Source organism: Pseudopodoces humilis, chromosome 9, assembly GCF_049639895.1.
Source record: "Pseudopodoces humilis isolate 2021_Gansu_Grassland_sample_001 chromosome 9, ASM4963989v1, whole genome shotgun sequence".
NCBI classification, from domain to species: Eukaryota; Metazoa; Chordata; class Aves; order Passeriformes; family Paridae; genus Pseudopodoces; species Pseudopodoces humilis.
Genome location: NC_142208.1, coordinates 9947835 through 10002185, shown reverse-complemented (window position 1 = coordinate 10002185; position 54351 = coordinate 9947835). Strand labels below are relative to the sequence as shown.

The window sequence follows — 54351 nt, the reverse complement described above, 5'->3', positions numbered from 1 at the left end:
GTAAGGGCCAGACCTCGCAGCTGTAATTTGCCATAGCGCCCCACTGCACAGTCCATCCTCTCCTAAATCCTGCCTGGCACCATTTTCCTCTGAAACAACTTCTCCTCCCCACAGTAGCTCCGTTCTTACATGTTGGTAGTGAAAATAGCAACATGGCTGTGGCCAGTCCGTGGGTTTCTCTGATAAGGGTATCTTGGAAGTCAATCTCTTTTGTATAAATACAAAAATCTCAGTGCTATTGTCTTTCAGTCATCTTGAAAAACTAAGCTATTCTGAGAAGGGATTTTGAGTAACCAAATTTATTGATCTCTTTTAATCCAAAATAGCAGGTTTCAGTTGTGCTTCCCAAGGAGTTCTGCGTTCTCCTGGGGCCATCTAGTGTGGATGGGTTTCACTACAGCCTGCACAGGAGCACGCCTGGGAAAAGGGCTGCACCTCACTGCCCGTGTGGGTGATGCTGGGTCACAAAGCAAGATTAGCCTGAACCTGCTTAACCTCTAACCTATGGGACCAGGATAGAAAAATATTTTAAGTGTGGCAGCTTAGAGCTATATGTGGCTCTCAGGGTTGTGCTGCTTTCAGCCTACGGAAGACACAGGCTTGATTCTGCAGTGTTTAAATCAACAGGAGCTTTTCTTTCATGGCAAATCAGCAAAATGGAATGGTGGGGAAACTTCTGGGGACTGGTAGAGTGCTCTATTTCCCCCATGTACAGGGAGCAGGCCACAAGGAGTGGGCCTCTGGGGATGCTGTTGCTGGCAGTGCCTCACATCTAGCCACAAGCACATGGGGTTTTTATGGATTGGGGTTTTTTTAGCTGAAATAGTCCTTGTTTGTCCATAGTGCAGTATTTGATTTTTCAACAACTGCCCTGTAGTCAAACACGTCAGTGAGCCGGGAGTGAAGGGGGAAGGCTGCTGGTCTGTAGTACAGCAGATACAGCAGCTGTAAATCCCCCACTGGGGGGTGGTGGTTGCTGAGGAGTTTCTTGGTGAAGCTGCTGCTGTTGCAGTGGGGGTGGCACCAGCGCAGCCCCTGTCACCTGAGACACACTCCTTGTGCCCCTTGCATGTAACCCAAGCAATAGAGGGAACACCCATCAGCAGGGCTGGCTGGCTAAACTGAGGGTGTTGTAGGAACAACAGTGGCAGCTGCCATCACAGGGTGTGTCCTTCCCCACCATCCATCAGCCACTGAAGCAGAGCGACTCGGGGACCTCCACTCCCACCCAGCAAATGCCACAGTCACCAGTGTCTTTGCTCTCTTTATGTAGTCTGCCATGAAAATATTCCCTAATAAAACAATTATATTCTTTCTTAATAATAGTAATTTTCTATTTTTTATGCTTTACAATAATTAAAATTATAATTTTGCAGTAATAAAATAATGGAAAATATTAAATAATATATAATAAATAATAAATGTAATATTTCCATAGAATAGTGTAATATATAATGATACCATAATAATGTAATTTTACTATAATAATATTATTTTACCCTTTACAACAGGCAATAACAGTAACAAACTATTTGTGGTGCAGTTAGTTAGAAAACCCCTGTGTGTCAGGGGCAGCTCCTGAAGTTTGCCCGTGTATGAACTGCAGGGCCTGGGACCAGAAGGCTTTTAGCAGAGGCAGAGGAAAATCAGTGCCTTGATGTGTTCAGCTCTAGAGAGGATGGGACACGTTCCTGTGATGGGATCAGTGGCCCCAGATCTCTGGCACGTTCAGTCATGCTGGACAGGTGGGAGCCACGAGGGATGGAGACACCCATCAGTGGCTGGGATTCAAGGCAGGTGGGATAGAAAAAAAAGCACAACATGGCACCAGGGAGGGTCTGGATTGGGATGCTTTGGCTGTGCCAGTGGTAGCAGGAGGGACAGCCAGAGGGATTCACCGCTTTTAAGGCTCAAAACCTCCTTTGCTTGAAAGGAAGGGCCCTTCTTTGCCGCCTTCCTTCCCCTCCAGCATGGCCCATGGGGAGGGTCTTGTCATGTGGCAGCTAAGTCACATCTTCAAAAAATCTTTCATGAAAAGTGAAGTGTTATTTATTTACAGATTTATAAACTACTGGAGTTTCCCACCATGTACATCTTCAGGCACAGAACAGGTGCGCAATGTCCTGGGATGAAGGAAGTAAAATTATATCCAGGGTTCTCTGTTAGAAATACCTTATTTAAAATAAATAATTTGCTTAGCAGAAAAAAGCAATAAAAAAAATAGCAGCTTTTTTCCCACATGAGAATTCCTGCTAGTCCCACCTATCTTCTACAGGGCTCACAAATGGCCTTTCAAAGAGTGGTGTTAGTCAGTGCCATGGGCAATGCTCTGGCTGTTTTCGGTCTGATATTTATTTGCTGCTTGAGAGGCTACTTATCTAAATATATCCAAACTCCAAGTGTACTCAGAAGGTTCAGTATTAACCTGAGAGTCCAGTGGTGAATCACTTACCCAAGTCGGATGAATTAGGGTAGAGAGAAGGGGGAGGAGAAAGAGGGGAGGGGGAGGTAAGGGAAATAAATCCCCCAGTGTTAGGCACAGTCATTATGCTTATGTTCCCTACTGGACTGGGATTTTGGTGCCTTTTTAGTTCAGCCCAGTTTATGCCTGCTTGTAAATTTAATGGTCACAATTGTGACAGCAGATGTCCACCCAGTTCAGCTGCTCTTTAACATCATGTGGCATCCTGGCTGAAGCCAAAAAGCAGAACAAGCTGTCTAAAACTCAAGCTGTCAAAATAAATCTCCACAGAGATGGTTTCTGCTAGTCTATGGGAAGTGGAGTTTAAGAGATTGCGCTGATTGCCAAAGCAAATGCCAAGAGATCACCCATTGTGTGCTGCCAGCTATGCCCAGGGAGTCAAACTCCATCTTGAAATGACATTTCTTCTTGTAAGAAAGCAAGTCTGGGCTGATGCTTTTCAATTAGTCCCTCTGCCTTGGCCTTCAGTGTTAGAAATCACTGCTGGGCAGGACATAAGCATTGAAGACTGCAGTTGGGCGTTTCAGACAGTGAAAGTGTTTAAAAAATGAGTTGACATAATGTGGTTTAGTGGGCATGATAATATCCAGTCCAAGCTTGTTAAAAGGGAGCGCAAGAGCAGATGTTTGCTTTGGTTCTTACAGCACATCTTGAGCACTGACTTTAATCAAGAAAGAAATGGTTTGCTCCTTAGCGTGCTGAAACTAGGTGCCTAACAACACTTCCATGACAACAAAACAGAAAATCCAGAGAGGTGTTTATCTTTCCATGTCTGATAACACTGAAAATCTGACCCAGAGTCTTGAAGTCACATCTGCTTCCTTAATGGTTCGAAATTTCACTCATCATTTGGCAGGTACAGGGTTTCTCCTCTGACCAATGCCAAACAAGACAGAGCTTGTGCAAGTTTGTACCTATTGCTTATTGTGTGTGAACCACCAGTGCATAGAGAAAGGCTTGTCTTGAACAGCAGCAGCTGAGATGATAAACTGCAGTGCCTCAGCTGTGAGACAGTGAGGGTGGGCACAGGAATGAGAAAAGTCATGTTTATTCTGTTTGGGATCACTATTTATTCAAAGTACAAAAAATATCCAATAGAGTCTGTAAAACTGAACACCTCCACAGTGAATGTCCCAGGATGATCCCTGGATGGAGCAGAAGCAGAGTGCCAGTGCTGGCCCAGCTGGTGCCTTCTCCTCAGCCAGTTCACAGGCTGAGGCTCACAGCAGGTGAGACTGCTCCTCACCGGGGCTGGGTGCAGCAAATGGCCCAGCTCACACCTCCGGTTAGCTGAGAAGTGAATACTTCTGCTTCCCAGTCAGCTCCTGCAGACCTGACTTACAGGGAAGTCCTTGGACAGTAGGTGCACTCCATTCAGCACAGGAAAACTCTGGGACAGCTTTGGTTCTTCAGGAGCTTACCCATCCAGGGCCATGGTAAGCTGAGTTCTGCACAGCCCAGTGCTCCTGCTGCATATGTGGGCAGGACCCAAGCTTATATACAGCAATCCTTGCAACTCAGCACAAAAACTGCTACTGGAAAGACAGTTTTTTCCTGACTCTTAATAATCAGGCTGGGACAAATGAACTTTAAGGATTAGATCTATTACATACCATGTTTTATCAGTTAATTTGTTGCATTGAAATATGTAATTTTACAAAACTTTACTTGTAAACCTAAAAATCTACACAGTCCAGTGATAAAAGTAGCATGAATTATTTTATACAGGGATTGACGAATTCTCCCAATACAAGAGAAGTTCCTTATCATTAATGCAAGGAATACAGGGAGTCCCATCAGAAACTCTTGTGATGTACCCTGTTGCTGGTATTTATGTTGAGATCAAATGACTTGCTTTTTCCATCAGGCCAAGTAATCTGACATAAGTGAAACCCTTCTGTACAAGGGGGACTTGAAAAATCCATACAGTGCTCCATTCCAACCAGTGAATTTTGTTAAACCACACTGTACATACATATCCAGAATGTGACTGGAAGTCCTTCCAATAAATTTACAAACACATTTCAGAACATTTCAGCAGGCTTTATCCATTAGCATTTCAACTTGGCTGGATCTTTCCCATTCAACATTTGGCAGAACATATATCATTTTCTTCATGAATAATACTTATTACAAAGAGAAAAATGTTACATACAGTGTTACTACCTGAGGGACTTGAGTGGAAAATAACACATCTGGGAATTACTTTGTGATCAGCACTCGGATTCAAATTCCAGTGAAGCTGCAGAACTTAAATGACTGATCAGTTCACCCGGACTATGAAAGTACATTTGGATTAATATTAAACAGGTATTTTTCAGGGTCCTTGAATCTGTAAAATGTTTGAAACCCAAAAGACTGCACTGAGCCTCTGCCACCACTGAGACCATAGTCGGGAATGGCTGATGTGTGCGTTGCCAGTGGTCTGACACCACATCACTTTCTCCTGCTCTGCACAGAGCAACCATGACCAAGTCACAAGTGCCTGGCTGATCATGTGGGCCTTCACCATCAGTTTTTCCAGGAGCACAGGCAGCAGTGACAGTGCTGGTTTGAGAGATTTTTGCAAAACTGTCTAATATAAGTTTTCCAGTATGATTACAAAGCATTACCCCGCCACACACAATGTGCAAAGTAGCCTATTGTATGATTTTTATCTAGCACAGCTGGTATAAAACATACTCTACTAATTACAATTCAGATGCAAAATGCCAGCTAGGACTGATACTGAAAGACCTTTGCTGTTGTTCCATATCTTTAGAACAGAGTTTAGGGCCGAAATGCAATCAGCAAATGCTCTCTGTTACGCATTCTTAGGAATGGGTTTTGTCTCTTAATTTCTATCTCCTTTGCACATTTCTCTGAATTCAGAGCATAGAGTTGTGATTATGTTGAACATATTAGAAAGGATTGCTGTACATCTGTATTGAGTGATCTATTAAGCATCAAGCTGCATGTTTCATGCAAACATGGGGGATGTCAAAGGTGAGACTCTAAATCTTCACCTTCATAAGTATTTTTATTAAAATTACTAAACACTCCTCTGGCTTATCAACCAAAAGAACGTTAAAAGAGCTGAGAACAAAATACATAGCATATTGCAGAGCAGGTCCTAAACAACACCAAGCAGAACACACTCAGAAATGTTGCTTAATGTCTTCACACTTAGTGTGCACACTTCATTTGACAGGAGAAAAAAAAAGTGGTCCAGGAGAACGAGGCCATTATCACAGAAGCTTTTGACTGGGTATAAAGCAGCCAACCCCAAGTGGTGTGAGCAACATGTCCTGTAAAGCTTGGGCACAGTCTACCCTCTTGCATGCTCTTCCAGAGCATGTGAGAGACAGAAGCGTGGCCAGGCTGGCCTGCAGTGCTGGAGCAGAGTCACAGATAAAGCCACACGCTTCCCACTGTGCGAGCTGACAGCCAGCCCAGGTGCTGTCAGCAGAAGTACTCGTTAGGCTGTCCCTCTATCTTTGGTATGGCTTCCGAGTCCACGCTGGAGCGGGCAGACAGCAGCCTGTTGGACTCGTCAGGGGTGTGCCTAGTCAGGTATTCTCCTTCCACGCCTTTGGCCTTGGCCCCGGGAGACAGGCTTTCGAAGGTGACATAGGATTCCTGAACGTCCTTGGGTTTTCGCACAAAGCATTTTTTGCAGCGCCGTTTCAGTGCTCCGCAGCAGACCACCAGCGTCAGAGGAACAGCAATGACACAGGCCACGCTGATGACAACCACATTGATGAGCTTCTGCGTCCCTCCTGCGCTGACAACTTCATCTGTGGAAAATATGATGCACTGCTCCTTCCTGGGGATCAGCCCTTTCACACAGACACACACGATGTACTTGGTCTTTGGCAGCAGCCCATAGAGGGTGACCTTGGTCTTCCCTGGCTCCACATTGATCCGCCGCATGTCCCTCTCCCCAAAGACAGCATAAAGGACACTGAACACTGTGGTGTTCTTTGCCATGGGCGCCTTCCAGGCCAGGGTGATGCTCTGGTCCGTGTCCCCTATGACCCTGACAGACCTCACCATCCTCTCTGGCTCCTGCTGGCCCGTGGTGGGGCTCACCAGCAGGTTCTGGGGGTTGCCGTCTTGTGCCGCATCCGGGAGGAGGAGGCTGTCTCCGGTGCCCGCCCCAGCCCCCAGGGTGGGCACAGTGGAGGTGGTGATAACGTACCTTGCCACCAGTTTGTCATTGTAGGCAGCTGCCTCCATCCCACTCGCCTTCCCATTCCATGTGCCTTTGGCACTAGAGTTTGGGTCGTCCGTGCTTTCTGAGTCCGTGATGATGAGCGAGATGAACGCCTCTGTTGCCCCCAGGAAATTCTTTGCTTTACAGATGTACTCCCCAGAGTCAAGGTAAGAGACTACTGGCAGGCCCAGGATAGACCAGCTCATCCCATCACTGGAAATCTCTTGGTGAACTGCAGGGGAGGAAAAATGTTAAATAAACAGGCAGTAATAAATGGAATTCATTCCATGTTTGTAAAATATTAACTCTGTCATCAAATACCTGCTCAGTAAAGTATATGATAAGGAATCATCATTTCTGCTTGCTACCAAGAATATTACAAAATCTCAGTAAATCTAAGAAAAGGACTATAATTAGATTATGTCAGGATTTAAACTACTTCAAAATGAATATACATGGAAATTTTGATGCTATTTCCTCCAAACTGATGATGTAACAGGAAAGGTTCTTCCATTAAAGATAAAAGCTTGAAAATTCTTATGTAGGTGCAATACTTAAAAGAGTGGAAGGAGCAGACAGCAACTGATCTATTTGGCCATTAGATGCAGACCATGGAGGCAAAGAAAATACAAAGAAAATACAAACAGTGGAGAATTTATTGTAATAAACTCACACTGACTAGCCTAGAGTGTGTGAAAAATAGTTGAAAGATAATATCCCTTCTAGTGCTTAATTATTGCAGGTGTTTATCCTTACACAGGTGTAATCACCACCAAATTATATGTACATAGATGAGTGTTGATTTGCTCAGATGATTTATTTTCAGGCTAAAACTAGATTTTTTTGCCTTTTTCTATCAGTGCAGAAAAAAAAAATAGTTGGGATCTTGTGGAAGGGTAAAGCACCCTCTTGATTATTTAACCAGCCTACTTAGGATGGGCATGTGCTGTCTCAGCCCTTTCCTGCTGAAAGGTAAACCAGGGAAGTGTCTGAAAGGCAAAGGTAAGAGGATGCAAACTTCTCCCAAGCCCTCTTGGGGTCAGAATCCAGCCTTGGCAACCGGGGCCCCTTGCAATGGTAGCAAAATACAAGGTAACAGAAGTTACTTTTTCAGTTTAACTATTTGCTGAATGAGTATATTAAAATACATAAATCTATGGATCTACCTATGGCAATTTCAATACAGACTGCAGACTCTTTCTTACTCCTTTCTGCTCAGAACACCAGCATTTCAAATAGCCACATTATAGCATTGGCACAGAAGCTGCCATTGCTGAGAAATAACCTATGTTTCCAGCCACCTTTTTGTTGAAAGGTGCTAGCATCTGATTTAATGGGGCACAAAATACATCATTCTCAGTTGTAGCTCAAAGTAAACTCAACATAGGCTTTCAGGAAATCATCCTGTTTTATTTTTTTGTGGTGGCTCTTTTTCAAGTGTAGGAGGGATGATTGCAGTGTGATGGGTACACATTATCATTATGAGGAGCAGCTCTGCTACATTCTGCACATCCTGCACAACAGAGCAATGACTTGTGCACATCCCAGAAAATGATACTTGCTACAAATGGTTCTACTGCTGTGAAGGAAAATTGCACTCTTCCCTGTTCTATGCACCAAGGAGCCCTATAACCCTTTGAGGATCAGGCCCAACACTTAGCAATTTATCTGCTGAGTTTAGATCCTCTTTGAAAATCAGGGCAGGACTATACAGGAGTATTCAGGGAAAATTTGAAACAAGAAGGTTCAGGTTCTGACTGAAAACTTATAGGACAAAAAGCTAAAGACAACTGTCTTCAGCAGAGCAAAGGTTTCTTCCCTAAATTCCCCACAAATTAAAGGACCAGTGTTGCAATTACAGCTCCAGACTTTCTTACGAATGGAAATTAAATCATGATCAGTCACAGAACCAGTGTCTGTCTGAAGGCTTCCCCCGGGAGAGGGGTGAGCACAGAAGAGATGCTCAGACCAGGTTTCTTCCAGAGGCCTTTTTCTCCAGGAGAGCTTGTCAATCTGTCAGAGGAAATGATTCCTTGGAGACATTCCCACTGAAGTGTTGTATCCTTCAGAGTTTAGTGGCTTTTTTGTCTTTTAATATATCAGTAATGCTATATGTTTGCAACCTTTTCTTTCTTCTACAACTGATCTAAATCCCAGTTGAATTCACATCAGACATCTCTCTGCCAGAGAGGTTTGCTAATGGATTAGCAATAGAATATGTGAATAGAATAATAGAATAATTCAGGGGGAAGCCTTTTCAGTGACTAACTGAAAACAGCTTATTGCTAGTTTCATTTCATTAGCTCTAACAGATTTGCATAAAATCCCTCGACTTGTCTCACCACCACAATTGCTATGAAACAAAGCAAAACCAGCTTCCTACACATAATAATACACATTTATCTGATAATATTTAGATCAAGATGTAAGTAATTTTATAGTCTATAGAAAATCACAATGCAAGAATGAATAGCACCTAGTACAGGTCTGCCTCACTTATTTCACGTGTGCAGAGAAGTTTAAACCAAACCCACCTGTGCCATTCAGCTGAGCCCCATCAGCTCTCCTCCAGCTGAGCTCGGGGATGGGCACGCCCGTGGTGCCACAGCGCAGCAGCACCGTGCTGCCCAGGATAGTCTTCACCTTGGCTACAGATGTGTGCACCACGGGGCTCTGACACTTCCTCAGCTCCACCTGGCTGAAGAAGACTCCTGCAAGGCTCCGAGGGGTGAAGCATTTCAGCCTGGGCTCAATGAAGGCTATGTTAGGAGACTGGAAATTTAGGAAATGGACCATTTCATACAGACTGCAGTCACACACCCAAGGATTGTCTTGCAAGCCTGTCAAAAAGAAATCGGGGCACTAAGTCACTCCAACAGCGCCTTTTGTTTCTATTTTTCAGCAGGAGAAAATGTGATAGGCTCCCAGTCTGCTCTACAAGAACTGCCTGTGCAGGAGTATGTGGGGTGGGGGATGTGTCCCCCCTCAGCTGTTGGCTGAGCCTGATGGATCCCACAGTTGCCAGAATGGAATAAATACGTCTTGCTAAAGTATCTCCAGATCTGGATCTGAAATCATATTCTTTAAATTCAAAGCAGGATTATTCATATCATGGAAATATTGTGATTCATGCATATAAAGAAGCAAAACAAGAATTTATTATAACCACATTTCATTCCAGGATGAAAAAAAAACTACTCATGGGAGGAGGACTGCAGATTCTTTTGGCATGAGGAGACTGAGGTCTCAGACAGGCCAGAAAATTCTTCTCACTGGACATTCTTAAAATATTAGCCAGATTGTCATGCCACTTTTCACACCTGCAATAGCTGTAGCTGATCCTACTTGCCTGTCATAGTTCTCTTCCAGCCCTCTTATTCTAAGTTATTTTCATTATTTTGGTAATCGGTTGCTTTTCCTGAAATGCTAATTTATACTGAATGAGATGAAAGAACTGTTTTAAGGATTAAATTGAAGGGTGTGCCTGTTATGGTATATAAAAAACATAGATAGACCATAACTGTATAAAGGCTAAATACACAGAAGGAGATACGTTGAAAAACACACTCTTGTTTCAGACTCTTGGAATGTTTCTCTTCTTCTTTATTCTGCTCTCCCAGTTTGCACCTGTTGAATTCCAATGCTGAAAAAATGATACATTATTAAAAATAGACCTGTGAAGATAGTTCTGAAAAAGCAAATTTGGAACTAGAGCAATGCATATCCATGAACAGAAGTTGCTGTATTCTGATTAAATCTGTGCCATCCTACTTACAAATGTTCACATCCAGCTGTTCTGTGGACAGGTTGTGCTCTCTAATGATTTTAGCTAACAGAATTGGCACTTGGGATATTAATGCCATCTAACCCCAGGCATGCATTTGAAGCCTAAGCCAGGATCATGGCTCCTAGGCCTCCTGCCCGCCACAGGAGTGAGCTCTGCTCCCTCCAAGGGGGCTGTGCCTCCTCTTTTCCATGCCCAGCCCAAGGATATGCCTGGGGGCTGGCACCTGCCTGAAAGGGAAGAGTACTAATATTCTCTCAAACTGTTTTAAAGATGCTGCTGAAAAAATTCTTCTGAGTGCATTCCATATTTTCTTCCCTGGGCTTAGAAGAGGATCTGGAAGTGATGGGTTTTGGTAGGAAGTCAGTTCTTGTAAATGAATATGTTAAAGTAAAGGAGACTAAGTAAATAATGAACACTCAGCTTGGCTTTGTTGTTCTATGGCACTTTTACTAGCAGTTTCTAGTTCATGCACTAGATAACAATTGATCCCAGATTCCCTGGCAGGTGCCCCAGCTCCAGCTGAAGCAGCAGCAATCATGAATCTCAGTGAGGCCTTTGCTGCCCTGCACATCACAGTTCCATGGGCTCACATGGGCTGTCCTCACGTGGGAAAGCTTGCACCCTTGGCACAGACTATTAGCCAGCAACTTAGCAGAGGAGTTACTTCTTCTTGAAGGAGTCTGCAAGCAGTGGCTCTGGAGTCACAGTGATGCACTGCAGGCAAAGACCGGATTGGGCTGACTCTTTTTATTATTCATGATTTTTTTATGCCTCCATGAGAAACAGAAACATGCAGCTGTGTTTTCCCAGCCTGCTCCGGTGAGAGACATGACTTTTATCTACCTGGTTCCCATGGGTGTCCACAGGATAGGACCTAGAAGCTGGAGTGTCTGCCCATTACTGCATTAGTTTTAGCATTATACTCATATGGTTACATGAATTTTTTAGGATCCTGGCACAAGCAACCTGTGCACAGCTGGATACTACTCAATTTGGCCACATGTATCAAGGCATGGTCTGTTCTTGATAAAACACTCTCCTAATCTATATTGAATGGAATAACATTTTTACATGTAAATTGACTCTAAAAATAAAAAGGGAGAACTACGATCTAGGGAGTCTTGCTAAGAATGAAATGGGCAACCCCAAACTTCAAGTTTTAGCTTAAAGATCTTGTTACTGCATCTGGCAAAACAGGATAATGGAACACCTGCTCCTCTCCTGATGCTAGTGAAACCTTCAGCAACATCTGCTAAGGACACTAAAAGCTTTGTAGGTGTAGGTTGTACTTTTTAAAGTCCTGTATCTCTTTGCACTCCAATCCAGTTTTAAAAACCTCACCTTCCTAAGTTTATCAAGGGAACAAAGAGAAGCAGGTACTTGCCAGAGTGAGAGGAAAGTGGCAGTGCCTCTGCTGAGATTATCAGCAAGTGCCTGAACTCACACCCCTGCCTGCAGAGCCCATACATGCAGATGCCCACAGTTTGGTGACCAAACACAGTCCGTGGGGCTTGGTGTGCATACAGCAAGTGAAGACAGCAGATGGCAACAGCTCTGAGCCATCATCAGCCTGCTGTGGATTTGAACAGTGAACAGCGGCTAAAAGATCATGTATTAATCCCATGAGCTAGGAAATGTGTTCAAAACCTCACCTGGGCACCCTGCAACTGAGAGTCAGCTGTGAGATACCCTGACACAAAAATGGACAATTGCCTTAAAGCCATACTGTGAGGAGCCTAGAGCTGGCACCAAAGAGGGTATTCTTGGAGCTTCATAGCTGCCCTTCAGGGCAGCACTGTCTTGGTGTGTTTGGGTTTAATTCTGTGTGAACAGATAAACAAGGTTCTGGGAAGAGACAAATTGGAAGCTCTGACCCAGATTTTATGCTTGGTCATGGCGTTATTCCTCTTTAATTTAGGCATAATAAGTTACCCATCCTTTTATTTAGTTCTGCTTAAATGGGTCAATTCCAAACACAGTGCTATTAGAAAAGAGCACACAAATGACAAAGAGCTGTGAACATATTTGTATTTCTATCCATGGCAGTGGCAATAACTAAAAAATCCTTGAGCAAGAGTCACCAATTTTGTGCTACAAAGATCCAAGCAAGTAATCAAATTTATTTTTTGATCTAATCAAAGTAATCATAGTTGGGTGTGATGAGCCTGAGGTGAGTTGGTTAATATGCAGATGAGTTTACACACATTATTTGGGGTATTAAATTGTATACATATAGTAGCAGTGTACTTGCTACTATAGTAACCACAGTGGGTGAAAGTGGTGCAAGATGAGAAACTCTTGACATTTTTGCCCCCTGCAAAATGGCAAGCACTTCTCTTACCTAGGATGATCTTGGAGTTATCATTGGGGAAGTAGGGAACAGCCTGGAGGTTGGCCCAGGTGGCAATGAGAGCCTGAGGAAGAGTCATCAGCTTATTGCTAGACAGATCCAGGTATGTGATGTTCTTGACATAACGAGCAGCATCTGGAGGGATTGAAGTGAGTTCGTTGTTGTGTAAATCCAGAAGCCTCAGCTGTGGCATGCCAGCCAGGCTTTCCCAGGGGAATGATATTAAGTTGTTCCCATCCAGCCTCAGCTCTTGCAGACGACGAAGACCCTTGAAGGTGATCCCACTGAGGCTGGCCAGGGAGTTGTAGGGCATCCAGAGGTACTCCAGGTTGTGGAGCAGGTGGAAAGCTTCTCCCGGCACCCTGCGGATGGCTGTCTTTTCTATCCGAAGCTTGGTTGTATCAACAGGGATGTTCACAGGAGGGAGAGTCATCTCTGGGTCATTACACAGCACTGTCCTGGTGGGGAAAAACAAGGACAAGAAAAGATGTGACTTTATTTTGAAAATATTTGAAACCTTATTTTAATGCAAGATTTTGGTCTGCCTTTCTTTTTTCACAAGAGTTCTTGTCATTTCTTTCTTGCTGCTGATCTCTGCATAATCACCAAAAATACATCAACTTGCAGTAATTCATATCTGCCTTCTGACTGCAGAGATCACAGTGTTGTGCCTCTCCTGGAGTGGTGTGAGTCTCAGTCTGGCCCATTTATTGTTCCTGTTGGGTTTTGCTATCATTTTTTTTAGAGTAGTTATGATAGACAGCAGTGACAACATTCATGCACAGCAGAAGAGTCTAGTGCAAGCTAAAACAAAAGGATCCATAAATTGAACCATAAAAGCCCTACAAAAAGAAGCCTTATTGACATGTGGGAGGGCAAGAAGTTCTATAGATTAAATATGACACAGGAACTCTGGTTTGAGAAATGAGGATGAGAAAGCCAGCTAACAGCTCCTTGGAAATGCTCTGGAGTAAGCTCTGCTTTACTATGGAGGGTGTGTAAAGATGATAGCAGTCACTACACCGCAGGTACATATGCTCGTGAGAGTGAAAGCACAGAAAATTAACTCTTTGGAAAATGCTATACTGAAAGAAAGGCAGATTTATGTGCTTTAAACATGCCTCCCCCATTTCTAATCTCTAAAGGTCAAAGCATGAAAAGCTTGGGCTGCATTTTTGCAGCCTTCGTACAAAAAAATGTGACTTGAGATTGTAGAGAGCCATGTGAAATGAAAGGAGACAAAACAGGTCTCTCAAACTGAATTTTAATTTGCCTATCAGCAAGTAGGGGAGGGCCAGTTCCTAACAAAATACCAAGCTACCTGCAAAAGGTAGTAGGTCAGATGGGCATGTTCCATTCCACTTGCCGAACAAGACACCACAAGAAATGTAATGTGATCAGGCAAGTAATGTTTTCCTATCACACTGCCTCTATAAACAGAATATTACAAAGCTGTCAAAACCAGACTGGTTTTGGCTGAAAGCAATTATTTCTCTACTATCGACAAAAAAACATATAACATTGCTGAACTGCTCAGGCAGACCTCACAGATTTAAATGCTGTTTGAGCCTATAGTTAAATTGTTAATTTATAATCAAAACACAGTACATTACTCTCACCCAACACTTTTATTGTGGCATTAAATCCTGCCCACCCCCTACTGAAAGTTGAGATTTTGAGGAAGATAAGAATCTATCACAAAGGAAAAATCCAGAAACCCACTTACAATAAAACATTTTTCTTTGTGTAGTCATGTCACAAAATGTTTACTCACAAAGACCATGGCAGTAAAGCAGAATGGTTCTCACAGTGTCCCTAAATTATGTCAGTGAGCACTAAACATTTAATCTATGGGATAATCTCCTTCTAGTGGGAAATATGAATCATAATGCAGAAAAAATGTAGCATTATGCTCCTTAAGGCACTAATGGATATTTGCTTTATTATGTGTCTTACTAAAATGCACAACAGCTTTTTCCAGTCACTGAGAGGAAATTCCCCTGGGAACTGTGGCATTTATGGAGCAATAATTGGCTCTCACACTGTTGCACCCCCTTTTAACAATTGCAGGCTACTTGTGTCTCTACCATGCTGCTTCTTACTGGGAAAGTTTCTAGTATTAAATCTATAGTACCATAAAAGAGATAAGAAAGTAGAGCTATTTCATGGGGTTCCAAAATATCTCATTTCAGTAATGAAAAAATATTTCAGTCTAGAAAAAGTTTATTACAAAAGATTTTGCAAATCCTGTATCTGTCACAGGGGTTTAAAACACATTAAAACCTCCTCTGCTGTGAACCACACCTTATGAAAACATGGCCTCTATTTTCTTTAAGTCAGATACTTTGTGCTTACCCTTCAGAAGGACTCTTTTGTAACAGTCCTCCAGAGAAATGTATGTACAATGGCTTTGCATTCAAAGATGGATGTCCTTCTGGTCTTGTCTTCTTTTTTAACAGAAAGTTTCCAGTCTGAGAATGAACTTCTTTTGTTTATTTTCTTTTTTGTTACTATCTGGTTTTTTGGTTCATTCTTGTCCAAAGTCCATTGCTATGCCTAAAATCTCCAGCTGAAGGATTTTTTAAGTAAATTGCTGGGTTTACTACCGCAACATGAATCAAATCTGGTCACAGTTTAGCAACAAACCAGCAGAGAAGAATAAAGCCTTTTAGAATCAAAATTTTCAACATAAAGGTAAAAAAAAATAAAATATTGTTTAAATTTTATTCCCTTTTTGCCATTACACTAGCAATAATTATGTCGCTTCTGTTCCCACAGAGGAGATGCCCAAACGCTTTCTCTGAAATCAGCTTACTGTGTTTTCAGAAGCTAATCCTCCGCAAATATAGCTAGAGCACGGAGCAACTGGAAAAATAATGGCCACAAAGTCCAGACACAATATTTTCTCCCGCGAGCATCCTTCCGGAGGAGCAGGAGCATCCCCCGACCCCCCGCGCCTCGCCCCGCGTACCTGGCCTTGGTGCCCTCGCTGAGGCTGTGGAAGGCACAGCTGCACTGCGAGGGGCAGGAGCCGCCCGCCCGGGGCAGCCCCAGCAGCGCCGAGCAGCACAGCACAGTCACCGCCAGCCACATGGCCACCTGGGCATGGAGCACACCTGGCTCTAGGTAGCGTGGAGGGCTTCGCCTATTGTTTTATCCATCGGCCGGTCACATCTTGTTAACTCCCTTTTGTTTTCAGCCACGCTGTGATCTTCCAGCCCGCGCTGAGTCCATCAGATAAAAAAGGATAGGCAGGGATTAAGGATGGGGACTTGGGTTATTTTCATGAAGGTGCTTATTGCTTCCTGGAACCGTACTAACGGCGTTTCTTCCTTCAGCAGCTCCTTCAAAACACCCTCCTCTGGCAGTCTGGGGCTCTCATGCAAGAAAAAAACAAATATATTTTTGTGGGACCTACATCACAGGCAAGATAACTGTTATCTGACCTTGAGTTAGCAATAATTTACTTCCTTGCAGAGGTGCTGGGAAGATTTAAAACAGTTGTTTCTGCTAATGAAATGTAAGCTTTCTATCTAAGAACACTAATATATATATATATATAGTGATGCTACTAAAAGGCTTTATTTTCTTTCAAAGGCTCCTAGTTTGATAAAGAAATTATTGAACTGTTGGCAACAAGCCTGATACTGATATATAGTTAATAACCCAGTAAATAGGTACATATTTCAGTTTCTGCCAGAGCTAGCACACACCTGCAGGACTGGCCACTGTGCTCTGACTTGCTGACACAGCTAAGCTCAGGTAAGGGACCTTTCTGGGGAGTGCCACCAGATGCAGGGCTGTGTGGCAGGAATTCAGGAATGCTAAGAAAAGCTCATCTCTGTCTTAAGTTCGGCCAAAGACTGACTCATTGCACTTTTCCAGCATTCCTCACTATTGTGGACCTGTTGATACTGCTTTTCCTTTTGAAATACATAATGAGAAGTTACCACTCAGAAGTGCAGCAAAAACAGTACAAACTACCTGAAGGTTAATGACTATGTTTACATCAATGTTGTTCCTAACAAAGATTGCTCACCAGGATTTCTGGAGTGGAGCTCTTCTCATGCAGAGTTCATTGTGCGTTCTTCACAATGAAATTATGCTGATAATTTTTCAATAGTTCTGGGTAATGAACTTTCAAATTTTAAAAGTAATCTAGATGGGGTTTGGGGCTAACTAATAAAGAGATGTTTTATGGTGCCATTGTTTCACATAAGCTTGTTTCATATGAACTTGTTTCACAAGCTACTCCGATAATTAATTAAGGCTTGCAGAAATCATTTATTGAGAGGATGGCCCAAAGGATTACTTTTTCCTTTGCCATTTTCACATTCTACATTTACTGTTGTTCCAAGAGAAATTCAAGTATCCCATTATTTATTTCTGAAGAGATGAAACATAATGCAGTGCTGCTCATTAACTATCCATAGTTGTTCTCTCATTGACTTCCATTAGGTCCCATTTCTAGATCTAATGATTTCTCAGTTCCCTTAATGATCTCCAAGCTAAGACCAAGCTTATTGGGTTTTTTTTTTAGTGTACTCATTGGTCAATTTGCCTTGCTGCCCAGACTCTGCTTCAGCTCAATACTCACAACATTGACTGAAACATCTGAAGTTAAATTCTACTTGAAAAGGCAATGCAATGTAATTAACCTCTTGCATTTGTTTTTTCTTCAATACATCTGATAAAGTAGTTGCCCTCCACTGGAGCTCTTGGATAATGAACTTGTAGACCTGTATTGTAAGTTTGCTTTCATGAACCTAAATTTTGCCTCACTAATGAAACATTTAAGTTACCACTAAATGTCAGGAGCCGTAGAAGTAAACTTAATTTGTAAAAATCAACAGCAATCAATAAAGCATGCCTTAGCAGCAGCTAATGCTCTGCATTTTGTCAAGAAAGCTGCTATTTACTTAACATGACAGAGTTGCTTCTGAACAAGAGGAAAGACCTGGATGTAGGCTGAAAGATTATTAAAACCAGATAAATAAAAGATGCATCATCAACAGGTTTCACATCTTGGAGTATATTCACAAATGTGTCCCTGGAAAGAGGAAAAGAGAAAGAAAAGGACCAGTCAGCTAATAACCTAGTTATGTTTTATCAGCACTTATTTGTTGGACTTTTCCCTCCCTGTTGATTATAATCCTTCATCGATACATCACCACCAAGTGGTGCAAATGATGGGTTAACCATCAAGAGACAGATACACCCATGTTAGGCATGATTTGAATGGTCAAGAGAATCTTGCCATCATCCTTGGGTCTGTCCTCAGCTTGCAGAAACTCAACCAGAGGTTCATCAGGAGGTGTGGAAACCAGCTCAGTTAGGCTTTAGACATAAGGGACTGGAGAAGGAGGGCCTTGGTGCACAGGGAGCAGATATATTTCCCTGGTTCACAAGCTTCATAGATCATGGAATCACACAATGGTTTGATTTGGTTTGGGAGGGACCTTAAAGTCACCTAATTCCAAACTTGCTGGGACAACTTCCACTAGAACTGATTGCTCAAGACCCCATCCAACCTGGCCTTGAACACTTCCAGTGATGGGGCATCCACACCTTCTGTGGCCATTCTGTTCCAGTGCTTCACTGCTTAAAAAGCAGTAAAGAATTTCTTCCTAATATATAATCTAAATCTGTCCTCTGCCAATTTAAAGTGGTTTCCTCTTGTCACTGCATGCTCTTGTGCAAAAAGTCTCTCCAGCTTTCTTGTAGGCTCCCTTTAGGTACTGGAAAGCTGCTCCAAGGCCACCCTAGAACCTTCTGTTCTCCAGGCTGAACAACACCAATTTTGTCTTCATGGGAGAGATGCTCCAGCCTCTGATCATCTTCATGACCCTCTGTTGAGGGTTAGGTGTCCCCTTTTTTTTTTGGTTTTGTCGTTCTGGCCTGCCCGTGGAATTTTTACCCATTAGCTGTGGAGACAACCTAACTGTGGGTATTTAGTGGGTGATTGATAAAGGACAGAGTGGCCGGGCCCGGGGGGGGGAGGGAAGAGGGCAGAAAAGGAGGGTGGGGACAGTTTTTGGCTGGCTTTCTTCGGCTTCGGGAAAAGACATTCGTTTTTGCTGAGTCGCGGAGCTGCTGTGGTGGGGAGAAGGGAATTTTCGCCATCACCCAGACAGAGCTGCTGCTTCTTCTCCTTCTTCCCTCTTCGTTGGTGGCCTCACACCTCCTGTCCTGCCGGGACGTGTGGCAGTGCCAGGCACCGCCACGGAGCTGCTGATACACCTCAGCCACCGGCCCGGGATCTCAGCTCATCCCTGCTGATACACCTCAGCCACCAGCCCAGGATCTCAGCTCATCCCTGCTGTTCCAGCCGGCTGTTCCTCAGAGCCCTGCAGGAGCACCGGGACTGACTGCCCGAGGGGTTTGTGAAACAAAGCCTCTCCTCCATCCCTTCCCGTCTCAGCCGAGAAAGCTGTCACGGGGTCCCTGGTTCTGTTTTCTTGTTATTGCTGTAGTTATTGTTGTTTGTTTGCCTGGTTATACTAGTAAAGAACTGTTATTCCTATCCCCAGATCTCTGCCTGAAAGCCCCTTGATTTCAAAATTATAATAATTCGGAGGGAGGAGGTCTACATTCTTTCATCCCAAGGGAGGCTCTTGCTCTCCCTAGCAGACACCTGTCTTCTAGAACCAAGACACCCTCCTCTGGATTTGTTCCAGCAGGTCCAGGTCCTTCTTTTGTGGAAGTCCCTGAACCGGATGCAGTACTCAAGGTAAAGTCTCAGAATGGAGAAGGCAGAAGAGAACAGAGAGAATCAGTGAAACAAAGGCAATTAAATGAGATCCTTAAAACTGTGAGAGTAGATGCCAGTACCTGCACTTCAAGGGCTGCATGAGGCAGCACTGATGAGTGGGCTGCAAGAAGATGCTGCTTCTGCTTATATTCAAGCTCCCTCCCTAATTCAGGGAGATGGAAGAAATAAAACTGGAAGCAAAATCTGATTGCTCTGTTCAACAGACTATGAATTCACTTCTACATAAAATTCTGGTTTATCCTGAAGCACTGTTTGCAGTACCTCATCTTTCTAGATTTTCGTGGTGTTTTTAAGCCTTAAGTGTATTACTTCCTCCCAGCTACTGAACTGTTATTCACTTATTATGCTATCTAATGTAAAATGAACGCTCATTAGATAATTTCCTTGTAAGTGAAGGTAATATTTATTTGAAACTTTAAAATCAATACCACATTTTGCAGTGCAGAGTAAAAACATATTTTTTCATGACAGACAATTCCATTCCATAATGAAACTAGTGGGAGTTAGGCTCTTCACTTACAGTTCTGCACTCCAGATCATAAAAATTGTGCTCCTTGCTGTTTACTTAGGAAGGGAGGTAAACAGTTTCTTCTCTGCACCAAACTAAAAATATCTGTTGTAGAAAAAAACATACAAAGAAGCAGTCAGAAAGTGTCATTCATTTGAAGTGTAAGAATTTGTTATGCATTCTCTGAGAAGAATAAAATCTCCCGTTTATATTTTTGGTGTAAATAAATGCAAAGCAAATGGGGTCAAAGCCTACTGTCGGCAAACTTCAGCACATGGCAATCTTTCTTATCTTACTTAGGCGGGGTTATAATTCAGAGAAAAAATTTTGCTTTGTATTTAATAAGATTAAGTTAATTATTTGACATCATAGTTTCCTGTTTTTTCCCCAAAAAACACAGAAATGTTTTATCAGAAGATTGTCCTCATAAACTCTAAAGCTAAACCTGTGTGACAAACGCAGCATACTCCACTAAGTTGCTCATTTTTACTAAGGCAATTGGACAGAATTTATTTATATTTCTTTTTTCCATATACTTAAAAATAATATGGCATAAAGCAAATCAAACAGCATATATTAGCATAAATGAAAGCCATAAAATACCTTATTATCATGATTTTGTATGAAAGATTTTATTAGCAGGCAACACAGGCCGGACACTAAATCAATTTCATTAGGTAAATGCACCTCCAAGAAGCTTCTGGCAAGGCGCTTGTCAAGTGAAAAATCCTTCCCACTGATGCAAGTTGAGAGCACGTTAATGCATTACGTCACTCTAAATTGGATCTTGCACTTAATGCTGGTGAAGGCAGCTCCTCCAGACCTATGGGACCCAAGTCATTAACAGAGCTCTAGACATGCTGAAGAAATAAAACCAACGCACACGGCTTTTGGCATGGCACATTACAGGTCTGTCAGTGGTAATTGTTTTGTGCTTGGTTGTTACAGCCAGTGCAGAAGAGCAGAGGTGAGGGCAGACCTCATGGGGGAGGTCACCTCACAGCTCCCTCACAGACCATTTCTGTCCATGCAGCAGGAGCTGCCCCACAAGGCCCCACTGTGGTCAGCAGTGCCCAGCAAGGCAAAGCCTGGCAGAGGATGGAGGTGTAAAGAAACCCAGCCAGTCCCTGTCTGCTCCCTCTGGGCTCAGGCACCCAGAGAGGCCTCGCCCTGACTGAGGCAAATGTGGAGTGCTGGGCATCCACAGAGCCTCCAGGTCTGATGGAGAATGAGCCCCTCAGCAGCCAGTAAGGTAAACTGGACACAAACTCTTGCCTCACCTCAGGGAGGAGTGGGCCAGCCACCGTGGCCATAACTCTTCTACTCTTCTTCTACAAAGGCCGCACAGCGACAGGCAAACTCTACCAAGGATTGGATATTCAGGGCCCCGGAGTGAAATTCTCTGGACAAACCCTTTGTGAACTCTACAGAGGGAAAGCAGCAGAGGAACTGATTATCAGGGAGTTACTAAAACATATACCTAGAACAGCATAAATGTCTGTCCAGCAGCATCATTCTCATTGAAAAAAGTACTATTCTCTGAGATGCCTCAGCCACATACACATCCACAATAATCCAATTTAATGACTGGACATACCATGGTCATATTTGATGTATTTTAAATGAGTGAAGCTTTCTTAGGTTTATATTCCCGGCCCCATATCTCTATTGTACCTTTATTGCCTAAAATCCAGTACAGTTCCCTCAGTTCAACAAAATCAGTTAACTTTGGGGTTAGTATCCCCAGCTGCATGACAGAGGGGGTCATGCAGTAATATTGCTGACTGCAACCACCTTTTCTGATTTGGACCTTAATAGTATTAGTCTAAGCCCTGCAGAGTCACCTCTGCTTAGGAAACAGTGGCTGTTTTATTCTGCTTCTTCAGGCATACAAGAAGAATTTCCAGCATTGTTTATCTGTCTCCTGAATGCAGATGGAGCACAGTGTTTATACACAGCAACCCTCTGCCCTCTTGCCTGTCTGACATCACCAGCTTTCCTATTCTGATTTACCTGAATACAGCTCCAAGGTTTTGCAGGCTGAGTACATACATTCCACATTTGTGGAAGTTCAAGTAAACTTCTTGGAAGCTGCAAGTACTAGAGACCAAGAAAATTTTGGGGAAAACAAAACAAAATGGAACAAAACAAAAAAATAAAAAAGGTACAAGGAATAAGAAAAGGAAACCTTTTACCTTGTGTATTTTTCATTTTTTAATGTTATTCTTCTCTGCCCATTCCATCCAGTAACAGTAAAAACAAAGCCTAGCTTAGGTAATTAACACCTTTGCATTTTATATGAGAAAAAATTTAGATGTGATTAATCCCTCTAAAAAGTAAACACAGGTCTTACATTGAAGTTGAGGAAAGCTATGCAGAATTCAAGCTAAAGTAATGTCTGTGCGGGAAATATCAGCAGGAAGTTTGGGGAATGCCCAACACACAAACACTGGTAGAAGACTGTTGAGACAAACAAGATATGCAATACTACAGTGATAGGAAAAAAGATGTGTTTATATTGTATGTGGTCTAGAAGTTCTTGGTCAGTAGCATAGACTCATGAGGAATGGTTCAGGGAGGATCACGTCACTTCTTTACAAGAGCAATAATAGGAGAGCTGGTGTGCAAATCCTCTCTTAATACAACTAAAGCCCCTCTTGAAAGCAGAAGGTTTTTTGATAACTGGGTACTGGTCTTTGAACCGTAATCCCTTGAGGAGTTACTCTCCTGCAGTGGGAAGTCTCAGTGCCAAGGGGGAAATGCACTAACATTGTTAGGTACACTGTGAATTCTGTAGGACTGTCTTCTCCTTCAGAGTCCTGAAACATGTCACTCTTCAGCAGAGGGAGACAGCATATCTCATTATACTGTGAATATGTATATGACACTAAAATTAATAGCTTAACTGAAAGAAAAACACATTTATAGGTGCCTAAAATGCATTTTGAGGGACAAGTAACAGATCAGGGCAAAAATTATACATATTTTATAACAATCATGATTCGTACATCCAGCAAAGACTAAGTCTAGGATGCAATAAATGTTCTAGTAACTTTATTAATTTTCTAGCCTAGGTGGATATACATATATTTATGAATTACATATCCAATTTTCAGTGAATTAAGCTACCTGCCTCTGGAGAGGTAACGCAAACAGTAGAGGCAATGATTCCCAGCTCTACAGGAAATTCTGACTCTAAAGACTGAGGTGCAGCAGCAGGAGGGAAAGCCAGTCCCAGCTCTGTCTGGTCCCAGGCGTTGCATCCTTATTGAGGCAATCACAGGGCTAATGTGTGATATTTGGGGAGTGGGTGATGGATCTGTGTGCTTTTTTGGAGAGACTTACATACAGCACTGCTCTGGCTCTGACTCTGAAATTGCCCCTCCTGGCTTTCTTACTTCCCACTGAGTTTGCAGCTCCTTCATTTTTGCTCAGCATCTGTCCTCAGATATTATCCCTGACCTTGATGCTCTCTCTGTAGTTGCAAGTGAACCTTTTATCTACCTTTCTCTGCACACAGAGCACCTCCCTCCCCTGTCCCCCATCCTGCTTTGGGTCCCTCACACTGTCCCCACCACACCTGGGGCTGCCACGCTCGCTCCCCAAAGCACAGCCACTGGCTCCTGCCTGCCCCCAGCTTCCTTGGTTTTCAGCACTACATCTTCCTCCAACAGCTCTGAGACAAGTGCAGAGAAAATCAGATTGAGCAGGGTGTTACATTGCCAGACTGTTGAGGACAAGGGTTATTATGTGGCTGCAGGCATTTCCAAAGGGCCGATGCCTGTCCACACACTGGTGTGATGATTTTTTCCCTGCATCATCACTCCTATGGCAAACACCAGGTGCCTATTTACAATCTGGGTCATGTTCCCTATCACTTCTACCAAACTGAAACAAATTTACACAACCACAACAAGAAGGTCTCCGGACAATACACTTTCTGTTTCCTTTCCTTGGCAAGAAGCCTTTCCCATGAGGCCCAAGATTACCACTCATTTCAGTGATACCAAACTGCAGTTCTGGGTGACTGCATTCCCATCCTGCTTCTGCTGAAATGCTGCTGGTTTTCATTTAAAGGCATATTCCAACATAAAAAGTCAAATTTGGCTAAGCCTGAATCAGAAGAAAGGATTAGGAAGGCAGAGGAATAATAATAGACCAATTTAGCAAATTTCTTGCTGTGAATATAAAATACTGTGTCAGTAATCTTCATTGATTGCTTGAAGAAAATTCAGAGTGCATGAGCACTCTGTTATCTTTGCACTGCACCTTTTTTTGTTGTGCTTGTACCAGTGCATATTTTACAAAGATTAATATGCTCCCACCAAATCTATACAGTTTTATGAAATCCATAGGGACATCTGGCAAGAACCTATCATATATTTTTTCTGTGTATTCCTTGCAAACAGATTAGTACTCAGTGAAATATTCTTAAGTGAGAGGGTAAAAGGAAATGGATCTGTTGTTGATGCAGGAAGGAGATCAGTGGAATTCAAAATACGAAGTTCTAGGATAACATCAGGTTGAACGAAGATTTTTTGCTCTCGATTTGGAAAGAGCAAGTAGCTATTGAAAGAGTGCATAAAATAGAAAGGGATCACTAAAAACTTCATCAGTAAGGAGTTAATGAGTGTCTGGCAAACCTGCTATCATTTGCATGTTCTCCCCCCCAACTTCACGGGAATACACAATGTGAGGTTACGTCATACATAAAAAGGACAGAAAGGAAATGAATGCATTTTTACCAACTGGAAAAAAGAACTATCATTAGAAGATTCTATCAATATCTATTCCTTATTTGCACCTCCTCTTTGCTTGAAGAAAACCATTTACAACCCGATCTTTCAGCTGAAGTTAACAGCCATATTGGACCATATATCATTCCATACTGTACCCTTAGAAAGTCAGCTTAACACAGCATCAGCAAAGACGTTAAGAGACTGATGCATAAAGCTTCTGTTGACATGAACTTCACTTGAATCAGATGCTGAACTGCCACTGGAAGGTTTACCTATGACTGACTTGTGTAATTAGACACTGCACTGATAAATTAAATGAGATTTAGACATGGGGATTGTTAAGATACTTAAAGAAAAGCAGTCAAGAAGTTAATAATAATCATTCTAATAGAGGTCTGTTAAAACCAGGGGGACTGGGTTAGTAGCCTACTTTCACAGAAGAAATAGTATTGGAATGAGCAATTTTGCCCTGCAGACTTTAATACACTCCACAAAAACTACCAGCAGTGTAACACATCTGGGAGATTTGCTTGAGAGCAAAGGCAAAGTACAGTGGCAGGTAACCAAAAGTACCTGGCAGCCCTCAGGAGGGCAGTTCAAATATCTGTGTCCTTTATCCCCAGTCTAGAAGAGCTGTGCAGTTTTATGTTGACAAGCATTACAGTGAGCCATCCATTTTCAGAACTATCATGCTAGGAAAATTTACAGCACATTTAGAAGATCTAGCGCTAATTTTCTGCAAGAACATACAATGGATCACTATCAAAACACGGGTTTAGATCACTCATTTGCCATGCTAGGAGGCAGGACTGTCACCTTCTTTGTCATCAAGACATGTTAGGTGAGTGAAAGGCAAACATAACAATGGATTTATGTGGTGCAATGTAATTTTACTCTGCTGAAACTAAACATCTATATAGCCTAACAAATATCATGCCCTTCTGAATTCTACTTCAAAATCTAAGAGCATATCCATCAAGGCAATTACCTACATCAAAAAGAGCTGTAAATTGAATACCAGAGGCTAAAAAATATGCAGCAAGATGGTTCCACAACAGCCTTGAAGGTCTAGTCAGTTCTCCTGGGCATCACAGCCTTTAAGCACAGATTTCAGGGAAACTGCAAAAAATCCACCACTATCTTCAACCAATATCCCTGACTGTAAATGCACCCCTGAAATGTAAACTTCACCATGTAGTCGGGAGAACTGAACAAGCTCTGGTGGGATCTGGAGTGAATTCACTCTGCCTGACACCTGGATCAGCTGGGAGCCAGGTCAGCACAGTGTGGGGCCTGAGATGGGGGAAGCTCATATCCCCTGTACTCATATCCCTTTTTGCTCCCATTTTGCAGTAGGATTATCAGGATGAAGAAAGTTACGTATCAAGGAAGCAATTATCATGCTAGTGGTACCTGGTTAAGGCAATGAGTGGGAGGTTGGACAAGCTGCATGCTGCACATACTCCAGAGCCCCTGTACACCCAGACTACAGTCCCCAGATATCTCCAAAAGGAAGGTGCAGTGATTCCTGGGAGTGCTCACCACTGAGCAACTCACTCACATCCTTGTATGTTTAGGGCCCCAAATCAGTAAATTGTGTTTGTCTTTAATCAAGCTGTGCCAGTGTGCACATTAATTTAAGCCTCAGTTACAACGAGGAAATATGTTAATAAAGAGAACAGTCATTGCCAGAAAAATACACTGGACAGTTTCTAAAAAAATGTATGAGGGGAAGATCTACAAGCTGCAGAAATTATTGGTTCATACTTTTCCTCTAATTATCAACTCAGTGAGTGCCCCTTTGTTTTTCAGGTCATTCCCCAATTACATGTTTTCTTTGTTCCACAACGTTTAATTCTTTTCCAGTGTTGCAAAATTAACTGGACAGGTTTCCTAATCTTGTATCTACAAAGAACTTGTTGTAATTACAATGAATGCTTTCATTTTGCTGGTGTCTGAAATACGATTTGCCGGGGAAGGGGGAGTGTGGGTTGATGCTAGTCCCATCATTAATAACATTCCTGCAGGGATTGTAGTGGGGGGAGTAAAAACCCCAAAGCTTTTATATAATAACAGCATGTGTTTGCACGTGAGCTGCTCCTTTAAGAAGCCTTGGGCTACTGGAAGTAGAGAGATCCAGAGCCCCACAGCTATAACAGAGGGCAGAGGTTAAATCTTTTGGCATATTTACCATAAGAATGGTCACTGCACACCCTCTTCCTGAAGGCTTCACTGAAATAGAAGTGTTTGCCATTGGCACTGCCCTGCTGGTAGAAGGTAAGTTCGGTATGGGACCTCAGCAGCAATAAGATGTTTTTCCTCCTATTATTTCTGGTAAGAGAGGGGAAGGGAAATTGAAGTGAACAGTAGCATTTGTGTTATGCTGACCCTGGTTACTGTGGCTACATCACCAGTACTTCTGGTGACTAAATCAGGGTGAGCTGCAAGCTCTTTGCTTTGAATATCTGTGCACCCTGCATAGCAGTGAAATACTTGCTACTCAGCTCTCTTCTCAGGAATTTGGGATGTAATATTTTGTTGTTGACTTTTAAGGGCAATTTTATCTTCCTCTGGGGAAAGAAGTTGAAATGAGTTATAATCTCTCAATAAAATTGGACTGCTTGTTTTGTGGGTTGTGATGGCTGTCTTACAATCAAACTTGATAGCTCAAAAAAAAAAAAAACTGTAAACTGTTAGCATACATCCAGACTGCACTGGTAGCACTGCAATTAATGGCTGCTGGGTAAATGTAACAGACCATATCAGTTTAATTTAGCCAGTGTGATATTTTCTTAAGGCACATGCCACTTATTGAGGGACTGCAACAAAACTGTGAATTTGTATCTACCTGGCAGGTAGCAAAGGCTGATAGCTAGGATTATGTTGGTGTCAGTCCCAGGCCTGGGATCCCATTCCTGCATAGTGCTGCTCAGAGGGGGATGTGGGAATAGTGGGGCCCAAAGGCAGAGGAGGAGAAACTGAAATCACCATCCGAGTGGGATAAATGCTCATTGGCTCACCCCATGAACATGGAGCATGGGTGCTCACCTTCACCTTGCACCCGAGCTCATATCTGGCTGCAAAGGAAAGCTGGAAATGTTAGACACTCTTCCTTGGAAGAGAAAGGAAAAAGCTTCTACTTCTTGCCCAGGGGCAGGCTTCTGCCTAAACAGAGCCCAGGGCTAAGCCTGGCTGACAGTCCCTGAGCCATGTGCACAGCCTGGGAGGATCTGCTCTCCTATCCTGCAGGGTGGGAAGCAGCAGGAGGACAGGCACAGCACTGGGGACTGGCAGAGCCCAGGAGCTGGGTCCTGCTGGGGCACCACAGCCCTGCCAGCCCTGCCCTGTGCCAGGGGCTGCAGCCTGCTGGGGACCTGCAGTTGTGGAAGTTCCAGCAAAGAATCCCATGGTAACCTTCCATTAAAACTAGGTGTAGCTTAATATATTTATGGTTTACTAAACACAGGTATTTCCCATCGGGTTTTAGGCCAAATGTGCCCAGTAGATTGGCAGTAAAACTTTATAATTGTCATTTGGGTTAGAAGACCAAGCTAAATAACCAAGGATTAATTCACTTTCTGAAACACTCTGAGACAAAGGCAATGAAGACCTCTCATTTTTTTATGGCAGCTTCTAAGTGCAGTTTGCAAAAAAACGTTGTGTTAAAGAGTTGCATCACTTTATTAAGTGGACATCTTTGCTGATCTAACAATGAAAATTCAAAGGTTTTTTTTTTTTTTTAATTTAGTAAGTTCTCTGTTTGTACACTAATGCTGACCTTCAAGAAAGCAGAATCTGGTAAAGCCTGAGGCTTCCAAAAACAGGCAAAATGTAGAAAAAAATCTGATATAGTAATAACTCTTCAGCTCTACTCTAAATATGCTCAGAACACTTCTCTCCTAAAGGCTTCTCTGCATTTGGGAGAGTTGACAGCAGTTTTACCCCGTGGGCAGGAGGTAATCTGGCAGAGAGGAAATAAAAACAGCAGATCTCAAATGGCTCCAAATATTTCTCCTGGAAATATTTTGTTATATGTTGTGTAATGATAGACACATATCAGCTGTTACTATGGTTATGCCATCAGCCATTAATGCAATTAAGGTAGAAGCAGGATTTCTGACTAGAAAAAAATCATCCATCTTATGTAATCGCAGAATTAAGACAATAAGCATAAGTAACTACACTACTTTACAAAATTAGGGGATAAGGATTTTTTCTGAGCTACATCATTTCTTTTTTTCTGAGACGAACACAAAGACATAGTGCTACTCATCTAACTGAAACTAAGAGACTGGATGTTGAATCAGAGCCTCATAAGAGCTAAAATAATTCAGGTCGCCTTGAAAAGGGCATTAAAGGACAAAGCTCGAGTTTAAACCAGAGAGGAATGGGCTTCAGAGTGGCACAGCTCTGTGCTGGGCATATAGCTCGGGTTGCTTGGATCCCTCTCTGAGGACCAACATAAACTTTTTTTTTTAAATCTATCAGTGACTGCTTTTCATAATTAGATTATTCCTTTCCATGTATAGTCTACTGACGAGGGACAGTAATAAGATTGAGCTGGTGTGATTCAAGCACTGTGTAGGCTACGCTGAGACAGAAGCCCAAAGGGAGGCAGGCTGACTAAAACATGGCTGAGGGATTTCTGTGCTTAAGCAAAAAAGAATGTAAAAATGGATATTAAATGGAAACCATTTCTCTGTTAAGGTCAGGCCTGGACATGCGTACACTAACAGCATGTGCTGGCTGTCAGCTCTCCTGAAACTGCCTCCTCTGCATCTCACTTGCTCTGAACCCCAAATCATGTGCCCCTGCACAGAGCCTGTCAATCAGTAATTGATTTTAATATAAGTTTCTCTTATTATCACAAAAGGCAGAATTACAAATAAGATCAAACTGCTTCTGCTCCACATGACTGATGAGGTCTGAAGCACTGGCTTGAGCTGTCACCTCTGACTTCTGTTCTGAAAGCCTTTGTAACTTGCATGCAGACTGACCACTACAGATATATTCCCTGTGCACAAGAAGATTCCACTGTAATTGTTGTTCTCTCATCAAAGAAAACAGCAGTATCATTGTAGATATTTTCCATTTCCAGTTGAATCACACCAAACAATTCTGTCTTTCAGCCCTGCTTGGTTTCTGTCTGAATGGCTTGACAATTATTTCTTTCCGAAAAATCAAAGAGCTCCGAACACCCAGCAATCTGCTGGTTCTCAGCATTGCCCTGGCCGACTGTGGGATTTGCATCAACGCATTCATCGCTGCCTTTTCCAGCTTCCTCAGGTAAGGCAGAAAGGTTTTCCTAAAGCATGCTCAGAAGAACTACATGAAAATTAACAGTTTAAGTTCTAAGAGGTCTAACTAATTAAATGTCTCTCTTTCTACCATAAGTCATAGCCAACCTTCTCATTCCCTCGATCTGAAACAGCAAAACAAAACCCTACACGGTTCTACCAGGCAAATAGAAAAGCAGATTTTACTGTATATAATCACTTACATATTTTAAGACTGGCTAGAGAAGACATTTAACCAGACAGCTTTACCAATGGTTATAGAAGCTACTTGAATATCGAAATATCACTTCACTAACCTCTAGACTGACCCCAAATTTGTCTGCAAGTCTTTATCTGTTTGTTGTGTTGCACTGACTTGCACACATTGACAAGCTGGCTCCTCACAAAGGACACAAATCTTGAAGATCTGGATATTTGGATGAAAAGCAGATTTCAAATTTTAAAAGCCCAACTTTTCAATACACATTTACAGGGTTATATTTTCTTCTCAGTATTAAGAGTACAAATAGGTGTTGTACTGTAAGAGACACCACAGCAAGAAAAATGCTGGCAAATGCCTAAATGCAAGCACAGTCACATCTTTCACAGTGTTTCTCAGACAGATAGGATGAGCACAGGCTATCGTTGTACCCTCTCTGTCCATGCAATTTCCAAAGATGTCTTCACCTTTCTCTATCATTTTCTTAATATATTCCTTGTTTGTTGACAGATACTGGCCCTATGGCTCCGATGGCTGTCAAATCCATGGATTCCATGGCTTCCTGACAGCACTGGCCAGCATTAGCTCCAGCGCTGCTGTCGCCTGGGATCGATACCATCACTACTGTACAAGTAAGAGCTACAATTTACATCACAGCCCTACCCACATCCTGCAAAAGGCAGCTGGCTTAGGTTTCTGAGAATCAAAGCAGGCATATTCTTACTATCTGTGTAGCTTATATATAAGCTTGTTTTTCTTACACCCTAGATAGAGCAAATATAAACAATTTCTCGAAAGGACTTCTTTCCGTACAGGAGGAAATTATCAACCATGTTCAGGAGATATTTCCTCATCCACATCACATCCAATTTGTGACCCTCTTGCCATGCTTTCACTTAATCCATAAGTAGTCTTTAAAACAAAATCCCAAATAAAATCCAATTCCTCGTATTGAAGAAAAATCTATTCATCTTGAGCTTTCATCCAACACCCTGCTGTGTACCAAACAGATCATCATGTCCGTGCAGATTTTACTAACTGTAGATAAATTTGGTGTAAGCAGAGAGCTGCCTCTGCAGAGACAGTGGCTGGAACAGAGCCTATGAAGAGGCATGATTGGGCAGACAGAGCTCAGCAGCCCCTTTGTGCAACACACAGGCATTTTGGGGTGCAAGAGACTTTTTTTACCCACAGAGCCTTTTAGGCACAGCCTCCATGTGGTTCCAGCAGCAAATGGTAAAACACACCTAAAGCACACAGGGAATATAGTCAGTCTGATGATCCTGTTGAGGAAAGGTTGTAAACTTCTTTAGTTCTGCAGTTTTTGCAGGAATTCAGCTCAGGCAATGAAATGTTTTTTTTCATTTGTCAAGATGAAAGCCCCAAATAATGCAGTCTGTGAGCTAAACCCATATTAACAGCTCTTGGACATTGAAATGCAGTTGGAGCTGGAAGAGGAGCATCTGTATTTTACAAGAGAGAGCCTGAAAATAAGCATGTCTGGGAAAGACATTTTACCTTCTGCCACATTGGCTTTAATGCTTTTGTGTCGTGGATTCCTCCGGTCAAGAACATACACTGCATTAAAAGCACAGGCAGAAGGACCCTAAGGGCACAAGCTTCTTTACTTTGCTCAAATTGTTACTTACTGATGGCCAAACATGGCTCCTATAGTGAACATTTTGAAAAACAAAATTAAAAACCCAGAAGGTGCTCATGCCCTGTGGTTATTCCAGTAAAACCAGCCCCTTCTAGTTCAATTCTTCACATGCTGATTGCAAGGAAGATTAAGTCATATTTCACAGATGTGCTACACCAAGCCCACAGGCTATTCTGTGTTCTCAATCCATACATTAAACTCCTGTTGACATTGGTGCAAGTTGCATGCCTGTACAGAAGGTACAAAATACCTTTACCTAAAATAAAAGCCTTTTATCTTCATTCCCCAGGATGTGGTACTCCTTCCAGGCTCAATTACATCATCCCCAGGTTTTTTTGTTATGTCCTAATAGTTTCCAAAGAAAACATCTGTTGTGGCATTCCTCAGCTTGGCACTTGATTATTCACTGTCCTTATTTCTGGGAAGAAAGAGCTGATGAGAATGTAAGAGATTGCTAGGATGATAGGATAACTTGGGACTTTACAACCATTCTGGATGCTAATGTCACAAATTTGTTCAGCAACGTTCTGAAAACTGACCAGCTTTTTATAGATTTGGAAGTCAGCACAGCCCTAAGTGACAAGGCACTCTCTTTAAAGTGCATTGATGACTAGACAAGTCACTCACCAGAAATCAGGTTGATATTGCTTGGCATATGGAAGAAAACATTATTATCATACTGTTGATGTGGGGCAGAGTGGCAAGAGAAGGTCAGGGTATTTTACTCTCCCCTCTCTTGTTTTTTTTTACTTCCAAGCAACCACAATGGGCAACTCTTTTCATTCCCTAAGTGTGGCTCAGGGGGTCTATGAAATGCTACTTTCAGAGCAAAGAGGAGAGAACTAGAGGGATAACCTAAAAGTACGCAATAAGAGGAGAAATATCAGGGGAATCTGGAGGGTATCAATGTCAATCTCTAGCAAGATGGGAAAAAAAGATTTTAAAATTTGATCATTAGGGGGGAAAAGGAGAAAACAGAAGTAGTTATATGTTAGTGCCTGGCCGTGAAGAAGAAAAGCACAGATTCTGAGGAAGCTGTCTCTCAGCAGCAGTATTCAGGCCAGAAGGTGACAGTTTAGATCAAGGTGGACATTGTCAGTTCCTCTCTGGCCATTCACACTCCTTTCACACTGCCATTAGACGTTTGTGAAGAGGGAAAGGATCCTGGTCAGTTCATAAGCACAGCATAAAGTTACAGATTTAAAAGGAAATTTTAAAAAAATATAGATATTTTTTTACTTGCATTTAAGAATTAGGGGAAAACAGAAAATCTGAAGTGATTTATATCCGTATTTCTCTCAATATTATAAAAGAGAAGACAATCAAAAGCAGCAAGGATTTCACAGCAGCATTCAATTTCTAAAAGTAGAATTACAGTGACTTTTATCTCATCCTTAACAACCAATGTAACCTGGGTTTTATATCAGTATTCAAGGATTATCAAACTACCATTTGCTAAAACTGCCACTGTCAGCTCTGTCAAATTAGGAGAAAGTCCTAAACTCCTGTCACACTGACTCATCCATCCTGCCACCTTCCCTTCATCTAATTTTGCACCTGTATCAGTTTTCCCTGACAAAATGTCGATGTTTATACAGATCTTGCATTTTTCACTGAAGCAAGAGGCAATCACCAAGACAGTCTAAGATCATGGTGAACCACAGCAAAATCTGAAAAAAAAAAAACCAGTGGAGTAAAAATATCCCTTAGGTTATGTTAAAGAGCTCTTTATAATGATATGCACAAAAGAAGCTATTACACATTACAGCTTTCTTATTCCTACCAAAAAATGAATACTTGTCAGCACCAGTGACTGGTGCTTTTTGCACTGCAGATGAAATAGGCGCTAGCACCTATTTTATTTATGACTGATAGATATTTTTCCTTATCAGATTTTCAGATATTGCTGTCTTTGACAACCTTAGCTAACTTTAAATGATGCATGCCATTAAGTTTGGTACAAACCATAAACTGTCCTGGAATATATTATAATTTAATATTATACAGCTCTTATAACTTAACCATTTGCAAGAATGAGGAAAAGGGACTATTTTCCTCTCCATCATAGAAAATCCTGTTAACCTTTTATTTGAGACACTTCTTTTGAACAGCAGACTGAAATCTAGCTAAAAGGTAGCCATGGTATCAGAGATGTATTTTTTAGTCCGTGAAAATCAGCTAAATGTTTGAATAAATCATAAATCTTAAAAGAAAAAAATTCATAAATGTTTCTACAAACTAAACCCTGAGATATAGTTTATGATTATATCACTAAAAACTGCCCTTCATGATCAAAAACATTAAGGTTCCATGCTCTATTTAGCACTTGCTAAAAGTTCATCTTTTGGCATCACAATTTTAGTAATCTTTGATTGATGGGAGAGTAGTCTTTCTGTTCCAAATCAATTAGAGAAATTGTTTAAAATTCCCTATATTAATATTTCACTGTCTGGAAAAGAGAGACTTCCCTTTTACTTTTCAAAGAGAGAAAACCAGATCACAAGAGTGATTAGACTTAATGGGACCAAACTGCCAGCACTGGGCCCCAATTAGGAATGATATCAGTAAGCATATGCTGGACCCCTTGAATATGCATTTAATTGAATTAGGACCTACACAGCTATTACATTAAATTTTATCAGGCCAAGAAAAGGCATTTAAGGTAAAGCAATGGCCTGCTGTGCACAAAAACAGCTGAACTGCTCTCAACTTGTGCCCTTGCTCTCAGCCTTCTCAGGTGAGAACAATTTTGCCACATGAACACAGCACAAATCTTTCACTGTTCTTGTACTGAAAATGTTTTTTCTGAATAAAACTAAAATAATCTCAAGCTCTTTTAATTTTACATTCATGTATTTTTAGCTACTTCTGTGTGTAAATATTTTCTGAAGGGTCAGCCAGCAGCTGATTTCACCAGGTCTACTTCACCATTAATCTCATTTTGCAAAAGGTCAAAGCCAAAAGGAAAAATTTAATTTTATTAGTTCTGATTCTCTCCTCTTCAAGCATCCAAAGTGGGGCCCCTTGAGTGTGAGAGAAAAGATGAGCTCAGCCCCAGAAATGGGCTTTCCAAAGACAGGCTGTTGTGACAAGCCTGGTGCCAGACTCCATTACTGCATACTCCTTTTATTCTACATCTAATAAGAAAATGGTGGTCCCTAACTCCCACAGAAAAGTAACTAAAATAAATTTTTCCCTACAGTTCTTCATAGAAAAGGCACAAACACTAAAGTAATTAGATGCTTAGGCTACATTGCTTCTTTTGGCTGGGAGTTTAAGAATTACTAATTATTAAAAACTTTCACTTCTGTTTCTAGTCCCCTAAATCAAAAACTATTCTTTTATTTTCCTCTATGTAATTCTAGAGTCATATTATGTGAGTACTACAAAGCAGTGTTTAAGCCTTTGCAACCAAATTATATCTTCTATGTAGCATTCATATAAAAGACAGATATTAGTCATTATTAACAATTCTTCATTAGTAATCATTATAAAATTATGTTTTAAATTACTAAAAAATCAAAATTTTTATTGCAAGTATCAAATAAAAAACCTAGAATATTTCATACAGAGTTTTTTCTTTCATTTTCTTTGTTATATAAATTGCATTGTACAACTGTCTTTTTCCATGATGAATTTTTGAACACCTGCACCAAACAAATTTTCCAAGCTGATTTTTTAATGCAATTCAAACTTAGTTTTTTTTACCTTAAGAACCTCTTTAAGATAAGAAAAAGGAGAGGAATGGAACCAGAACTCCTGTAAAAGGGCAGTATCACTAGCACCTTTTATTTTCCCTTTTTAAAATATACAAGAGTAGTACAGCACCAAATAGCTGCTGTAGAGTCTGTGGCTCTGCTGTCTCATGGGGATCTCCAGCCTCCATGGCCCCAGATGTCCTTCACCCACGAGTCAGCCACGTCCAGCCCCACGGCAGGGACCCACCTCCTGCAGCTCATCCCTGGTCCTTCACCTGTCAGGGAAAGATCAGAATTGGCTGGAATCTTCCTGCCTGCTCTCACGATGCTGCTGCCTAAGAGCAGACAAAAAGATTGCTTCCCAGCCTCAGTGAAAATTGCATCATTACTTGTCCCTAATGGGAGATTGGATTAGAAAGGAGTGCTGGGGAAAGTCACTGCTCTCCTTGCTGGTGCTGCTCAGCGTGGGCATGATGACAGCCACTGGCCTCAAAAACAAAATTATCCAGACCTTTTTACATGCAAGCAGTGGGGCTAGCACAATAGCCTGCAGCACAAGGAAGCCTGCCTGTCTTCTCCATGAAGAAATACTTCCTGTGTCTTCTCAAGTTTGCAATCTTTCACTACATTCCTATGGTATTTGATGGAATTGGATGAGATAGGCACAAGGGAATGCTTTATTATAAAATTAGAAAAAAGTTACTAACGCTGAGCTTCACATTTCCTGTTATAGGTTAAGTGATCATCTTAAGGGCAAAATTACTTGTCCAATAGTATTTTTAGAAGAAGCTCTGTTCTCAGGTTGTATATATATTTTCACATATATATTGGTGACCAGTAATTTTAGAACAGGGTATATTAGATATCCACACATGCCGTGAACTCCTGGCCAGGCAGGAAGGAAGAAGGCAGGGGCTGGGGAGTGTGTGCAGTTACTTTTCTGATCTGACCCACACTCTGTGTTTCTTCAAACACTGTTTATTGCCTCACCCTGTTCATTCTGCTCTCTGCCTCATTTGTCTTTAAACACATTCCCAAAACACAAAGTATAATGTTTGTAACAGCAGCTGTATCTCCAGAATGCTACAAAGCTGAGCAGCAATGCAGCATTTGTCTAAGTAAAACACACAAAAGGGAAGTACAGTTTGCTGTTTCCTAAAAGCTTCCTTCATATTTTATGGAAGACTGACTCCTTCAGACTCGGGTCAGTTTCAGGGTACAAAACATGAACAACTGCTTGTTTCTGCCTGAGGCCCAAGGGCCTGACAGCTGTTTCCAGTGGTTTTGTTCGGGGCATGGAGACCCCCTTTCCTCTTCCTACAGGGAGCAGGCTGCAGTGGAGCACAGCTGCCTCCATGATGGTGTTTGCATGGCTGTTTGCTGCCTTCTGGTCCGTGATGCCCTTACTGGGGTGGGGAGAATACGACTACGAGCCCCTCCGAACCTGCTGCACTCTGGACTACAGCAAAGGGGACAGGTGAGGGCCAGGGCCAGCTCCCACAGGAGCAGAGTGGAGGCTGCCATCCCTAGGATGGCCTTGGTGGCACAAACCACCCCCCCAGCTGTGCCCACCACTATTCCTGGGGAAGATGTCCCTCCCAGCAGCTGGGACAAGGCGGGCATCACCCAAGGCTGCCTGGACTCGCGTGGTGGCACAGGGAACAGCTAAAGTCAGCTTCCTCTGTGGGAGAGGCTGGTGCTCAGCTTTCTGCCACTCCCTCACTCTTCTGTACATTGCATCTTCTCTGGGTTTAGGGCTTGAAAGTCTTCCACTATGTTTGGCTTTATGCAGGCCGACACAGAAGTCTGGGTAGTGATGTTTGGGTTTAGAATACAAACACCTGTTATGATTTTTTACGATACTATCCATCCCACACACAATAGCATGGCACAACTTAATTGGCCTTTAGCGAATGCTGCACCTGAACACATTGACAAAAGTGGTTTTAGCAATTTTCAAATTACAATTTGGTAAATACTTAAAGCAAGTTTACAGAGATGCACTGGATTTGAATTAATATTCTCTTTTTTTCTCCCCTTCTCACCTTTTCCAGAAACTATGTCACATTCCTTTTTGCTCTGTCCACTTTCAATTTCATGATCCCAGGCTTCATCATGCTGACAGCCTATCAGTCCATACACCAAAAGTTCAGGAAAACTGGGCACTTTAAGGTAAGAAAGCTCCCTGAGCTCCTGCGATCACCTTGACAAAATAGGTCTGCATTCAGTAGAGATGAAGTCCTTGAAAAAAAACAACAATTTCTTTCACAAAGACTTTGACTCAGCTCCTTCTATCCTAACTCCCCAGTGCTACTTGAGTAGTGCAATGATGGAGCCATTCAGAAAGTCCATGGACACACCATCCTTGGAAATGTCAACATTTTACCAGACAGCCACATTTACCCTAACCTAGTCCTGTAAACAGTTCCCCATCAAAGAGGGAGTTGGACCAGTGATCCTGAAGATTTCCCTCCATTAACATTGGTCCACCTCTCCTCAAAAAATAAACACAGAGCATACAGAATATTTGCCAATAGCATATCAGTATTTATCCAGAGAAATTTATCTCAGGAAGGATTGTTATTTCCTGCTTTGCTACTGGCCTTTGGCTTATGGCTGAGGAAGTCAGACAGAACTACAACTCTGCAAGGAAACATGCAGGCACCCCATGGGGAGAAGGGCTTTCCCAGACACATTGTGCTAACACTTGGCTGAGGAAATTCAGAAATGTTTATGAGCTGGAAACAAAGGAATTGTTCTGGTGTGGCAGGTTTATGGGAATGTAATGTGGTGATTCTATGAGTTGCTTGCTGAGGTGCAGGTGGTACAGTCTGGGGTACTGTGTATGGCTGGTGGGCACAGCCCAACCCCTGCACTCAGTAAAGACAGTCAGATCTCAAGAGAAATGTTATACTGACAGAGACAGTCAGGCCGACTTGTTTGTAGCTGACTGGAATAAATACATATGCCCTCTATATATGTCTTGAACAAATCTCAGTGTTCATTATTATGTCTATTACTTTTTTTCAAATAATGTATGCACTAGCATGTGATTTCTTTCCCACGATACTCTGTAGCTGCACAGACAGGTTAGAATGCAGAAAATTTAAGGATGAAATTATCACTTCCTTAGTCATTAATATTTATAAGATACTTGGGAACAGCTGGCCACAAACACCATGGATAGGGCCCTAGCATAAAGGACAGAGAAATCCTCCTACCACAGCAGAGCTGCTGCATCCATTTGTTGCACCAGCAGTGGTGTCACACACTTTGTCTGTAAGACTATCTAGGAAGTCAGCAAAATATCATTGCTTTTAATCTGCTTTTAAATTGTCACATTGCTGTCTCCCCTCAGCAGCAGTTACTGGCCATGGCTTCTGTGTCTAGCACACACTGATTTATCTGATTTACCACAAGGTGTTTTGTCTCCTCTGCCACTCCCCACCCGCACCCAGGATCAGGGCTCTGGTGCTGCTGCTCTGTTCTGTCCCATATCCTGTTGGCTGATCCTCTCCTGCTACTGAACACAAGCCACGGTCCCACAGTGATTGTGAAACACAAGGAAACCTATTGCTCTTGTCTTTCAGTTTAATACTGGTTTACCATTGAAGACGCTGGTCATTTGCTGGGGTCCCTATTGCCTGCTGTGCTCCTACGCAGCAGTGGAAAACGTGATGTTCATTCCACCAAAATACCGCATGGTACGTCAGCACCACCTCAGAACCCAAACACTGAGATTCTCCTCACTCCCCTCTCTCTCTCTCTCTCTCCATGGGACAATGACAGTTTACTCACTACCGGCTTTATTTGTAAAAATATGTATAAGAAGTAGTCCTTTTCCTCAAAGCATTCTGTTCATCTACCATTTTTTAAGGTAAGCACAGTGATACAACAGGCATTGTATTATTGCTTTGATCAAGCAAAAATTTAGGAAATCAGGGGTGTTTTTCCTTAGCAGTTAGTTAGGGGTGTGTAACCTGTCCTGTTCTATGTCATGTAGGAGCTTTTTGTTCTTCCCAGAGTGAGGTACCAGCTCAGAATTTTCAGTTTTAAAGTCACTGTTCGTCTCATTCATATTTCTAATACTTACTTGTCCTCAAGGAAGCTGTAATTGATTACTCCTAAGGTTCTGCTGATTCCTTCTTCCCCTTTCTTCAATAAGTCTTGGCTCCAAAGCCACAGCTGGAATCACTGCTGTAATATCACATCAAACATTTCAACTTTCATTCCATACCTCCCCCCAAAATCAGCCCATTTTCAGGTCACCAAATACATTAGTGTATTCAGTATCCCACGTTAAGTGTGCTAGCAACATCAGCCTATTTATCCATCCAAAGGTGTGCATGGCACACCTTTCACTCATCCTAAGTGATTGTATTCAATGGCAACTGAATTATCCCTGTTTCAGGCAATGCCAACCTAAATTCTTTCTCCTGTAAACTATAATTTCCTTAGTAGGACTTCCCACCAACCAAACTGCTTTTACTTCTCCCCTGTCTGGGAGTAGAAAGCTAATGCCATTGGAGACAGGCTTTTTCTGGTAAGGGGAAACTAAACATAGGCTGAAATCAGCCCGTTGGCTTCTCAGTGTGTTTTCCCGGTAATAAATATTGTGTCTCATGACAGATTCCTGCCCTTATTGCCAAGACTGTGCCAACGGTGGATGCCTTTGTATATGCCCTGGGAAATGAAAACTACAGAGGAGGAATATGGCAGTTCCTCACAGGACAGAAGATTGAGAAAGCAGAGGTCGATAACAAAACTAAATAACCCATTATGGCATTAAACACAATTACTGTGGGTACATCACTGAAAGCAAAATTCAAGAGAAAACTGAGTGCATTCTCTGATATGTTATGTGCAAAGGTGGTTCCACATTGGAAAGGCTGTGCATTGGCTACAAACAATGAAGTATGGAAAGAAAGCCCTCCAGATAACTGTCCAAACCATCATGAGCTGCTTGTCAAACAAGCTGCTGTGTCGATTGTCATCAGTCTCATTTTGTATGTCACTGCGAATAAACTATGTGCTGGAAAGCATTTTTTCCTCCTGATAAAAGCTAACATAAACTCTCAGCAAATTAACTGAAGCAGGATATTCATTTATCCAGTGAGGCCTCATCAGATCAATCTGTGCAGGTTGTCCATATGGTAATGTCTGGATTACTAGAAGATTAAACCAGTATCCAGTATTGACCACATGTCTGTATAAATAGCTTGTTCATCTGAACAACTCATTTTCAGTGCACCCAGAACAGGGCTTTCCAAATTTCCGTCATGAATCTGACATCCTAGTTCCATAAAAACATTTTAGTGAGCATGTTTCTCCAGTAAAGAATATTAGCTTGGCTCCTATTCAAATGAGTTACTGTGTGACATTCAGTTTTGTCACACAATAAACTACATCAGATTTTGCAGCTGGTGCTTAGCAGGACAATCAAAAGCTTATAGTCCATCATAAAAAACATTCATCTTTTTGTTGAACATTGAGCAAAAACTAAAAGGAGGTATGAGTCAGATTCTGTGAAAAAATGTCAGAATAAAAATTAATTTCACCTCTTCCATTAAATTCCCCTATGTTCTACATAAGAAAGCAATCACTGAATCAGTGGTGATTAAAGAGTCTGAGCAATTAAAAAGTCACTTTTATAATTATCAAAAATCATAAGTATTTTAAACTCTCAGAAATGTCCATTTTAAACACTAGTATTTGCTCATGTTGCTCATATTGCCTATGGGATGAAAAACTGTCAGTTGATATTGCCTGTTATTACAAGATGTGTCTCAGAATTGCCCATTTGTAAAAAAATATGTGCATGACACAGATTAAGAGAGATTGTGTGTACAAAAAAGCAAACCTAATTGATACTTGCAGGGATCATGTGGTTCATTTCCAATCACTGACAGTGGAAGGGTTTTTGAAACTGACCAAAGAAACAGCTGATCCATCCTTTTGATGCCTTCCAACATATTAACAGGGAAACAGTCATTTATGAGATAAAAAAGGGTAGATGGTACAATCCTGCAAGCTAAACAATCAGTGGGCAGAAGGAACATTCTTCTCATGTCTAGAGATAGGGAATAAATATCATTTTGTCAGCAGTTAACCAGCAGGATCCCATTCAGGGATGTGCTTTGGGACTTCATGAGGTTCAATCTGGTCACAAAGTACCTGACAGAACACTGAATAGTGCCATGACAAAATTATGCAGAATAATGACATCTAATGCTGACAGCTAAGTCTTACATCTTAGGTACACACAATATAAAGTGAGCAAATGACAAAATGTTTGCACTGATAAGTGCAAAATAATGTGTTTGGGCACAAAGTTACCTTTAAGTATGTATCTACAGTGACAGGCTCTGAATGTGCAATTATCTCTTTCTCAGGAAAGAGGCCTGGGTAGGTCTTGCAATCACCAGCTCCATTGTCAGCAGGGTCACAATGACAAATCCCAGCAGAATGCTAAAAAAGGAGTAGGCAACAAAACAGGACACATAGCCACACCATTTGAAAACCATTTATTCAGACTTAGTGAACAGGGTGCATAGTTTGGGTCATTCCAACTCAGAGAGGATAAACTAGAAAAGAGCCACAGAGATGATCAAACACAGGGAGAAGCTTGAACACAGTAGGGAGGAAATGAAGGAAAGTGTTGGCTCAGAAGAGGAGCCCGGTGAGGAGAACAGAGACAGCCTTATTGAACCATGGATAAGGGCATGAGAGATGGAATGATTGCTGCTCCCAGTAGCAGAAGAATGATGGGACATACAGTAAAATTACTCTGAGATGTGCATTTTCAAAAGTTCATGGTTTGAGGAGTGTTCTTCATGTCTGCCTACTGAAACACATTATGGTTTACATAAAAAGACTGTAATAATCTAATAAATAACAGCTAAAGATATTTGATTAGGGACTGAGTCCCTTTGGCTTAAAGGAGACATACATCAGGAACTCATCTCAGACTTTGGCTTACTCCATTTGCAGATTGATTTTTTACTTGCTCTTACTACAAACTTTCTAATGTGGGAGTAGAAAGCAGCAGAGCTGTGTCTTCATTCTGTTGGACAGCTACAAATCTAAACATGCCTCTGCTTAGGTTTGTGCATTCTTTTTCATACAGATTACTGAGAAGTAGTGATGGGTAAAGCTGAATATCATGATTTAGAGAGCATAACGTTGGTAAATGGTATTCAAGCCTTGAGACAAATGGGGCCTCTGTCCTGAGCAGCAACCAAAGCTGTCCTCTAGAGCCCCACTGAAGAAATGCAGGGTGACAAAATCACTGAAACCTTCCACACCTAGTACAAAACTTACAGATGGATTGTGAAGAACACAGGATGTGTTCATATGGCCCAGCTATAAGCATGGGACTAAGCAGGGGCAGTACAGGGCATTACAGTGAGATAAGAACAGCCTGTCCCACCCAAGGTGGGGAGAGACCTCACTTCAGATGGTTTCTTGTGCACTGTGTCTCTCCCATTGGGTCAGAAATCCCACCTGGTTTCACTCTGCACCTCTAAACCTAAAGAAGTACGTAAAACATGAGTCATTTCTCCTGTCATTTATCTCCCCCCTGAATATCTTCAACAAATGCTTCTCAGCCAGTCAGGCCCACAGCTGTCCCAGCCTGAGGGCTCCTTCAAACAGGTTACAAAAGCTCCTGACTGAGGGAGAAGAGGCAAACAAACCATTTGAACAAACTGTTCAAATTCGAGTTTATAGCCTTGGCTGCTGCCTTCCTGCCAAAGAGGGGAAGAATTGAGGTTGCTCATGGCTCATTTATTGGATTATGGATAGTTTCTCTCTGCAAAAAAAACCAAAAAAAAACAACAACAAATTGAAAGAAAAAAAAAGACATGGAAATAAGCATGAGGGTTTCCAGGGACTGTACCAAGAACTAGCAGTATCTGATAACTGGTCACTCTTCTGGCTATGGCTAGTTCTCACCACTGATTTTTCCACATTAAGAGGTGGCTGATGACCACTAACAATGGCCTAAACAAGCATCCTGTGCCTCAGGAAAATGTCTGAGAGCAAAGTGCACTGCATCAAGAAGCCCAACACATACTACCAGTTGATCCTTAGCACAGTTTATCCTTAGCACAGTCAGCCTTCACCACAACATGCTGGCCCAGTGCCTCATGGCACTGCTGGTTGTCCAGGTCTTGGCAGTGAATATCTGTTACCATCTTGATAACACCTGCCAAAATAAGGTGTTATCTTGAGTAGTTTAGGCTGAAGCATACAAAATCTCATCATGTGTTTGTACTCTGGAGAGTCCCAGATGGCTAGAAACAGGATTTACAGTACCCTAACCAAAGTACAGGCCAGGGGGATATACAGGGGGTGCAAGACACTCCTATACATGTAGTATTCCACCTATTCTCTAAAGCAAACTGCATAAGAACAAAAAATGGAGACTCAGCTTAAGACAGTACAATATGAACATCAGTGATTAATACCTGTCCTGTCACTAAGTGACTGAGTGAGTACAACAACTGTGTGCCCACTGCTAAAAATAATTAAATGGCACCTCAGGTTATGTCACATTAGCCACTGCAACCCTTTGTTGGGGAGATTTTGAACATGACCGAAATAGAAGTGGAAGGTGGGCCTCCCCTTAGGCTTCAATTACTTGATTCAGTATCCAACCACTCTTAATTTCCAGTGATCTGCAGCATTTTATCCAATATCACTTAAACACCCTACCATCCCTCTTACAGGCAAACTAACTCTGCTCATTTGTGTCAGTGAGCATTTTACACACTGATGAAAAACAGGCTTTCAAAGAAAAAAACAGAAGGCAATTTTTCCTCCTTATCTCTGGATACAAAGTGTAATTTCTTCAGGTTTTCTTTCAGCAGACATAAATGCCTCACATCTTAAATATCATTTCATGCAGTTCTATTTTCAAGGTTATTAAACGCCTACAACTCCAAATGAAGTTACTGTGTCCTCAATAATGCTGCAAATCCAGATCTTGCTGACTGAGCTTTCCCACACTGCCCACACTTACAAACACTCTACAGTTCAATAAAAGGGAGTCAGGCTTTTCTGCAGTGCACATACCTCATGTGCCTCACACACATTGTGATGTGTTTTCCCCAGCAGACACAGAACAGCTGATGGGAGCATTACACAATTCAGCAATAGGGTCAGAGGAGGAATCTGCACTGTTCCCTGTCTGTCATCATGCCTCTTTGAACTGCATTAGTGTAAAACAGGGCAGTGAGCTGGCTTTGTCATCACAGAAGAAAAAAGGACTGCCAAAATCTTAAACATGGACCCAAGTGCTAGCGATTGTTTTGATTCAACAAGGTGGGATACAAAGAAAAAAGTGAAATATAAGATCCTTATAGCATGATGAATGGCAAGTGTTAGTCACAAATACTCATCCTTCCTGTTGTCTCACTTAAATTTCTGTTCGTGTTTCACCTGCAAGGATGACAAAGTAGAGGCTCACACCTCAGCCCATGACAGTGAGAGTTTGTAAGTTGGAGTTAAACTGCAAAAATATTGTTACCATCTGCCTTTTTAGACATATTCACACTTGAGATTCTTCATCAAGGGATTACAGTCAATGGCCAGGTCAGGCCCTGGCCCTGGCCAGGCTAATAAACTAAATGCTCAGAAGACTTTTTTGTTGTGAAAACAGGCATTTCACTCTCTGCAGAGAAAAAGGGAGGGTGGGCTTGGTGCTTTAATATTCTGTAAAATAATAATAATTTTCAAATGGTGAACACACATGCCTACACATCTATATTAGGTGTTGTTTGGAAGTTTGTTAATGGAAAATAATCTTTTGTGTATATCATTAAAAGACAAAAGGACCCAATAACTGCACCAGGAAGCACAAAAATGCTTCTTGATGAGATGCTAGTCTGAATGATTATCACTACATTTGAAATTGCTCATGCAAGATTTAAGAATTATATTTTAACCCTTTGAGACCCTTGGATTTCTGCAGCGTGTTATTTCTTCCAGGGCTCGCTGTGTATGAATTTTTCCAAAGCAGGTTTTGTTCAGAGCAGAACATCAGATCACAAAACTGTCAGAAGAGGAGAGCTACTGCTGTGTGAAGGAGCTGTGCTGGGCTACAGGTTTTCCTTGTTTCAGAAGAAGCAGGAGACAAGCACAGGGCTCACTGGTTAGGAGCAATAACCCTGAGCAGTGCCAGAGACGTGAGGCAAAGGGAGCTGCAGAGAGCTGATATGTCCCTTGAGGCTGACCCACAGAAATGGTCAAGACAATTAAGATTCTGCACCTAAATGCCAATTTAATACATTTCAAATGCAAATTCAATTACCTGTTTTAAAGAAATATAATTTTAATTAACCCCGGTCTCAAATTAATGTAAAATAATTAAACAGTGTTTAGAGATATGTTTCAGAAGAAAATACCTAGTTCAGTAGGTCTCTAATGGTAGAAAATGTGTTTTCTTTACCAACAAGTTGTTCAAGCCATTCTATGATTCTATATTAGAAAAACCAGCAAAAAATATTATGTAAGTGGAAGAAGAGAGCCAACTTGCAAGTGCTACAGCAAGAGTGCTACATTTTAAATGTACTTTAGATCTTGACAGTGAAAACAAACTGCATTTTGACAGGCAACAGTTGGAGGCTCTAATTTCTGGAGAAACTACTCTTATAATCTTGGTGAACAGTGAGAAAACAGATTTTTTCATGGTGTTCATTGAGTTATGTCCACTGTGCCAAGATTTCTTCCACTGAACTACACCGTGAGGTGCTACAGCAACATTCTTAATTTCTCTATCAACAAGCTGACCCATTGTTCAAAGACAGGCAGGTTTGCAAGCAAATTATATCACATTGGATGAGAAACCATTGTGCTGATATCAGCTGTAGAAGCAGCAGCTTAAGGATGCTATTAATTACAGATGGGGCAGGGAAAATGCCATCAAACAAACAGAAGGAAGGCAAACCCAATGCTTTGGTGGCAATATTTGTCAGCTCTTTCACTACTGAACCAGTCAGTTCAAACCTCAAAAATGATCAGCACTCTGCAGTTCTGCCTCTGTCTCAGCAGCTCATTGAGTGGCAGCATGTCCTAAATATCACATGGAATGGTGCCTCTGATGCATGGATTAAATGCTGCATTTCCCAGAGAACTCTGAAGCCTTTCCTTTACTAAGAAGGTTTCAACTTTCTTGAAACAGATAACAAACAAAAATCTTAATGGAGACAAGACAATGGGCTGATTTACTGTTAGCCCTTAATCTACAAAGAATCTACATGTTGAGATACTTGGCATTGGTCCCCAATCCTGAGTTTGGTACATAAATTCTACCCAAAACTGGAATTCACACAGAAAGTAAGGAAAAGCACCTTAAACAGACTATAAATCTGAAAAGAAGGGGTATTTTTGTTTGATGTCCTTTGTCAGCACATTGAGCCAATTCACTGCAGCCTGTTTTCAGCAAAGATTCAAAACCTGGGACTAGTCAACTCAGCATCATTGAATTATTTAAGCCAGAAAAGACCTTCCTAGAATCACATTCCTTTACTACCAATTAGGAATAATTATTTTTAATTAATGGTTGGACCTGGTTTTGCCAACTGAATGAGAACAAGTAATTTGGAATTGATTTGACTTGACTAGATGTGAAGAAATTTAGATCATGATATTTTTTTCCAGAACAAAATGCAAAGACTCATGTGTTTTAGCCTAGTGAAAACTTTAATTTCTCCAGGATACTTGTAAGGATAAGTAAAATACAGTCAATTACACCTTTTATGGAGTTACCATATAACATGTTCTGTGAACTGAATACTAGGCTACTGGCAGCTCTTAAAATACAGTCCATAGGTAGATACCACTGAATGGGGACATTTTAAAACCAGAGACTTTTCCTTGAATGACTCTTTGGTTTTACTTCTCTATGCTATAGTCCCACCTTCAGCTGACATAAAACTGTGTGGAGTAGTAACTAACAGATAGATGGGTAAATGAGCCATCAGGGTAAATAGTTGTAACCTGCAAAAATGTATTTTGGTAAGATCTAGTGTTTGAGATCCAAGAATGGCAATTGCTTATATTTACACGATAGAAGACTCTGCTTTGGAAAACAGAGCTCAGTAAAGGATCTAGGGGTCATTATAGATAATCACCTCAATGTAAGCTGTCTGGGCAATGCTGTTGCAAAAGGACTAATGAGATTCTTGAATATGGGTGGGGGAGAATAATATGAAGCAGAAATAATGAAGGATTTCAGCATCATTTGGCAGCACTACGAAGACCCTTACTAGGTTACTGAATGCTGTCCTAGTGTCTGCATTTTAAGAGGATTTGAAGACATTGGACAGAGTTCAAGTGAGTGTCACAAATGAATTCTCTGGCTTTAAAAAAAAGCCCATGCCTTCTGACGTGATGGGTAAGAGGCTCAGCATATTCAGCTCACTGAAGAGAAAGCGTAGACATACCTTCATCGCACTGCGTAGGTAATTGCTCTTGGGGAAGACATACGTGAGGAGCTTTCCAATCTGGCTGACAAAGATTCAATGAATAAAAGCTGAAGTCAGAAAAATTCAACCTTGAAATAAGGAGAAATTTCCCAGCAACAAAGTAATGAAAAACAGAAACAGCCCATCAGAGGAACTAGTGAAACCGCCATCATCACTTGCAACATTTTAGACAAAGACAGCTCTGAAGAGACCCTTCTGGCCTATTTCAGACTAGAGGATTATGGTTGTCCTTCCTGGCTCCGTAAGCTGTGACCCCTTAGTTCCGTATGCTTTATTTCCTCAGCCCGTGGTGAAACAGGACTGCCTATACTGTAATCAGTGTGCCTGCAATGCTTCCCTGATGGCTCAAATGATGCTACAGGGGCTGCGGGTGGCAAGGGGAGAGGGTTAGTGTGGTGGGACCACCTTGGCCTCGTGGTCAGGGAGAAGGGGTAACCTCATGTCCTCTTCTGACATACACAGGTAAGGTTTCGATAGCAGGTGTCTGAGAGATCATAATCTATTCCTAAGGATGCAAACTAAGTGTAAAATCTTCTTGGGTAGCAATGGAGAGTGATCAGCCCTTGTGAAGCTACAAATGCTTTCCTTTACATTAAGGCCAAAACTATTTGGACATGTTCCCCTGCTTTCCCCAAAATCATCCACAGAGCACTTGGAAAGTGGAGCACATCACAGATATGGTCAGATCTGATCCCAGTGTGCTTTCTGGAGGGAGTCACACTAGCCAGCTTCACTGGTCTAAAAATTTAGAAGGCACCAGGTGCTTATTCAGAGGCAGGATCTTCCAGGGGAAACTGTACACTGGAGAGCACTGCAGACAGACAGATACACCTCCTGTGGGATAGACAGGTGAGGAGAGCAGAGTATCAGCACCTCTGGCACAATTGCCTAAAGATGGCATTTGAAATCAAATGTATACAGCAGCCATACTTGTAAATACAACACATGAAGCAGCAATGAGTTTCAACCTGAAGCATCAGTGAAAAAACATGGTTCTTGACTCCAGTGAAACCCCACTCAGCAGCTGAAATTAGAAACATAAATCTCATGGCACTGCCCATAATTAAAGGCTCCATCTACCACCAAACAGCTGTGTAACTACTGCTGGCTGAACCTCGGTGCTATGAAATAGGATTAGCAAGAAACTAAAAGAGTAGCATTGCAAGCAGCAGTAAGACAAGTAATACCTTAGTGTCTTTTATTACATGGACCAAATGATAAAATTGGTGTTCTTTTGCAGTTACTTTTTCTCAGAATTCATTACCAGCAAAAATTACAAACAAAACTAAGGAGCTCAGGACTAGAAGCATGTCAGAATCCATCACCCAACAGTCTTTGCTTACACTGAGTATTTATTAACTTCTTTTTGCTATAATATTTCAGTGGCCTGAGCTTGCCACTTGTTCTGGTTTTGGCTGGGTTGGAATTAATTTTCTTCATAGCAGCTGGTATACAGCAATGATTTGGGTTCACTGTTTGTAATATGGGGATGTTTCCCTTACGGCTGATCAGCATTCACACAGAGCCAAGGCCTTTTCTGCTCCTCACCCCACCAGTGAGGAGGCTGGGGGGGCACAAGGAGTTGGGAAAGGACACAACCAGGACAGCTGACCCCAGCTGACCTAAGGGGTATTCCAGACTGTATTACATCATGCTCAGTATATAAAGCTGGGAGAAGAAGGAGGGGGACATTCAGAGTAATGGCATTTTTCTTCCCAAACATGTTACATGTGAGGTTACATGTGAGGAAACTCAGCTTTCTTGGGGGTGGCTGAACACCTGCCTGCCCATGGGATGTTCTGAATTAATTCCTTTATTCTTCAATGGATGAATTTCTTCATCCATTGCTTATGGACATGGCTTTTGTTTTACCTACTAAACTGTCTATCTCCACCCACGAGTTTTCTCACTTTTACTCTTCCAATTCCTCCCCATCCCACTGCGGGGGCAGAGAGTGAGTGAGCAGCTGTGTGGGGCTTAGTTGCCATCTGGGGGTTAAACCAGGACACCACTGAAATCTGCTCCATTGATTTACCACCACAAGGGAATGCAGTGCCTCAGACAACGATTTACAAATAATTATCCAAAGGGATGGTGTTCTCTCCCTGGATGTCTCTAAATGGTGCATGTTGTTTTTCTGGCTGGAAACTATTTGTAGATATGGACAGGATAGCAACAAGAAAGTGTCATCCTGTGAGAAAGGTGCCATATGGAACACAAATCCCATTAAGAGGGTACTTAAAAGCCTACAGACAAGCAGGAATAAAAGGGAGCCCAGTTCAGACCTCTGTGTGCTGATTTTGCTTCAATTTCGGTTGAATGCAAGATCCATCCCTCCTCCTGCTAGTAGCCACTAAATACAACTGGGAGAATGTGGAATAACCCCCAGTAAGCCAGTGCTGTGCATTGCATCTTACCAAGTCACCAGGCTCCTGCAGTGCCTCCATGCTAGCAGCCAGTCCTTTCTCAGTTGCACTGACAATTTAATTCAGAGAAGGTGATTCATCTATAATGCATAATGGGAATTCCATGGTTTAAATTTTTTTGTGTCTCTTTTCAGAAGTAGCCCACCCTCCTGCCAGAGCCATAAGGCCATGGTTGCAAACAACATTACTTGTCACTAGTCTGTTTCTTCTTTCTTCCTTTTTGTTCTCTCCAGGTGATGGAAAAAAAATTAACTGGGAAGTCTTTTCAGACAAGGTGGCTGTACTGTCACCATGGGGCATTACTGGAGCTGCAGAGCTGCCATCTGCACTGGTTCTTCACATCCCAGGCTGGGCTTCCTTGTCACTGTCATGGAGGAAGGAATACAGATGTGGAGCTGGCTAACTGCTGCCTCCAGCAATCAAAAATTATGGCACAGAGCTGCCTTGCCAAGCTTCAGGCAGTGGAAAAGACTGACCCCTGAAAATGTATCCTGGCTGTTCCATCCAGGGTAAAACTGAAGTGTCTAGTTTGTTTTTATTAAATTGGTGTATGGAAATAGTACATAATTTAGAATCATAGGCTTTGGTTAAGGCTATGATTGCAGGGTTTTAAGCAGATCAGAGGCCTAATTAAAAAAATTAAGTCCACAAAATTTAAGCCCTCTGTACCTTTTTGCTTCAATGTGACTCTTGTTAACTCCCTAAAATTAGATTTTTAATCTCAGATTGGCACCCCATTCTCTGCCACTCAAGTAACACAAGCAGTGAGAAGATTATGGCCACTTATGTAGTATCTATTTTCCTATAATCCTTTTAGCACCATAAATGCTAAATATAGCATCCAGTTTAAATTAGCTTTAACCTCAAGTTGACTCCAGTTAACCATGCAGGAACAGTCAGGAAAAAAAACAAAAAAAAATTAAAAGAAAAAAAGAGAAACCAAAACCAAACCACACCCCAAAGAAAGCTAGAAAGAGGTAGAAATATTCCCACAGTCTTTTAAAAAATGTAGTAAGCTGTTCAGTGCATATTAACAGATGACTGCAATAGTGGTGAATTGTCAACAGCTTTTTGGAAATTTGGGACTTGTGAGCCCTTAGTCTGTCACACATGAGTAGATTGGTCACAGTACACACCTGTACAAACAGTCATCCCAAAAAGTACAACAAGAAACTGGGGCTGCTCCTGCAGCTCCTTATTCCTGGCTATATTTACAAATCACTAACACTGAACATGGAGGCATTTCTGTGAATCAAACTCCCACTAGTTTTTCCAGGACAACCCTTTGTAAGCATCATGAGACCTTCACAAGGAAAACTGATACATCCCCTAATTAGGGGAGGACCACCATCATAAATTGGTAGTGAGAAGAGCTAAAACAGGCCAAAACTTAGAACAGGTATGACTTCAGTGAAACAACTGCAGAGAGCCCTGCCTCTTGCTTGGCAATTTCTTCAGGAAGAAGCAAGTCCTCAGCACCAAGGCAGGGGTTTCAGGAGGTCTCCATTCTTGGAGAGGGGTAGCCCTGAGGGGTCTCAGGGAGTGGGTGCCAGCTTTACAGCTGCCAGGGCAGGAGCACTCCATGCATTTTCCTTGGACACTGATAGGTTACATAGTTACTGTATATTATATATTATATTATAGTTAGCCTGTATATTCTATTTCTGCCTCTGCAGGAGCGCTTATTCTGACCAGCTCTGTTTTTTCACCAGCCAGTTTGCTTAAGGAGCATAACAGCAAATGACTCCCAATAACCAAATCATCCTGAAATAAACAAACATATATCATTAAAGTTACAGGTTCATCTCAAACTTAATACTAGATTTAACAAGGCTGTAATTTTCTCCACTTCTAACTTTTGCCCTTTTCAAACACCACATGGAGACAAAGAAAGCCCACCCTCAGCAAGCCTGGCATTTTTTCATACTCCAGAGACAGAATGACTGCCAAACTCTACTCTGGCATGGGAAACGTCATAGAGATGGAAATTAAAATATATCTGATTGTGTCTGCCTGTCCATTTTGCTTCAGCTTGTTAGGAACAATTAAACAGATGCCTAATGCTGAGCAGTAAAATGAGTACCCAGGAACTCTTCCCACAGTTTTCCTCCTTCACTTGGAGGACTGCCACATACACAGATTGTGACATTCTCAAATGTTCATTATTGAGACACACTCATCTGTTAAACACAGATTAGAAGGAGAGGATAGGCAGAGCTGGTCAAAGGAGAAATAATGAATTAGGAAATGTTCGTGTGTACTGTCACAGCCACTACCAAAACATGTGGTGAGTTTCTGTTTAAAAAGCTATGAAATCTGAGCAAAATAAACAAACACATTGATGAAATGGAATTGGGGTTCTACATCAAAAGCAGAATCAAACTGGCTGTAGGCAGGAACTCCAGAGCCCACGGTACTCTCATGCTGCTCCCAGAATGTTTTTCCTTAAGTAGCATCAAATATCTTTTATTTTCTGGAAAGGTTGTATAGTAGAAGAATAAACAAAACATTTTCAACTACACCTGGCTACAAAACCAAGGAACAATAAGACAGAAACCAGCATAGGTAATATCCAGAGGAAATATAAACTCCAGGTGTTTATTTTGAGCCTCCTGAGGTTAGACTGAGCACCTGGACCACAGCAGGAGTATCACTGCTGAGGGGCACTCGGTCTCCCTGAGACATGAGGGGAGCAGCAGCACCATAGAGAGCAGGGCAGATACAAAGGTGAAACACAAGGACACACTGATAGAATCACATATTTAGAGGAGAAATTTATTCAGTTTTGCTATATTGCATTTGCAAACCTATTCAACTCTTGACTTCAGCAATCTCTTCCACTCTGGACCAAACCCCATACACTAGGTGATGGACAAAGATCCCAAGTAGGTTACACAAGAAGTTACCTGACTTCCATAAATTGGGCCCTTTGGAATAAAATCTTTCTGATTACTTTCATTCTGCAGAATTTTCAAAACTTGCTCACTGGTACTTTTAAAGTGATTAGCAAGCTGAACAATTATCTAAGCTATCATTTCCTCCTGAAATACAGGTTAGTTAAATCTTCTTAAGCTCTGCAATGGTACTGTGGCACACAGTTATAGTATGAAATAAGTCACTCCAGATGAAGGAGTTTGAAAAGGTTTTTGCTCTCTTCTTTATTTTTAAAAACAAATTAAAACCAAGATCTCACCATAACATAAGAAAGCCCAGCCTTAGAAACTGGGAGAAAGAAATTAATGTTATTATGCTAGTGGGGCCATGGTCTGTAATAGTGAAGAGTCAGCATCTCTTCTCTTCATAACTTCTCTTTATTCAGTCCCATGTTACCATCACCAGAGTACACTGAAATGGCAAACTTCCTCCAGAGGGACAAAATAAGTGGCCCTATGCCAAGTCACCCCATCCTATGCCCACAGCCAGAAAAGATGCACAGCTGGTGCCACCTGAGGTTGCCTTATGACATTTCCCATCACTGCAGCAGCCTCAGTGAGCCCCAAGGAAACCTCAGTCAATCCTTTTTTTTTTCTTTTATTTCTTAGTTCTTTTCCTGACAGAAAAAAAAAAAAAAAAAACCAAAAACTTCAAAACTGGAAATGTAATGAGGAGAATATTGCTTTAATACTGCACTAAGATTTTTGGCTTAGCCAATGCCCAGGCACTTCCTAATGTCCCAAGTGCTGCAACTCCCCTGACAAGAGCACTGGGCTTCCAGTCTTTGGGGGGTTTTTTTCTATTTTTTTTACCATG

General features: G+C 41.8%; 2 protein-coding genes across 3 annotated transcripts; one reads left to right on the top strand and one right to left on the bottom strand.

Moving 5' to 3' along the window:
* Positions 1-4997: 4997 nt before the first annotated feature.
* On the bottom strand, positions 4998-16013 carry LRIT1 (leucine rich repeat, Ig-like and transmembrane domains 1). 2 transcript variants are annotated; one of them, XM_005520465.2, is made up of 4 exons: positions 15786-16013; positions 12806-13272; positions 9212-9517; positions 4998-6909 (listed from the first exon to the last, which is right to left on the bottom strand). In XM_005520465.2, exons 1-4 carry the CDS (start codon positions 15905-15907, stop codon positions 5924-5926), a joined length of 1881 nt encoding a protein of 626 aa, XP_005520522.1. In that variant the 5' UTR covers positions 15908-16013; the 3' UTR covers positions 4998-5923. The 2 variants fall into 2 exon arrangements, with proteins under 2 accessions (XP_005520522.1, XP_087915866.1); XM_088059740.1 differs by lacking the exon at positions 15786-16013 and adding an exon at positions 15170-15373.
* A 10938-nt stretch (positions 16014-26951) lies between these two features.
* On the top strand, positions 26952-40729 carry RGR (retinal G protein coupled receptor). Its single transcript, XM_005520464.2, has 7 exons — positions 26952-27110; positions 29963-30119; positions 30840-30961; positions 37011-37164; positions 37742-37859; positions 39278-39391; positions 40317-40729. Exons 1-7 carry the CDS (start codon positions 27032-27034, stop codon positions 40458-40460), a joined length of 888 nt encoding a protein of 295 aa, XP_005520521.1. The 5' UTR covers positions 26952-27031; the 3' UTR covers positions 40461-40729.
* Positions 40730-54351: the final 13622 nt, after the last annotated feature.

Coding starts and splice junctions, on each gene's coding strand:
- LRIT1 (XM_005520465.2), bottom strand. CDS start 15,907: ATGTGGCTGGCGGTGACTGTGCTGTGCTGCTCGGCGCTGCTGGGGCTG. Junction 13,273..15,785: donor AGCGAGGGCACCAAGGCCAG/GTACGCGGGGCG, acceptor TTTCCCCACCAG/GACAGTGCTGTGTAATGACC. Junction 9,518..12,805: donor TAACTCCAAGATCATCCTAG/GTAAGAGAAGTG, acceptor TCTTTTTGACAG/GCTTGCAAGACAATCCTTGG.
- RGR (XM_005520464.2), top strand. CDS start 27,032: ATGGTCACTGCACACCCTCTTCCTGAAGGCTTCACTGAAATAGAAGTG. Junction 27,111..29,962: donor CACTGCCCTGCTGGTAGAAG/GTAAGTTCGGTA, acceptor TCTGTCTTTCAG/CCCTGCTTGGTTTCTGTCTG. Junction 37,860..39,277: donor GGAAAACTGGGCACTTTAAG/GTAAGAAAGCTC, acceptor CTTGTCTTTCAG/TTTAATACTGGTTTACCATT.